This window comes from Papaver somniferum, chromosome 7, assembly GCF_003573695.1.
Source record: "Papaver somniferum cultivar HN1 chromosome 7, ASM357369v1, whole genome shotgun sequence".
Classification (NCBI taxonomy): Eukaryota; Viridiplantae; Streptophyta; class Magnoliopsida; order Ranunculales; family Papaveraceae; genus Papaver; species Papaver somniferum.
The window spans coordinates 239,197,672-239,269,180 of NC_039364.1; the positions used below are offsets into that span (position 1 = coordinate 239,197,672).

Sequence of the window (71,509 nt, forward strand, 5' to 3'; positions counted from 1 at the left end):
TATTTATGGATTATATCATCATTGTGCACGTATGATCCTTCCATTGACTCATGTGTATTCTCATAATCTGTCAGAATTTCATTGTTCTCTAGAATCATTTAAAACTTTGGAGCGTCCTCCCGTTTGATTCATGGACATACTTAGAGTCAATCTTATAAGATGATTTCAGATGATATAATTAGGTTGTGCCTAACTCACCTATTTCCTTTCTAGGTGAGCACTGATCGAACCTAGTGGTCTCTCCATCTTCCTTTATGGAGCCACGACCTTAACCAAACTTGTACCACCATAGTTTACGGTGCATATCCTTTACTAAGGATTTTAACCTTACAGGCATGTTTGTAGTTGGTATATGCGATCTCGTCAGTTTAGCGATATCAGTGGACATTCTGAAAATCAATAATCCTTTTTTCACTTCACATTTCCATTTGTGGAGTATATGAGTCTATATGAGAAAAAATGGAACATACCACGACATTCCCTGTCGTTCCTTCGGAAAATACTTTTTCATGTCTCCCCCTAACGACGAGAAGACTATCGCATTAGAGTGACTATCCGCAAATCAGCGGTTGAGGGATCGCCTGTCAAAAAGTTTAAAATGCAGATAATGGTTGAGAATTCATTTCCAAAATAACTAGTTAACAGTTTTGAAGACCCATCATAGTACGATATGGAGTCGTAATGGCACATATATAATGCAACCAAAAATGCGTAAGAACACGAATGTCAGGCTTAAATCCAGTTACCAACTGGTACGCAGAAAAGGTTTAATATTATTGGTTTCTAAAACAGATTAAGTAAAGATGCGTGTAATATTGCATATCCCCAAAGCAATAAAATATAGGTTGGTACGCATAACCTTTCCTTTGACGCCATCTGTAACCTTTGATGGTAGTATCTGCGAGACCATTGGGTATAAGATGCTCTACATTGATCTTATTAAACATGCAACAACCATCAATTCCTTTTGATGTACACTCACTAACATTTACGAGGGGCGGTGATCCCTTACATGTAAAATATGTGCTAGTAGTTCTCCAAACGCAAATTTCTTGGGAACTATAACTAGTCCAAAATATCAAAACATTCACCAGAGCCATAAGTCACTTTAATGGTCCGCATTCTGCAGCAATATTTTCTAAATTTCACCTCTTTTTCTTTGTAATATGGATTGTTTGCCATTTGCATCTTAGGATGGTCTCGATCCTGTTTTACTGAAGACTTTGGATAATGAGTGATATGATTTTTTACTTTAAAAGTATAATGGGAACTAGAGGGTAGTGCATCTAGTATTTTATAAAACACTTATTATGAGATATGTCGTCACTTCGCATTATGTCAATCTTTTTCCCATTGTATCGTTCACTCAAATAAAGTGATGTTTGTGAGGGTCCTTTCAAAACAAAAAATCATGTCACAACCAAAGTGTCTCTATGGTTATGTCAAAGCATGTATGGGTCAATTCCCAACATTTCATCGTCGGAGTCAATATGGATTCAATAATCCAAATACTATACATTTCACTAGATTGACTCATTATTTTCTCTAAAATATGTTTCCTTCCAAATACATTAGAGACTATAAAAGATGCAGTTACACTCTCATTACGGTGAGTTTCCATATGATATCCACTTGCATTGGTTTCTTTATAATTTAACAAGGTGATTAGCTCTCGGTACATATAGAGCTTTCGTGACTTTTAATCTTTATTCCATCTTGGAAACAAAATTTGAGCAGTGCTTCGCTCGGTGATCCAATCATCGTAGTCACATTATAAGGAACTAGTTGAACAACTAGTGTATATTTCTTAAATTAGTGAGAGAAAAACCACTATTAGTTAGACATTGAGTCTTGAGAGATTTAATAAGTGGTGTGGCCTTATTATGTAACAAAAAGTGGGATTCAACTCAAGTACTTTAGAGTGAATATATTCTTTTATGTTTCAGGGTGGATTATATACTTTTCATCCAGATATATCTCAAGTGTTTTAGAAAATTTATGTCTCGTGGGAATGATGTACTTTTCATTCCATAAACGTAGACATTGGATCTAGTTCAAATGAATAAGATAGTCAATTGGCCAGGCAAAGTTCTTGTTGCCATTAAAGTTGATGTGAAAATTGGTTGCTACTATGATACCTGCATTACATTACTTGTGCCAACATCAATAACTAGGTGCAATTCCAACTCTTTAGTTTCCTATGGGAGCTAATCCCATGATCGGTTCATACTTGATGTTATCACTATCAGAGACGAAGGTACATCTTTGTCTCATGATATATACGTCCCTTTACACATGCTTCAATAAGTCAATACGCCTAGCCTCATTATTTCGGGGTTCTTTTTATTTTTCAATTTTCTACAATTAGCTTAATTTGATAAATTTTTTCATCTCAACGGGTCAAGAGTATCTCACTTTGCATGTCAACCACCTAGTTTAGGTTGAATAGATTACTAAAGATAGTGGATCTCTTGTTTGCATATTTTAACATATACTAGTTCGTTAGTATATGAATGAAGTAGAAAAATGGTAGAAAAATAAATCTGTGTCATATCACTTTTTGTGAGTTCATCCACAAAAGTTGAGATTCATGTGCTTTTAACTACAATATAACTTTGTTGAAGCTACAAAGTCTAATTCAATAGTCTAACCAGCGGGTTACATCCCACTGGACATTCATGCTCGGGGGGAAGAAAAAAAAATCATGAATATTTAAATTTCCTTCAAAGCATTCCGTTGCTCTTCAGTCGTTTTCAATAAAGATTTTTGTATTTAAATTGAGGACGATATGTTTCTAGTTTCCTTAGAAACATAGGGATATATGGCTTCACCTTTTAGACGGTACATCGTCATTGATAGAAGGTTTTATACGGGATATATTCTTTTTGCACAAGAAAATGGTTTCCACATCAAAAGGTACTCAAGTGCTTCTGAGTCCTAAGTATCGTTTTTGAGTCGAGTTCGGTCTAATTAAAAAAATATTAATATGAGTAATAACGGTATAATAATCCCAAAAACCAAATTTCTTTGTGGTCGAAATAGATTTTTTTGAAACCAAATTTCTTGATGGTTCTTAAGGCGAATCGGTAGTTAAAATCCAGTCAATGATCATAACCTCGTTAATGGTCGCCAACAATAACATCATATTCATATTCCATTACCATAGCACATATGTTATTAAAGTTTGCATAAACTAATTACGAAAAAAAATATAACAACACAAAATATGCACACACATAAATGAGATAAAAATAATATTAAACCAATAAAAGTATGACTCGACAGGTAAACTAAGTATTACTTTCGTGGGAAAACAAGTATCATTGAGATTGTAACTAATCCAAAAGAAAAAAACGGCATCATATATCAGACAATACAAGTACCCAAAGCAATACTACACCACAGTGAACAAAAAATACCATTACATTAATCATAGTATGAAAAAAGTTCAAATACTTAAACGAATCGTCACTAAGAAAAATAAAAATACTATCATATGTATTCTTGCATACAAATATTACAGACATATCAATGAATACAAGTTAACAGTATGTCAATCAGGCAAGTTAACAGTGATACGAATCAGGATTGCAAACAAAGTTGCATTATAAATAAGAATAATAAAGTAATAATATCACGCCAATCGAGATGTTAAAAGAAACACATATACAGATTATTGTTCATACAAGACAAAAGGTGATGATTTCATTAATCAATTTATTAATAGATGATCACATGAAGCACAACAGTACAAGTCATGCCCAAACAGAACAAAGCCATACTCAATCAGACGATATATGATATCAAATCAGCCAATCGTTTTTTGTTTTTTTTTTATTTTCACATGAGAGGCAAGAAAAAATAGTTGCACATGATTCATTAATTCATATATATCCCTAGCATCATATCACGCAAATCAATTTTTTTTTAAAAAAAAAATTGTATTTGTGTATCAAGCGGACATACAAAAAAACAAACAATATCATTTAGGTTCATGAATTAGCTGAAGTCATTGACGACATAGTTGCCTACACATGATGAATTAGGCATACCTTTTTTTTTTTAACAAATCTGATTGAAAAGAAGAACAATAGGGTTAGGTATACCTTTTTTTTTCCTTTTTTTTGATGGATCTGATTGAATAAAAGAATGATAGAAGTATATAACCCATTCTCTAATAACACTTTTTCTTTTTCTTGTCGTTCTTTGCGGAAACGGTTGAGCATCATGGTGATAACGTGATTGAGGAGAATCAGAGGTGAAGGAAGGAGATGTAGAGACAAGAAGGAGAACCATCATTAGAGAGATTAGTAGTTCTATTACATATGTTACATTATATACATATAAAGGGGTAACTATATGGACCACACATCCATGGGCCGTAGGCCTCGTAACAAAACTAAAATAGTAATATAATTCTAGTTTCCCACCAACGGTACTTGTAGACACTTCTTGATCTCAAAGAAGTGTTTAAACTAGCGGACATAAAAGATTTCTCCTATCTAATTAGGTTACTCTCCTCTTCAAGATAGTATTGCAAGTAATAATATTAGTCAGCTACATCACTGACTAAAAAATGAAGTTGAAAAGACGAGGATACCCAAATACACCACAATCTTTCGAATATCAACCTATAAGTCTGATACCAAGTGTGATCTTCTATGGACAAAGTCGAGACAATACGACAACTATGGTATTCACTTTGTGTGATCGTCTATGGATATGAAATCGAGACAATACGACAACAAAGTGATCAGTTGATAATAGTTGCGGTATTGAACCGAAACTTTATGCGATCAATATCAAGTGACTAGGATTAACGTAGTGTGTTATTTAATTAATTATAATAACAATTATAATGCGGAAAACAAAGTAAATGACACATCAAGATATTTTTAACGAGGAAACCGCAAATATAGAAAAACCCCGGGACCTAGTCCAGTTTTGAATACTCTTAGAATTAAGTCGTTATACAAAATCTAATACCAACTTCGTATAGTTGAGACCAAGTAGACTACCCCTAGATACTTAGTTTCCTCAGCATTCCTACGCCTTCTACTTTTAGAGTCACGCACGTGAATCACCAATCCTTTTGATCGTATTCCAAGCAGTAAAGGATAAATTTGTTTGGTAGCCACTATATTCAATCTTGGTAATAAGATATTAATGAGTTGTTGCCAAAGGCTCTTCTGTTTAATCTAATAAACTCATTTGTGTGGTTAGATCAATCTAAACTTTGACTACCGAAATAATCAAACTCCAGATTTGCAATCAATCAATATAGATCTCAAAGAGAAACTATAAGGTGATGTCGATCTCACGCAACTAGCAAATCAAGTATATCAAAGATAAACACAATTCTAGTTGGATCCCAGCCGATCAAGGTTTGTGCACACAATTCACAAGATACGAAAACTAATATGAAAAACTTTATCGTCTTCAGATCTTCGTTTGTGTTCAATAATAACCTGCACAACACCACTTGAATCCTCTTGTGATCAATCACACACATAATGAAGTCTGTTAACAATGGATTATCACAAGATGTCTTTACATCCAAAAATGGTTCTAAAGATCCCGTCAGTACTTTGATCTAGATTGAGTGTGCCTTATATCAGAAGAGAAGGTTCTCAAGAATAAACAAACTAGGTGCAATCAAAGTTTCAACAACCGTTAGTCAATCAAATAAATAATCGAAAACTATAATAACAATGCAATTATCTAGTTTCCCACCAACGATACTTGTATAGCTTCTTGATCCCACAGAAGTCTTTAAATGAGTGGTCGTAAGAGATTTCGCCTAATTAGGGGTACTTTCCTCTCCAAATAGACGGCTTCACCAGAAACAACAACAATGAAGTTTGTCTAGCTTTTAGGATAGTTTACAAGAAATGCAAACTCAAGTATTTATATACCAAGGTTGTTTGGACAACAAGGAAACTCCAAAACCGAAAATATTCTCAAGGTATTCACATTAAAGTACCTAATTTCGGTTTTCCTATTTCCAATTAATTACCAAACCATACTTCCGAAAACTCTCTTAGAAAACTTTATTATTAGTTTAGAAAATCATAATTGTCGGTATTTAAAACATATGTTTTAATTAAATGCTTCCCGAGTTAGCTCTAATTGCCGGTCACAAGGAAACTCTCTTACACCAAGGTTGTTTGGATATGCTTTAACTGCCGATAATTAAAACATATATTATGAAAATCATAATTAAATGCTTCCAATTTTTCGGACTTGGGATCACCTTGAGTATCAAGGAATATCTGTAAACAATTAATGATAAGAGTTATGTACATGTTCAAATATGTCGACATCTAAAAGTTTTTCAGCAAACCCTAATTCCAAGCTTCACACAAAACATAAAGAGATATGTGAATATTGGCAACTCGGTTTTTCTCATTGGGATAGGTTGTACCAACCTCACAATGTAAGTTGTGATCGGTTATACCGTGCTTCCCAAACAAGGTTGTGACCGGTTACATCTGAGGTAGCTTGTGATTGGTTACACCTTACTTTCCGAGTTAGCTTGTGATCGGTTACACCTTAGTTCCCAGAGAAACTTGTGACCGATTATAACTAACTTCCCAAATTATCTTGTGACTGGTTATACCATGCTTTCAAAAAGTAGCTTGTAAGTGATTACAACTAACTTCCCAATGTAGCTTGTGACCAGTTACACTATGCTTCACAAAGTAGCTTGTGACCGATTACAACATGCTACACAATATAGGCTATGACCGATTATACCTCAAATCTCAACGAGTTAAGATAGGTTCTACCTTGTCATCTTATATTGGTCATTCAAAAGATATTCAATAAAGAACCTGACCAATCATGCTTTCCTTTCGATTATGAAACAAGTTCATATATGTACTTCCTTTAAATAAATGTTATAAAATATTATTTCCTACGGTGAAATCATACCTATATCTTACACATAATCAAGAGACTATATACAAAGATTATGTTGATGTGTAGTTACGAAGTTCCAAAAGATAAGCGTTTATATTTCGTAATTCAATAGATTCCTTGACACTTTGATCATAATGTTATGACCAAATATAACCACTAGAGTATTATTTATATACAGCTTCGCGTGTTATGTTTTCAATATAATCCGACTTGAAAGATACGTTAGGATTGGAAACAACATCAAGTCAATATTACTAACCTCAAGTGGAAGGATGATGTCTTCGTTGTAGTAGTTACTTGTTCACATTCTTCAAGTCTTCGGAGTAATACTTGTACGTCTCAGCATTCCTAGATTTTCTAGTCTAACCTAAACGAAGTTGACTCTAGTATTTAATCAAGCGACTCTAGATGAGTTTTGATACTAAAATATGACAACCAAACTTGACATACCAACGCTTGGTGGGTTCAACCGAGCTATGCTCTAACAGAAGTGCATGCCTCATGATAAGTTTATAAGAAGAATAAACTTCACTATTTATAGACCAACGTAGTTTGGACACCAAGGAATTTCGAAAATCAAAAATATTCTCAAGATATGCAATAATGCACCTAAATTCGGTTTTATCTAATTCCTACCAATATCCAACTGTATAACCGAAATCCCTCTTGAATACAACTCAATATTGGCTAGCATACAAGATACTTATCTAATATATCTTCTAGAGATATGTTTTACTTGATGGAAAAAAGACATATACATTCGAAAATTTTAACAAAAAATTCTCAAACATTTCAGTTCGGGATCTAACCTTGAATACCAAGGAATATCTTTGAATAATAAAATATAAGATTTATGCATATGTTCAAATTACTCATTATGTCGATATCTTGAACTTTCCTATTTACAAACATAATTTCCAAAATCACAAAAACCCTAAAGTGTACGTGACTAGAGAAATCAGTTTTGCATATGAGGATCGGTTCTACCATGACTTCCAATGTAGGTAGGGATTGGTGATCTACCTTGATTCCCATATAGTTTAGGACCGGTACTACCTTGACTCTCGACATAGGTAAGGATCGGTACCACCTTGATTCCCAACATATGTAAGGATCGATTTAACATGGTTCCCAATATAAGTAGGGAACGATACATCCTTGGATCTTCAATGAAAACCGGACCACCAATCCTATTGATTTCTTTCAACTACGAAACAAGTTCGTAAGACTACTTCTTAAACTCATGTAATCAAACATAATTTTATAGGCATGAAATCTATCCTAAGTTCATCACACAATCTGGTAAACAAGTTACAAAGATCATGTCTATGTGTTAGAGCACTGCTCGGTCGATCTCGCAAGTGTTGCTATCTCAAGCTTTTTTGTCAAGTTTAGTTGATCAAAACTATATACTTGATTTCTAGTCTACTTATAGCTATGTCTCGGATTGGGATAGAAGAGTGTAGTTGAGCTTTCGACTTCACGACATTCACCAATTGAAGAACGAGATTTACTGAAGATCTTGGAGGAACTTCGTCGATAAAAGGATGTGGAGACTAAAACTTACCTATCACTCAGAAGTCTATTCAATTCTATCTTCTAATGAGACTAAGTCGTATAGTTATATAGACTTTGTGTTATACACATTTGAAATTTCGAGCCGAGTTTATCTCATTTATATATTTCCCGAAATACAAGTTTAAAGCTTAGAAAGCTTCATCATCAACTTGACAAGTTTAGTTGTAAACAATTTATTTGTTGGAAACTAAGTATTGAGTCAAGAAGATCATGTGAAAATTACCTTGAACATCTTACATGATTTCTGTGAGACAATTATTTGATGTTAACGTGGGAAGTTTCGTATTGATCAATTAATCACTTGAAGCTAGTAGTATGTGTAAGATTACCATTGTTGTCTTCCAAGGATGTTTCAATGATTGAATGAGAGTTTTATAACTACTACCAATGTCTGGATACAACACAATATGCGACATGTGAAGTACTAGTTTAGGTACGAAACTCTTGTTTGCGAACGGGTTTACCTGTGATAGGTCTGGAACTGTGGTTTGCGAACGACAAGAATAGGCAAGGTCCGAAACTGTGATTCGCGTACTCAGTTTGCGAACACAGTGGTTAGATTCTAATATCGGTAAGTATGACAACTCATACTCATGAACTCGGGTTCGTTTGCGAACTCAGTTTGTGAACTAAAGTCCCTGGAACTTTAATGAATTAAGGTATGCGAACTTTCTTTGCAAACCGTGACATTATATTCATGAATTGGTTCTTGTATAAGTACTTTGTACAATTACAAACCAAACATCATATGCTTCAAATTATTCATGGATATTTCTATGAGATAGTGAACATTTGAACAACTCTCTTAAAGCACATTTAGATTCATTTGATTATCTATCATGATTGATTCATTACCATATTTGATCTAGAAGTGTTTGATGAATATGGCTAAGCTAAAAGTGTTCATATGGCTAACTTCGGTTAACTGTTATTGAGCCAACTTGTTATACACGTTTAGGTACAATTCACTCATATCTAAATATATTTATCTTTCATTTGTGTGTATCAAGCTAATACCATCTAACAGTGGAGATTGATTGCATATTTTCTAAGCAGACTTAGCTTGAATCTTAAATCATGAAGGCGAATCGAATGCTTAATTAAGGCGAATCGGAGCTCTACGAATCGTTCGTGACTCGACGACTTTTTTCAGATTTTCCTCTTCGCAGATCTCGTTTTCAGTGCTTAATTCAGGTGTTGTTTTTGGTTTTTTTTTATTAGTTTGTGATTAACGATGATTGTAGTGTATTAATTGAAGTGCTAATAATGGATTCTTGTTCTAAAAACACTCTGATTGATCAAAACAAGTCTAATATGAATATTTTGAGTTCTGAAAAAAAGTTTATGCAAATTCCTTCAATTGAGTTGCCTGATGATTTGTTTGAAGAAAGCTTAAATCCTTGGAGATTTTCCTTGATTGGGAGGCTTGATTTACATAAACTAAAGTTTATTGATGCTTCTGTAATTTTGAGAAAGCAATGGAAATTGGAAGGTGAATTAAATTGATTCCTTTGGGAAGAGGCTTTTTTACTATCAAGTTAGACAATGCTTAGGATAATCAGTATATTAAATCTCAGAGGTGGGAGGTTTTAAATCAAGTTCTTCAAATTAGAAAATGGAGTTCAAATTTCAGACCAGCAAGTCAAAGAAGTTCAAAATCGATGGTGTGGGTTCGTTTTCCAGGTTTGGGTCTGGAATTTTTGAGTGAGAAAATTTTGTTCAAGATTTGTCAGGAAATTGGGACTCCAATCAAAATTATAATGCTACTGCAAATTTTGAAGTTGGTTACTATGCTAATGTATTGGTGGAAGTTGATTTTTCTAAATATATTCCTAGTAAAGTATGGATTGGAACTAAATATGGGGGTTTCTTTCAAGATGTCTTGATTCTAGATTGTCCAAAGTTTTGCTCTCATTGAAAAAATTGTAGGACATTTAAACTTTGAGTGTAAATTTGAGAAGCAAAGAAGGTCTGATACTCAAGTTCATCAAGTTCAGACTCCAACTGTTAATCAGGTTCAGACTCCTAAGGGAAAGCAAAATGTTAATCAAGATCAGAATCCAGTGCCATTTGATATTTGTGATCCTTTAGCAGTTAGTGATTCAATAGTTGAAACTATTCAAAAAACAGTACAAGTTACAAAATCAATTGGTGAATGTTTTACACAAAGAAGTAGGTTCAGTCCTCTTGAAAATGAAGAAAATGTAGAATTTCCAGAAGTAGCAGTTAATATCTTCCAAAAGCCAATAAGTGTGACTAACACAGGTGAAACAAATGGGGTTCAACAAATGGATTTCAGTCCTTTAAATAATGTTGAAAATGGTGGTATTCCAGAAGCAATAATACAGGAAGTTCCTAAAGTAGTTGAGGTTGTGCAGAATGAAGAGGTGAATACTATCAAATTTGTAGATGGAATAAATGGAACAGTTGTTAATATGCCAGTACAAATTACTTATTGGGCCAATGTAGTGGAGAAGGAAATTGTTACTTCTAATGCTAGTGCATCTACTTCTGCCAGTCCTGTTAATCAATCAAAGGTATCTCCTAAAGCTCCTTTAAACAATAAATATAATTTTAGGAAAAATCCTGATAAAGGGGGTACCAGAAACCCTCCCACAAAACAATGAAGATAATGTTCTGGAATCTCAGGAGCCTTAGGAGATTAAGGGCTCAGGGGAAACTTAGATCTTTAGTTAAGAATTTTAGTCCTGCATTGGTTTGGATTGTTGAACCAAAAGTTTTTTGTAGTACTTCTTTTTGTCAAAAATTAAATCTTCCAGGTATGGAGAAAATGGTGATTCATAATTCTAGCAATGGGAGGAAGGGGAATATATGGTTATTTTGGAATAAATGTATATCTCAGCCAAAAGTTATTTCAGTTTCAAGCCAAATGATTACAGTTTCTGTTGGTGATGTGTTAGTTTCTAGAGTACGTGCTCATGTTAAGTTGGTTCAAAGAAGGTTCTTATGGTCTGAAATGAAGCTAATTAGTGATTTGAACAAACCATGGATCATACTTGGGGACTTTAATGCAATATTATCTCAGGATGAGAAAATTGGTGGTAAATCTCCTAATAGAAATTCAATTTTAGAATTCAGTGAATGCTTAAATCAGTGTGAGTTAATATATGCTCCTAAAAATGGGTTGAATTATACATGGTCTAATGGACAGCAAGGCAGTAAGAGAATTTTGTGTGCCTTAGACAGAGTAGTTTTTAATCAAAAATGGATACAAATGTATGGAGATTGGGGTATAAAGTTGGTATGAAAATTGTGTCAGATCTTGCTCCTCTACTAGGTGGATGTGCTAGCATTCCAAAACCTCAAAATATTCCAAGAAGATTTCAGAAACTGTGGCTTAGTCATCCCAATTTCTTGGATGTAGTTGCAGATTGCTGGGCAAATTCAGTAGTTGGTGATCCAGCTTTTCAGTTTTTACAAAAATTGAAGAATTTAAAGAAGGTTTTAAATAACTGGAATTGGCAGGTGTTTGGCAATGTTCATGTCAAAATAAAAGAGGCTGACGATAGAGTTAAATTGGCTACCCAAATTTCAGATAGTAATCCATTTGATGAGGAGGCTCTTTAAGAATTAGTGAAACCTCAAAATGATCATGCTAGTAGAGAAGTTCAAGAAAATACTTTATTAAGGCAAAAATCCAGGGTTAAATGGATTAAAGAATGAGGAGCTAATACAAGTTTCTTTCACACTAATATGAAGATTAGAAATGCTAAAAATATGATTAGTGAGTTGGAAGACAATGAAGGAAATGTGATTGCTGATCAGACTCAAATTGCAGCAAGTATTTTCAGAAAAAATTTGAATTCCAATCTGTGGATGTTGATGACACATTGTTAGAGGTGATTCCAAAGGCTGTTAATGATGAAGATCAAGTTAAATTGGATGCAATTCCTGATGAAGAAGAGATAAAGAAAATTGTGTTTGAAATGGATCCAGACAGTGCTCCTGGACCAGATGGATTTTCAGGCATATTTTATAGAAGATGTTGGGAGATAATCAAATCTGACTTAGTTGATGCTATTCAATTCTATTGGAAGAGGAAATTTATACCCAAAGGAATGAATTCAAGTTTCTTAGTCTTATTTCCTAAAACTCAAGGTGAAAAAACTACAAATCAGTTGAGGCCCATTGGTTTAAGCAATAAGGTTTTTAAATCTTTACAAAGTTGATCACCAGTAGGATGAGTGAATTAATGAAGAAGTTAATATCTCCTCAGCAGGCTGCTTATGTGCATGGGAGAAGCATTCATGAACAAGTAATGCTGGCATCTGAACTTGTGAATGAAATGGAATTCAAAAGAAGAGGAGGGAATGTGGTAATCAAGCTTGATATTTCCCAAGCCTATGATACAGTTAGTTGGGAGTTCCTAATTAAAGTTCTAAGGAAGTATGGATTTTCCTCAGATTGGTGTGACTAGTTGATTACTCTATTCAGATCAGCAAGAATTTCAGTAATGGTCAATGGTGGTCCATGTGCCTTTTTTCAAGTTGAGAGGGGATTAAGGCAAGGAGACCCATTATCTCCAATTTTGTTTGTGCTAATAGAGGATGTTTTGAGCAGAAATATCTCAGCTTTAGTGGAGAAGGGTAAGATGCAACCAATGGTGACAAAAAAAGGTGTTCGTCCAACTCATCTGTTTTTTGCAGATGATGTTTTTATCTTCAGTAATAGAGGAAAAAAGAGTATTACAAACCTTTTAAAACTCTTAGATTGTTATCAAGCAAGCTCTGGTCAAATAATCAATAAGCTCAAAAGTAAGCTTTTTGTGGATGGAACCACACCACAGAGGAAGCAATTGATTAGTGATCTTGTCAACATGGAGGTTGCAAAATTTCCAGATAAATATCTGGGAGTGTTACTTGCTCCAGGAAGGATAACTTCAGCAATGATTTGGCCTATTGTTGAACTACTTCAGAGGAAACTGGCTTCTTGGAAAGGTAATATGCTTTCATTTCAAGATAGACTGGTTCTTGTTCAATGCAGTATGTCTATCTATAATATGTCAGTCTACAAGTGGCCTGCTTCTATCATTAAAGTTTGTGAAAAAATAATTATAAACCTTTTGTGGACTGGTGATGGAGAGAAGAGGAAATTTAAAACAATATCATGGGAGAGAGTATGTAAACCTTATGAAGAAGGGGGTCTTGGTATTAAAAGGCTGGAAGTGATAAATAGATCACTATTAATGAAGATGTTATGGAAGATACTTAATTCTGATCAAGAATGGGCATTATTTTTTGCTGCCAAATTTCAGAACAAGTAGGGGCAATGGAGTGCTAGTTGGAAGCAATATTCAGTAGGTAATGGTTTGAAATGGGATTGGAATGTGTTACAAGAAGATATAAGGTGGAATGTGGGTAATGGAGCATCAATTTCTGTGTGGTTTGATGTTTAGTATGCTGATGTTTCTTTGATCAGTACAATAGGTTATACTGATTATGTTAAGAGAAATATTGGAATGAAGGTACAAGATTTGATATATGAAGGAAATTAGAGGATTCCCGCTGAGTTACAACATGTTATTTCATCTACTAGTTTGCCTGTAATAATTGGAGGTAGTGATAAGAGGATGTGGATTGCAGGCAAAGATGGAAAGTTTTCAACAACAGATGTTGTTGAGAAAATAAGGGAAAGAGGAATTACTTTGTCTTGGACTAAAAGAATTTGGCAATATTTCATTCATCCTAGCATTGGTTGCAATGTCTGGAAGCTGATGCAGGGAGTGTATGTGGATGATGAAATAATGAGGAGTAGGGGTTATGATATGATTTCAGTTTGTTGTATTTGTTTTGCAGAACAGGACAGTATGCAGCATACTTTATGGGAATGCCAATTCAACATTCAGGTATGGAAGTAGCTTAATACAGTGTTTGGATTTGGTATTCCTTGTTCTTTTGAGGATATCTTTAAAGCTTCCAAAGGTAAAAGTCCATAAGTTAAGCAGTTATGGATGATAGCAGCTTGTACCACCATGAAGGATTTCTGGTTTCAAAGGAACGCTAAACTATTTGATGAGAAGAAAACTAATCTCATGTGTTTCAAGAGTAAAATTTGGCAGACTGTCAATGAAGGAAAATATAGGGTGAAGGGCCCCAACTGGAGTAATATATATGACAACAAAGTGATTGAATTTTTCAAAATCTGAGGGTCATGTATGAGTAGTCATTTTTAGGCTGCTGTTGGGCCTCTTTTTCCTTTGTTTGGGCTTAGATATGGTTTCTGTTTCTTTACTGTTTTTGTATTTTTCCCTTTTGTTTGGTCTGTCCTGTATTTTAGCCTGACTTTTTAGTCTTTCCATTAATGAAAAATGTGATTCAGCAAAAAAAAAAAAAGAATCTTAAATCAGGAGTTCATCTAACAGTGAATATTAATTGCTTTGTTACTAAGATATCTTAGCTTTGATTGTAAGCAGCCCTGATTTGAAAGACTATATAAGGGAGAACTCTAGCATCTGGGGAATCTAATCCCGACACTCTCGTGTGTTCAGTTGCAAATTAGAGTCGATTCTCCATTAACATATGTTTACATTTCTTCTGAAAACCATTATTAGGGTGAACGAATTGAAGACTTCATTTGGGAAGGTCCAACTATTTTCTCTGTAGTTGTGTATCCTGATCTTACTTTTTATATCCTGTTGAGTTTAATCTTCTCTAAGATTTTCTTGAGATTTATCTCCGATATGTAAGATGTTAAAAAATAATCACAACAGTTTCTTTGTCTCAGACTCTTGTGATTCCGCAATAACTTCTTCTGTTAATTAGTTAGGTTATTGTGAGGTGACTAATATTTTTAGGCTTCTCTCCGGGAGTATAAAACTGGATTATTAGTTGAGTTTCCTATTCACCTTGATCTTTATCTTTAGACGGAAACAACAAATGAAATAGACTTATCTGTGGGAGACAGATTTGTTTATAAGTCTTCCACTTTGGGTCGTAGCAACTTCTAGGCTGTAAAGGACGCCAGCTAGGGGAATCAAGTGCACAGGGTCTTGCGAGATTCAAGGGGAGTAAGGAACGCGACTGTACCTTAATCGGTGTGAGACTTGGTTAGGTCTCAATTACATTCCAGTCCGAAGTTAACTTGCAGTAGGCTAGAGTCTGTGGCGGCTTAATACAGTATGGTGTTCAAGTCTGGTCTAGGTCCTGGGGTTTTTCTGCATTTGCGGTTTCCTCGTTAACAAAATTTCCGGTGTCTATGTTATTTCTTTTCCGCATTATATTTTCGTTATATAATTGAAATATCACAGGTTGTGCATAATTCAATCATAGTTGATAAATCCAACCTTGTTTGTTGGATATGACTTGATTGATACTCAAACATTGGTTTTGGTACCATCCGAGTTATTCTCATAACACGGATTTATATCTGTTTGATTTACTGATTGAGTTGAGAATGAGATAAAACTCTTTAATGTATATCCTGATTGAGACTCAGTAACTTGGTGCTCTCAGAATTATATTGAAGTTTAGTCCATACAAATTGTCTCAATTACGAAATTCAAAAGATAAGCGTTATACTTCGTAATTTAATATATATAAGTTGTAAAACAACTTCAACTTGTATATTCTTCCTTGACATTTTGATCATAATAAGATGATCGAGTCAATACTAGAGTTTCATGTATATAACTTCGCATGTTATGTTTTCAATCTAAACGACTTGAAAGCAATGGTATAAAAATGGAAACAAGTCAAATCTTGTATTACTAATCTCAAGTAGAAGGATGATATATATCTTCGCTGATGTCAATGCGTCTTCAGAATCTTCAGGTCTTCAGAGTAATACTTGTATGTCTCAACATTTCTAGACTTCATAGTCTAACATAATGAAGTTGACTTTAGTGAACTAATCAAGCGACTTTTGAGTTTTGATACTAAAATATGACAACCAACCGTGATATACCAACGTTTGGAGGGTTCAACCGAGCAATTCTCTAAAAGTTATCTCTCTAGATGGAAGACGAATGACATATAAAACGTGTACGAGGGTCATATTTTTGGTTAAATAACAAAAGTACCCTTTCGCAAAAAACAAAGTCTAGGCACGTGCAATACATCTGTGTTATTTTCCGAACGACTGTAAATATCTGTCAGTAATTGAATGGCTAAGATTGAGTTCCTTTTTGAGTTTAACATAATATCGAGACAAGTATCGCTTGTCTCTTCAACTACCCTTATGTATTGGCAAGAATGTCATTCAGGGAAAAAAAAATCTCTAAATCGTAGTTGTAGAGAGAGAGAATGAAAAAAATAAAAATACCCAAATCGATGTCGTTTAAAGTTAAAGGTAAATCAAAATCCTCATAGTTTATTTAAGAGAAATATATCTAAGGTTTATCGTTGGTTCAATTTTGTTGTTTCTCGATGAATCTTAACCCTAATCGACTGTAAGTTTCTGAATCTTAGGGTTTTGTTTCGATTTCTTGTGGTCCTTTAAATATCGTTCGTTTTACGATGATGGGTATATTGTGATGCATGTTAGTTTAAAGTTTCTAGAGTTTATTTCATCATTCTCTGCTTATTTTCGTTGATTGTTTTTTTTCTTTCCTTTTCATGGTATGAACTAGGTTACTGTGGTGAGAATGAGTATATAATGATTTATATTTCGATTTTTTGTAATATTTGGTTTATTTGTGCTTGATTTAATTTCATTTAAGATTGTATGATGATATTTTTTGGGTAATCTGGTTTTTTAGGGTTGTTGTTTATTTGAAATATGATTTTGAAGTGTTTGTATATGATTTTATTGCAGTGATAGGTATAACTATGGTATAAAAGATTCTATACTCATTATGATATTAACCTAAGCAACAACTCCTAGTGGGTTTCATATGTTTGACTACATCAATGGGAAGCATATTCATTGGCCTAAATATGATGGTGACCTTTTGAACATGATTGGATAGTTGAAGAGTGTGCATGATTGTATTGAGGAGTTTGATGGTGCTCAACGTTTATTTCAGTACTTAGAGAAAGGGTTTTCTATATGATATTGAGGATGAACAAAGCCTGTTGAAGTTTTGAAATGAACCGGATCAAGATATACCAAATGAAGTTCACTTGTACATGACATATAGAGAAGCATTGAATATTATCAAAGATGGTGTTGATGATGAAGTTGGTTCAAGTATACAACCAAAAGAATAGGTTACCATTTTTGTGGTGGTTAAAAGGTTCTTAAATGTTACTTAAAAAGACAATGTAGTAGAGGAGGAGCCTAGTTATGAGCCAACCGAAGAAGACAATGTATTTTTTCCAACAAGAGAGCCGGCCTAGTCAGCAATCTACAGAGCAACATTCAGAGATGGCTAGTCATGAACCTTTGTGGAGCCAACTCAGATGCCAACTGAGCACCCTAGTCAGCAGACTACACCTACCAAAAAGATGTCAACACTTACAAAATCTTTTGCATCAAAGAAAACTTAATATGCACTAAGAATAGGTAGCTTACATAGCATTATGTTTAGTGAAGACCATGATACACTTGAAGATATTTTAGCTGAAGAAGAACTTGATGTATTACCTGAGAGTACAAACTTGGATAGGCATAGATTTTCTAATAGAGGATGACTCTCATAGTAGCAATTCAGCATGCAATGAGGATGAATCAGTTTGTGAAGAAGAACATGATACATACTTGGATGGGGAAGGAGAAGATATTGAGAAGTATCAAGAATATAAAACTGATCAAAACAAATATGATGACATGTATGCAAATGTAGAGAGTGAAGAAGTTAATAAATGGACTTGTGATACAGATGAAACTGAAGTTGGTATGACATGGCCAACAATGTGTCAATACAAATTTCTTAATTAGGTTTTCCATTGCGGATGGCTTTGAAGTGGTAAAGACCAAAGATGACCCACCAGAGTAAAGTGCAAATGTAGAGGCCCAAATTGCCTATTAAGACTATTTGCTAACATGTAAAGCCCACTTCAAACACTTGTCTTATCTTATATTTTACTAGGCTTTTATGAGATTTGTATGTGACTAATCACATTATGTTTTGGTTTGATACATGCAAGTGGTTGGGCATACTATGAAGATGAACCGTTTTTTGGGGACTACTCAAAAATGGTGGGGAACTACTCTCTATTTTTTGGGTGGATATTAGAAGTAATAATGAATCACCCCTTATCTAAGTTTTTTTAATACCAAACTTGCCCTTGGTAATTAAATTAGTTAGTGTAATGATTAGTTAGTGTTAGTGTAATGATTAATTAGTGAGGTTAGATTAATTAATTCGGTGTTTTTAAAAGAATAATTCTTGAGAAGAAGGTTTTTTTTTTATAAGATGGTTGATTTCGAAATGAGGATTTTGGGTACTTATGTATACTTCAAATTTAGTTAATGTTGCTTGAACTGGCAAAATCTTTCGAAAAAAATGAAAAATTTATAAACTGATTTCGACCATGGAAATAGAGTTCGGCTAGGACATCTGAAGAACAGGTAGCCGAACTCATCTGCAAGTGTAGTTCGGCTAATGGTTCTGAAAACATAGGTAGCCGAACTCAGCTTTAATGGAGTTTTTGCTTTCAGAAAAAAGTTTGGCTAGGATTGCGACGTAACCGAACCACATGTTCGGCTGGGAAAAAAAATCGACGAAACCGAACTCAATATATAGGTTTTCAGAGAAAAGTTCGGTTAGGAGAAAAAAAATGCTACGTAACCGAACTAAAAGTTCGGCTAGGAGAAAAAGAAAAAAAAGTTGCGACGTAACCGAACTAAAAGTTCGGCTGGGATTTTTTTTTTGCGAGGTAACCAAACTTTTCTCTGAAAGAAAAAACTCCATTAAAGCTGAGCTTGGCTAGTTCGACAAACAGTTTTACATAATTCCTAGCCGAACTTCTCTCCGCAACTTCCATTTTCAACTCATTTTGATGATTACTACTCATTTTTTCAACCAAGTAATGGGTTTGTGGATTTTTTTTTGAATCGAGACGATGAAGCGGAAAGAAGAGAAGAACAAAATAATGGATTTGTTATGATTTTGTGAAAAATTAAAAATAATGGATTTGTTATGATTTTGATTTTGTTTTGTTAATAATTTAGATTAGGTTATATATGTGTGTGTGTTTATTAGATTAGTTTTAATTTTAATTAGGTTTAGGGTAGATTAGTCATTTCCACACTTTAGGACACCCCTTATAAGTATAGGATAGACATTCCTATCACAAAGTAATCCCCACCATTTTTGAGTAGTCCCCAAAAAATGGTTCATGGAGATCACCAAGCATATTGCTAAGCACAATTGTATCAACCTAACTGGTACATGTCTGCACAGAATGACAAACTCTACATGGGTTGCAAGTGTTATTGAAAATGTACTTGAAAATACTTGGTCACACTGCAGCCTAGCAAGTTCAAGAGTAGATAGGCCAGGTTTGGTGTCATACTAATTGGATTTGTCGGAAAGGTGAACCAGGTATCTAATAGGAGTATTAAAAACGGTCCAACTATACTGTGCTGTCTAATCCTGTTTCTCCATTTCCATTGAAAAACGTCCGCCTTTCTTCCCCATCTCGTTTCAAAAACTGGTGCTGTACTTTCCCGCCTCGAACACCGCGCGACACTGCGCCCTAATAACTCGGAACACAGGTCGGAGAACGAGGACAGAATCGTCACTTCATATATTCCAATATCTATTTCTATTTCTTTTCTTCTTTTGTTCCTCCGCTCCGTCTTCACCACTCCTCAGACGAAAAAAGAAAAGAACAAAACCCTAATTAGCATGAAAACCCCTAATCGCAAGGTTTTCTGAAATCTCGAAATGGCGAAGAAAGTAATAACACGGAGTGAGTTGTTAGATCGATGGAGAATCATTGAAGATGATTCTGATGATGATGATAACAAGCTTATTCACAAAGAACAATGGTAATTCGTTTGCTCCCTCTCTCTCTATATGTATATATTATGGATTGTACTTTTTTGATAGTGAAGGATGGGATTTGTGAGACCAATTTCTCAAAAATATTGTTCGAATTTGGGGTTTTTTGAGGTTGGAGTTGTTTGGATAAGTTTGAGTGTTTCTGGGTTCAGTTTCTGAAAATGCTGGGGTTATGTATAGGTTACTGATATGCAGTGGTTTTTATTACTAATGGAATGGATTTTGTGGGTTATGTGTTCCTGGAAGAATTGTTTTTGGAAGATTTGCGAATTTGTTAGTTAGGTTATGAATTTGGGATAATGATTAATTGAATGTTAGGATTTTCTTTTGTGACTTTGTTTTTGATTCAGTTTAGAAATATAGTGGATTCATTGCATTAAGCAGCTAGTATGGGTTATAGCTTTTACGTTATGTGGTGTATTCGTTTTGCTGACTTATTTGTTAGATTTGGGGTTTAGATTATTGTCGTTGTTTTCATTACTTTTTTGAGCTCCCCATTTGGAACTTCAAACATGAGTTTGTATGTCTATTTTGGGGGGTTTTATTTCGGTTAGTTTTTTTTGTCATTCGTGTAGTTTTGATTAAGTTAGGTTTTCAATTTATACTTTGGGAGGATTCAGAATTTAATTGGGACCATTTTGGAACTTCTTTTCAATTGTAACTTAGATTTTAGAATGAGGTGCATTCGTTAGATTATGTATTTAAGTGGGTTTTTGAGCTTGTGTGAAGAGGGTTTTCCAGTTTGCTGACTTACTTTTGTGATTGAGGATTTAGGTTATGATGGGGTGGGTAGCTCAAAGTTTGATTTCACATGTTGCTATTTTCTTAATAAAAATTCTGGATGCAGGTTTGCAGATACCTTCAGTTATTTGATTGATTTGCCAAAAGAAGAACATATTTGGTGTGCCTCATGGGGTTTAATGGGACCACTTCTTGAAACCTTTTACAACTATTTCAAAGATAAAGGTGATGATTCTCCACTTAAACTACTTTGGAAGAGAATTTCTCAAGAAATGCGGCAGTGCGTGCTGTGCGTATCTCAGCATCATCAAGCTCAAGAAATGTATAGTACTGAGTATGAGGCGAGTTGCATTATCCCTCTTTTGAAAGTATTACAGAGTCTTGATGAGGAAAGGGTTACTCACCACCTCAAAGAACTAAATGCTAAGATATCTGAAGGAGATTATGATGGAGAGCTTCACAATGCTGAAGTTGTTTGTGTCATGTACGAGGTAAGGATTCTTTCCTATTGTTTGTTTTTTGACAATTGTTCTGTTTCAAGTGATTTATTACGTGAACATTTCGGCATACTAAGATAAAGTTGTGTTTATCTGTTCTAGGTGTTAACTTACCCCATTTTATTAGATGACCAATCTTTGGCCAATGAGTTCCAAATATTCATTGAAGCAGTTGATGATTCTCATGAGTTGAAGTTGACTGGACAACACCAATATCCGGTAATTTTCGTCCATTGGTTTCTGCTGGAGCATACGTATTGAAGAAACAATCTTTTTTTTTTATCAGCTTTTGCTCCATAACTCTTGGTACTAAAATTTTATTATTTTTCTTCAGGGTGTTTATGCACTACTTTTCCTGAAAAGTAGAGGAGCTCGTTCAATTGGTCATCGCCTTGCTGGGGATAATGGAAAGTTGAGGTATTGCTTTTGTGATACTCGTAATGGTAGCGATTATTTGCTGTAGATTACTGGTGGTAAACAAATAGATCCAAGTATTTGACTAGGAGGAGTTTATTGTGTAAATTCTGTGGTAAAAATAGTTGAGCTATATCTTATGTAAATGTAAATTCCTGATCACCATTGTGCAGATTGAGTAGCCTTAAGAAACCCATATTTTGTTATATCCGAACTCGTATGTGCTGGGAATCATGAATCTCTTTCGAAATATTTCCAGTCTCTCCTAATTTCATCAAAGTGACATTAAGTTAAGTATCATAAAAGCTGCGCAAAAGATACTTCAACATCTGTAATTTATAGTTACTAAAATTCGACCACAAGTGAAACCTATCATCATTTCATTTACATGGTTTTCCATTCCTTTTTTTTTTGTTTTTTTTTTGTAAATATTTGTTTATGACCCTGGACAGCACGATAAGTCTGTGATTCCTTGTTGAGGATAGGTAAATGTAGCATTGAGTCAGTTTCATTGTTGAAAGTGCCCTAGTAACTGAATTCGATAATGTATAATTTTGAATACCTCAGTGATATGCTTGTGGTAAAGGTGATTATGCTGCTGCTTTAGTGATAACCAAACCATTATTGGGTCTTTTTTTTAGACCTGATGTTTCTTGTGCTGTCATAGCCGTTACTTCTATGTCTCAAGCTCTTTGCTAAATTTGTTTCTGTTCGATGATATCTAATTTTGTAGGATGGCAGCAGAATTGGAGCCATTGCAGCCCTTACTAAAGAAATGCATTGGTTACTTAGAAAAAGAATCTTTGCCGTCTGTGATAGAGTCTTCAAGACCTAGACTGCAGCTTGAGCGGATAAATGTATGGCTTGGCATCAAAGCATTGTAAGAAACTTGCTGACTTTAACGTAATCTTCATATACATTTTCTTTCCTAGTGGCATGATTATTTGATTTTCTTATTCTATGTGTCATTATTTTAAAGGCTTGGGTTTCTAGAGCCTTCAGCGTTTGAAGAAGGGATATTGGAGAGGTATCCATCTGTTGTTAACATTGTGCTCGACCATGTTAGCGATGATTCCCTTGAATTTAGTCATGCAGTCAACTGCTTGCGGCTGCTATTTGAAATGCTTGGTGGGTTCCCTATGCTGTCAATTTGTAAAGATGCCGTGTTACTTAAAATTTACTAAATGTATTTCGTTTTGCATGTGATTTCAGGATGTAAGCTATGGTTGAGGACCACATCGTCACCAAGTGTGATGCGCAACACTCTAGTGGGCCAGTGTTTTCATACTCGAAACGAGAAAAGCCATAAAGAAATTTTTGATCTTTTCGAGCCATTTTTACAGGCATGTTCGTGAATCAAACTGTTTTTTTATTTGTACCTCAAATTACAAACTCCTATTATCTACTTCTTGCCTTTCTGAGGAGCCGTGATATGTGTTTTTCATTTATGAAATACTGAAGAAGTGTAATTCACCACATCTGTGTAGTCTCTTGAAGCCTTGCAAGATGGGGAGCATGAAAAACAGCGTAGGCACTTTCTCTATTTTTTCCTTCATCAAGTAAATATGAGCAGTAACTTCAGTGTTCTAATGAGGAAGAAGGCTTGCCAGGTTAGGAAATTGTTATCTCTTCATGGTCGCTTAATGATTTTCACATCTTTCTAGGGTTTGTTGTGAAATAAACATGTAAAAATAGGCAATGTATCACAGTGTAGTGCATTGAACATTAATTCCTATACTTCGAGCTTATTTTTGCTGTTTGTTGCATGATGTTATTTTTCAGATAGCTCTGCGTATTATACATAGAGGCTATAAGATGAACCCGCCTTGTCCACCTTTTGAGTGCGCGCATATGTGGTACGGTATTATTTATAACTCTGTATGTATTATATAAACTTGTAATACATATTATGTATGTATTATGTGGTACGGTATATGATATATATTATATAAATGTATGTCCTTTTAGAACTTCATTCATATAATTTCTTAAGCAGCTTATAATTCTGAAGTTTTCGTATTGGGCAGGGGTCCTTCTTTAATCTGTTCTCTGAAGGATTCATCTCTTCACAATTCCCTGCGTCAACCAGCTTTTGATCTTATTCACGCTATTATAGTTTCTGATGCTGCAGCTTTGATAAGCTCAATGTTGAATGGGAACTCCATTTCTGTTGGGAATAGTTCTGTTGATTTTAATGAAGATGAAGATGAGGTACTCTTTTCTCATGAGAAGGATGCTAGCTGTTGGAGCGACTTTAGTGCCCAATGCAAACTGACTTCTCAGGACTGTAGAGAGTGGATGTGTATTCCGATGTTATGGCTTGATATTCTAGTTGAAGTTCAGCCCTCAGCCCTTCCCATATCATTTTCCAAGGCTGTTCTGTGGTCTTTATCTCGATTTTCTCTGTTAGAGCCTGAAAGCATTACAGAAATGGCATTGTCGGTTGAAGATTGGCTACAAAAATATGCTGGAACAATACTAACCTCAATTGGGTGGGAGGCACCAACTGGTTCTGATGACGGTGGAGATGGAAGGGTGTCAAATAATTCAATCAAAGTATCAGAGATGTGTCTTCCTTTAATAAAGACATTCAAGAGGTTTTAAATCCTGCCTTCGGTTTTCTTTTTTTACCTTGATAGTTACTTTTACTTATTGTTTAGTAATACCTTATACTGCATTAATGATATATAAATGCGGCCGATCATCATGGAGCGTTAATCTGGCAGTGCATCTGTCAGTGACATGTGGGATGCACGTTCTTGGTGATCTAAGCACTGATTTTTACGAAGCTGCTCACTATTAAGATCATCCTCAATGTAAAGCATACAATTTAAATATCTTACCCATCAAAGTTCAGTTGAGTTTAGAGGTCATTGAGTGGTCCATTATCTGCAAGGAAACAATTTTTTTTTAAGGAGCTTGGCATTTTCGGATGGGTTGTATTTCATAAAGGATATGGTGAGAAAGTTTTCTCCAAATAAATCACTGAAATGGTGAGAAAGTTTTCTCCAAAAAAATCAGCCGTCGGAACCCATCTGGGCTCCGTAGGCCAGGTGATTACGGCACTATAGAAGGATCCTGCATCTGTCAATTTAGTTTTATGGGTGGGTAGGTGATTACCGGAGCTTGGATCTTTCAGGTGTGCTGCTCATTATGTTGTCCAATTGGAAAAAGGCGAACTTTGGAAGCAATGGAAATGGGAGCCAAGTATGGCTGAGAGCTTGACGCTATTACTTCTGGATCCAAACGATGTAAGGATACTAACTTAAAATGTTCTTTGGAAGTTTGTTTCAAGAACCTTGTTATAACCAAATGCCTGAGTGGATACCAAGCTCTTGGCGTCTATTCAATTACTTTGTATTACAGCTATAATACTTTCTTTTTTGTGCAGAGTGTGAGACAAGTTGATAGGCTTATCCTCGAGCATGTTTCAAATACGAAGGGTCTTGCATCTGGACTGCAGTTTCTTTGTTCAAGTGGAGCTTCACTTTCTGCTGTTTATTTGGGATTGATACATGCACTAAAACTGGTGATGTGCTATGTACTCTTTCATCCAAGTTTTTAAAGATCTTTCTTCAAAACACGTGTCAGTGTTTATGTAGTTTTTAAAAAAATCTCATATAAGTATACTGTCAACATATGGAATCTGTGAAAAAGACTGATCTTACAAAACATGTTTATAATGTGACAGGTCCAATTGGAGAACGTTGTATCAAACTTTCCCTTCTTGCACCATTTCTTGTTTATTCTACGCAAACTTCTGCAAGATGTAACCTCGTCTCTTGAGAATAAACCAGGTAATCCAGTTGGTAATTCAAATATCTCAACGTTCTCATCCCAAGGAGGTTTTCTGCCGCAGCCTGATTTCGATGCTTCACCAGTAAATAGTCTTGAGCCAACAGTGGATTTAAAATCTTGGAAGAGTTTTAGTCGCTTATTATCTGAGAGTATGTGGCCATCTATGAAGAAATTGTTACTAGAAGGGAAAAGATATATCAATGAGAAGCCTTCGCAGGTAAATTCTTTGAGATAAACATAAACCTTTTTGTTTCATTTTCCGTGCATTGTATTTCGTCTTAATTGTTTGTAAAAGCATGGACTACACCTTGGTGTTAGCATATTTTTTTTTAAGGCTATGCTGATTATTGAGATAAATGTGCATAGAGAAGATATTTTTTACCCTGTCACTTGGCAGTTCTCAAGATTATGATTTTTTCTTTCCAGATGACGTGTTTACGTTTGCTTGAGCTCGTCCCTATTGTTTTTGAGAAGGTTAGTCTGTCTGTGCACAAGCAATCAGTACGAGATTCATGCAGCGTGGATTGGCTTCATGATTTGGTTGATTGGGGAAAATCATCAATTTTAGTTGTAGTCATATACTGGAAGAAATCTGTAGTTTCATTGATGCGTTTACTTAAAGGTTCATATGATGGTAATTCTGCAAAGATTATTGGTTCCATTGAAACACTTATGCTGGGGGGTGAGTCTCTCCATTTCAATCTTTTATTATGTATTCTTGTCAGCTATGGTTACCTGTATGAATTAAAAACAAATGGGCACGTTTTTTTTTTAGTTACTTGAGTTGGTTTGTTGTTCGTTGCTTCATTTCAGATAACGTTGGATTAGATGAACTGAAGGAGAAAGTCTTCCGTCTCTCTGTTTCATTACCCAGTGACATGTCTTCTTCCATTGTTGCTGTTACAAGAGGTTCTTTTGAGAGCAATCCAGAGGTTTTGGATTTGGTACCCCTGGCTGTGGTAAAAAGTCATGAGAAATTAATCATTCTCTCTGATGATGAGGCAGAGACAGAGGTGTCGGAAGTGACTGTTCCATCGCACAGCAATCCAAGTTATTCTTGTATGGATGCCAAGACTCTGGATTTTGCTGCTGAGAAAAGCATATTACCAAATGATCATGGTAGGAAACTTGTTTCTGAAAATAGCAACTATAAAAATTTTCTATCAGCCCTTGAGTCGAAAGATACTGCAAAGAATGCTGGGTTGACTTCACAGAAGCATTCTGATGCTAAAAAGGGAATAAGAAAGGAAACAAATACAGGCGGTGTCATTGATCTGTTCCCATCAAAAACAAAAGTTGAACCCCTTAAGAAGAGCTCAGTTGAAAATATTAGTTCGAAAACTTCAGATCAGGCTCGTTTTGGGGTAGCATCTGGTAGTAAGGTTTTGGCACCAAAGAATATTGTGCTGAAAGATTTAATGCATGATAACAATATCGCTCCATGGGAGAAAGCACTTGAATCTGCGAAAGCAATGAAGATGTCTGGTGCTACAGAGACAGAAAAAAGGCCAAGCGTCTTGAAAATTATGATTCCCGATGATGACAACGACCCTTGGGAGAAGGCAGTTGCTGCAACTCGTCCCCTTTCTTCAGTAGCAAAGCTGAACACATCAGTTACCAAGCGACAAGTCATTCAGCTAAATATGCCGATGGAAAATAAATCTGCTTTTGCGCGCAGGATGGATGCTGGAGCTAAGCGTTTGAAGCCTCCTAGGTTGGATGACTGGTACAGACCTATGTTAGAAATTGATTACTTTTCAATTGTGGGACTTTCACCTGAAGATCAAGAAGAGAGTGATACTAGTGCAAAACTTAAGAAGGTGCCCATGTGTTTTAAATCACCTGATCATTACGTGGATATTTTCCGGCCATTGGTACTGGAGGAATTCAAAGCTCAACTTCGTACTTCTTACGCAGAGTCGTCTTCATCAGAAGAGATGTGGTCTGATTTTGTATCTGTTGTGTCAGTTGATAGGGTTGATGATTTTAATCTTGTTCGCTGTGTCCCTAGTGACGGTGAATCTATTGAATCTAAGTGTTCAGAAAATGACCTGGTTTTGCTAACCAGACAGCCTCTGCAAAAATCTGCTCAGGATGTTCATATCGTTGGGAAGGTAACTGTTAATTGGTCCTTTCTAACAAGCGCTTGATTCCAAATAGTAGCATTTTTTTTCTTTTAATTTCGTTAACTTTCTTGATTATCTTCCACTGTTAGTACATGTGGATGTCTCCTAACCTTAATTATGAGCTTGAAACTGGTAATTGGGTCTCTTTGTTCTATTAAAGGGTTCATAATAGATTCTTTGGCCCTGTCGATTATTTTGTTGTAAGCAAACAAGGTACATGGTGTAAGTCCTTATTTAGGGTGTCCCAGATTTTTCTTTATAACTGGTTATGTTAATGTAATGATTCCTTCTGCACAGGTTGATAGGCGCGAAAAGGACCACAAAAGAAGGTCAATTATCCTAGTTATCAGGTTGTATCTTCAAAATGGCTCAACACGTTTTAACAAAGCAAAAAGGCTCTTAGTAGATCGTAGCAAATGGTATCTAGCTCGGATCATGAGCCTTACTTCTCAACTTCGAGAATTTCAGGCGCTGTCATCCTTGAATGATATACCTGTACTTCCAGTTATCTTGAAGCCAACAGTTCATTCCAATGATTTTAACAAATCTAGAAAAATTGAATTGGGAAAGCTACCAGAACCTCTAGCACGAGTGCTCAAGTCGTCATTCAATGACAGTCAGCTCCAAGCTATTAGTGATGCTATTGGAAATAATGTTACAAGTAGGGACTTTGAGTTGTCCCTTATCCAGGGCCCTCCAGGTTTGTTTATGCCTCAGCATTATTGATTTTATGTTTTTCTGGATGGAGCTAAGATTTGTCTCAGTCAACAATTCATAATACTTGAATTGCCTTTTCAGGTACAGGGAAAACTCGGACAATTCTAGCTATCGTTGGTGCATTACTTGCTCTACCGCCCCCACGAAAGATTGATGCATCAATGAACACCAATATCCCAAGATCAATGAACAATCAGTCTGATGCTGTTTCCAAAGCGTGGCAAGATGCTGCTGTTGCTAGGCAATTGAGTGAAGGAGAAGATAATTCCAACAAGTACATGGAGAATATAGGCAGAGGAAGGGTCCTAATCTGTGCTCAATCAAATGCGGCTGTGGATGAGCTAGTATCAAGAATTTCCAACCAAGGCTTGTATGGAAGTGATGGGAAAATGTATAGACCCTATCTGGTAAGAGTTGGAAATCAGAGAACAGTCCATCCATGTTCACTACCATTCTTTATTGATACATTGGTTGATCAAAGGGTGGCAGAAGAAAAAATGAATGAAAATGATGAGAAAAATGATTTGAATGGAGACGCTTCAATGAGACTTCGTGCTAGTCTCGAACAGCTAACTGACAGAATTAGATTTTATGAAGCTAAGCGTGCAAACTTAAAAGATGGAAATTCAGACTCAAAAAATTTGCCAGAAAGTGGGGTTCCTAAGGAGGATGAGGCGAAAGAAATGTCTGATGCAGCACTTGGGGAGAAGTTACAAAAAATGTATGAACAAAAGAGACAGATTTGTAGAGATCTTGGCGTTTCTCAATCGCGTGATAGGAAAGCTTCTGAAGAAATCAGGGCTCTCAGAAATAAAATACGAAAGTCTATATTGAAGGAAGCTAAAATAGTGGTGACTACATTGAGTGGTTGTGGTGGAGATCTTTATGGTGTTTGCTCAGAATCTATATCGGCTTATAAGTTTGGGAATTCCTCCGAACACACTCTGTTTGATGCTGTTGTGATTGATGAAGCTGCTCAAGTACAGTACTTGTACTTATTCTGTTGCTTCATATGGCTCTTCTAACATGTTTGTTTCCTACAAGTTGTTTATTTTTAATATTTTATTTGTACTTCTCTTTTGCTTGTATAGGCTCTGGAACCAGCTACTTTAATTCCCCTTCAGCTGCTAAAATCAAACGGAACTAAATGCATTATGGTAAGTTTTGTCATTGATTAATCTAAGATTATGATTCATGGTTAAGTCTGAAAGTTTCCGATTTTAAGAACCAATAATGAAGCTTGGACATAAAAAATAAACTAGAAAAGAATATGAAGCTTGTGTTTAAATTGTTTTCTGTTTGAAGGTTGGTGATCCAAAGCAATTGCCTGCAACAGTACTTTCTCAGGTCGCCAGCAAGTATCTTTACGAGTGTAGCATGTTTGAGCGCTTGCAAAGGGCGGGTCACCCTGTCACCATGCTGACCAAACAGGTAAGATTGTTAATTTACGTAGGATATTCTATACAAGGATATTCATAACGATGGAAGTTGCACTTTACATTCTTAATTTTGAACCCTTTCTCTTACACTATGTCATCTTTTTTACAAAGTTATTTCAAAGGGATTCTTTTTGACAAAATTCATTTACTTACTGCAGTATAGGATGCACCCTGAGATTTGCCAGTTTCCCTCTTTGCATTTTTATGACAACAAATTACTGAATGGTGATCAAATGGCCAGCAAATTAGCACCATTTCACGAGGACAGATATCTTGGACCCTACATATTCTTTGATGTCGCCGAGGGCCAAGAAAGTCGAGGGAGGAGTTCCGGTTCACAGTCCCTCTGTAATGAGTCCGAAGCAGAAGCTGCTGTTGAAGTACTTCGTTTTTTCAAAAAGAGGTAGTTCTGTTAGCAGAGTTTGTTTATTTTGTAACATATAAACATTCCGGCTGGTAGCAGTTCAGTAATATGTTCCACTTTTTCTAAAGGTACCCGGCTGAATTTGTTGGTGGGCGAATGGGTGTCATCTCTCCATATAAGAGTCAAGTTTCATTATTGCATTCCCGGTTTTCTAGTGCATTTGGACCTGCTTCTACTGCTGATATGGAATTCAACACTGTTGATGGTTATCAAGGCCGTGAGGTAGATATTTTGATACTTTCCACAGTAAGGGCTTCCGATCAAAGTTCTGCAGCACCTGGGATCAACACTGGTGGTATTGGTTTTGTTGCTGATGTGAGACGGATGAATGTAGCTCTGACAAGGGCAAAGCTTGCTCTCTGGGTTTTTGGTAATGCAGCTACGCTAAAGAATAACCGAAGTTGGGGTGCCTTAGTCAAGAATGCTGAAAAAAGAAATTTGATTGTATCACTAAATAGGCCATATTGGTCTGTCTTTAAGAAGTCCTTTTCAGACACTCAGAAAAGTTCACTTCTTCCTAGTTCTGATTCTCATCACAAACATGCAAAGCCTCCCGAGAGCATAAAAACAGATACTACAAAATATGCTGATGAAAATGAGCAGAACAGTGAGAAAGCCTCTGAAAGCATGGCTGAGAATGCTAATAATAAATTTGGAAGAAATAGGAACAGACCTATCTCCGATGATAGGAATAAAAAGCCCATAAAGGAGGATATTCCAATTGAAGTAGGTGTACAACAAGAGGGCAGAAAACGGCCAAAGGATATGAAGGATCCTGTGAGAAGAGAACATGCAAAGTTCAACCAAGCAAAAGGCAAAGAGATTGCGAGGGGGCAAGATGAGAAGTCAAGAAGTGTGACCAAGTCAGTACCACAGCAAGAAACAGTTACCAGTGATAAAACTTTGACCGAAACAGAGTCGGGGAGTTCACTCTCCTCTACGGAAGGCAAGGATCAAGAAAACGAAGTGAAGGATGATGGAAAAGAAACAATAACAATTGAGACACCCACCAAGGGGCTAATAGCAAGAAGGAAGCGACAAAGAGATGCTGTCGATGCCTTGTTACCTTCAGCTTTCATACCTTCGAAGAAGATTGGGACAAGACAGAAGTCTGAGTCTGTCAAAAGACCTCGCTCTCCCACCGCAACTACAAGTGGTGCTCAAATCAAGCGACCCAAACCTAAGAAAGGTAAGCGTCTTTCTCTCATTTCTCTAATGCAAGGAATGTTGCCCTCTTTGTTCTATGCTAGATAGTAAATGTTTTACCTTGGTGATATTAAAATTTTGAGATACTGGGTTTATAGGATATAAAGGCTTTTTGTTTTGTGCCTTAGATCTTCTCAATCCAAAATTTTGTCTTCCCTGTTGAAAAAAGAAGACTACAGAATCTGATCTGTTGGATGCACCCATGGTACATCTAAGAAAAATTGTTGATACCGCACTAAAACTTAATGATTGGTAATCCTAAATGTGTTTCGGTGTTGGTATACCGCACTAATACTTAATGATTGGTAATCCTAAATGTGTTTCGGTGTTGGTATCCTCAATTACCTTGTTTGTTATATTGTTTGACTATTGCATGTATCTTTCACTTAAGTATACTTTGAAGTTTGATTTGGGTTATTTTTAGCTTTTACAGTTTCTTTTGTCCTTCGCTCCTTCCACTTGTCTTATAATGCTCTGCTCACAGCTCCGTAAACTTCCTCAGGTACACCGCAAGATAGGGAAGCTGTGTGAACTGTTACTAAGGTGCATAAGTCCCATAGGTAATACATGCTTGAATGCAAAATGAAAGCTCTTTCAAGGATCTGTTTCCAAATTTGGGAGGAGGTTGCACAATTCCGCAACAATTACCAACTCCCACAAGCCCCCTCCAGAAGGTACCTGGCTCAGTCTTTTGGTTTCTCCCACTTAGCACCATCAATGATTGAGCCTTTCTCTGCTCTTGTCAAATGGTGTACATGCAGTTTTGACTATCAGAAAAGGGTCCACTGTACAAAAACTAGTTTACGTTAAGTAAAAGCAGGCCTCTGATTAATTTTGTTTTCTTCATTTGTAAAAACCTAGGTCAGGCCCTCTTACAGTATATTTGTATATGTTATCAATGAAATCAATCCGCGTTTAGAAACAAAGTCCTTCCTTTTACCAATTTTTCGTTGTGGATTTCGTTTACATGAAGTTTTAGTTTCTCATCAGTATGCAGCTTCTTCTATTTGTCTTCTCCTAGTGAAGAGCTGGCCAGTATCTTCCGTATATTCAATTATATAAAGTGGGTTCATCCTTCTGGCTCGAAGGGCATTTCTTCTAGGTACGCACTATAAACTTCGCTCAGCTATTATTGTTTTTATAGCTGTCTGCACCTTTATGTTTATGCCTATTATGTGTTATGTTGTCTCTCAACGGCAACATATATTAGTACGAAGTCAGTGATTCTAATAGGTTTTTCTGATAAAATCTTTAGCTTTATGGCATGCAAGTCAATTTTGAAGAACTCCTAAGTTTCTTAACAGCCATTAACTCGTCTCTTTTCCATTTTCCTTAATATTTGTTTCTTAAGAGTTTTTGTCCTAGTAGTACCAGCTACTGAAGAAATAAATATAAACAAGACACTAGGTAACACAGCTCTTTAGTATAGCTTCAGCCTGTGAAAATATGGCATAGAGCACAAGCATCACCCTGTAGGAAAAACTTCCAAGTTATTATATGTGGAGAGGTGGATGATCAGTAACATCATATAATTGAAATGATTTGTGCAAGTTCATAGTCAAATATATAAGACATTAGAGGTGTTATGTTTAGAGTTTCCAAGCTTTGCCTCCTCTATGGTTAAAACTTTTAACTCTTCCAAAAATCATGACCATGATTAGTATTATCTTTCCTGCATTACTCCATCTTCCGACGAACCCAAACATCATATCCTTGCACAGCCCGTCGGGTTTTAGTTGCCGGTTGCAACTGTAACCAGTTGTGAAACCCAACAAAAATTTGTCATTTCTTAGTTGTTTCTTTTTCTATAAACATCATTTCTTTTGCGATAAACATCATTTCTTAGAATTTAATTTCAAAGGCTATACTTAGGAAGTGGTTACAACTGCCGTAATAAAGACAATCACCAACTTATACTAAAAGAGGTCAATTTCTTTGGTTTTCATCTTGATGGATGTGAAGCATTAGTAATGTTTGGCTCTAGTATTATTATTATGCTAAAACATTGGGTGCATCGTTTCAAGTACGGTCTAACCGGATATTAAACAAACCTTAAATGCCGATCAGCTTGTAATTCTGCATAAATTACCCCCAAAAAATTTGCTATTCTTTTAGGCGCTTATATCTGTTACAAAATATTTAGGCGCTTATAGATTACGGGAAATCTACGACTGTTACAATTTCCCGTAATCTATTTAGAAAAAAGGAAAAATATTGGGTATCCAATATTTTGGGGCTTTGGGCGGCCGCCTAGACTGCCTTGTACATAAAACGGCCCGGTGATAAGTACGTGGTGGCCAATGCGTAGTATTAACTTTCAGATTTGGGTGGGCCTGGTTAGATTACTCACCGCGTGTAGTAACCTTAGCACTACTAAGCAGTAAGCATTAAGGCTAACCCATATGGGCTAAATTGGAGTGTTAGATAGGTCAAAAAGTGTTGCACATCAAAAAATAAGTGTTGGAAAAAAATTAACAGTGATAGTTGATAGTTCTCTCTCCTACCAGGTGCTCGCAGTCTAACTATCAGCGAGATTGAAACGCTGAACCGTTCGACGCTCAAAAAGTGGTCTAAACGCTAAACCGTTCAGCGAGATTGAAACTTGCTTTTGCAACACCACTAAGCAAATTTTCAAACTTTTAAATTCTTGCAGCTATTTACTCTGTCCTATCTCCCTACTGTGGATTAATTTCACTGCGCAATAATTTTCTTTTCTTTTCGCCAAGCACACTTTGTTACCCATTTCAACTTGCACTCACCTTTCAAATGTTTCATTATTGGGTTCATCGTAAGTAGAACTTTTAAATCATGCCCAACTTTATAGGATTTTCATGTTCTCACTCATTTTATTTTATTTTAATTTCCTTAAATGGAGTATATTAGATAATTGAAAATAATTTGTGAAATAAATAAATGTATATTAACTTCTATTGTTATGCTAAAAACATTGAAGTTGATAGGATCATCCTTGAGCTTCTTTCTCTCTATAATGCAAATGAGGACTATAAACATAACCAAAGACGATAGCTGTGAAAATAATAGGTTATCTACGAGTCTTCTTTGTCGTCTTGGTTTTTTTCTTTGATCGCAAGTTCCTACAATAGATCCTTCATCTTTAATGAGTGGTAAAAATGAAGTATATGGTGGAAGGCACCTGTCATTGAAATGAAGATCTGTTTAAGCATGATTAAAATTCGATGAATCATTTTGGTATCAGTTGCTATTAAACGTTCTGTCATACAAACCAACCGATAGTTTAATTCCTTTCACCTGACTTTACCACCGCATTGTCGTTCTAATAATAGTTTTGTTTTTGTGATCAACTCACTTTTAGAATTTATTATCCTGACACTATTACCATGTGAAATACTTGATGGTTTCCAGATACGTACTCCTTTCGTTTATGTAAAAGTGTTAAAAGTCATAGCAACACTTTTACGAAAACAGACGGAATATTTCACTTCACTCCGGGATTTACTTTTTTTTCTTTTTCCTTTTTCTTTTCTAATACATTTATTTTAACAATGTTACCGGAATTTCCCTACGGAGACAAGTCATACTTAAAGAGAAGGAGATATACTCACATCATAACAGCCATTGTAGTTGCTGGAGATTCCACAACTACCCCCTAATAATAATCTATCAAATAAACTAAAAAACCATTGATGAATACTCAAGATCTAATATTAAAAACTTAGAACAAATACAAATGAGATATAATGAAATCCTAACTTGGGAAGCAAATAATACTCTCTCCTAAAATTCTAAGTTCTGCTCACCAAAAAGATATATATCCCTTTTACAATGGTAGTTGGTCCCTTTTATAGGAGTTTATACAATAGAGGACAGCTAATAAAGCCCATATTTTCGGATCTTACGCGCATCAAAGTTGCTTGTACATTTATACTGCTGCATAGATTCTTTACTGATGCACAAATCTTCACACTTTTATTGTGACCCGGTGACATCATCTAATTTGTCAGTCTGAATATGAATGTGCGTTCTTCTTCGCATAGTACTAAACATACTAGTTCGCATAACTAATGAGTGTGCGGTATTTTGCACCCACATTTTGCCTCTTCTCTTATCGCATATTCAAAGAAGGTGCGATGAGAGAAACTTTAACCGTCTTCTTGCCGCTCCTATTCATCTTTTCATATTCCCTTCAACCGACATTCTTCCGGGTTTTAGGCATGACTATTCCCACGTATTGACTTCACATCTTATCAATCAACACGTCTCTACAAGATCTGACAACCGTCGCTTCGTATCTATCTCATCATTAATGCGTCCGTAAGAGAGATATCTCGGGAAGAGGAGATACAATCCTTTATATACTCCAATACGCCTTCATCTTCATCTTTTTACTCTTTCTCTCCTTCTATGTTCGCTGCAACTTTTCTCGTTCGACTGTTCTTCAATTTCTGATTAATCATCATACCCTATTTCGCGTTTTCTTTCTATCTTTTACTACTTCTTCCATCTTATTTTTATTTTTTCTTTGTTGTGAACTCCATTTTTCATCATCATCATCTTCTTGATCATCTTGATCCTGATCATCTTGATTAAATTTCTTTCATCTCTGATTCTCACTCTAAAAATGCCACTTAAACCGGGTTGGAAGAATGTTAAAGAGTTCAAGAGATTACAGACTGAATTCAAGCGAAGAGGTTTCACATTGTCTATCCCTCCTGGATCAGATTATACTTCTTCTCTTGAACCTAAATGGTTTTCGCTTGATCAATGGAACGATCAGAAAATCATTGTTTCGCTCGGGCAACTGCTTGCTGGTCTTCCCATTCCCCTTTGCAATCCTCAAATTCCATTATTTTACGAGCTTCTTTCTCATGAGAAATTGTCGTGCGACATACTCCAGCTGAGTGGTGATTGCATTAGAATAATGGTAGAATACGTCCATCGTGCGGCCGGGTTAGAATCTCTTTACCCAGAAGATGTAAGGAATCCAAAATACGCGCATAAAGAAATCATCGCAGCAGAGTACATAGTTGAGAATTTCTTTCGTCACTACAATGTCGTCATCATAATGAATGAATCATTCCGCTGGGGCATCCGTTTATCAAGAGCCGATGGTTTCACAGAAGACCAGAGGATTATGGGGGATGTTGACTTCCATGACTCTTTCAATAACACTGCGAAAATCAAAGGATGTTCGTTGGGTGGAGTACCCTACCATTTTGGAGGGCCCTTACATCTCTGGTAGGGGTGCTGATGGTTCAACTCTTCCACTCCCTGCGAACCTTGACGCCTTCAAACCTTGGGAATTTAAATGGCCTGAAGAAAATGTTGTGGTGCGTTTATCTTTAACTTTCTCTTTCCTCTTATCTTCAGTGCTTTCTCTTATTATTTTCTCCGTGTTCAGATTGGTAAGCAGAATAAGAAGGTTAACAAGAACGCGTCACAGGCTTCAAGTTCGCACGACAATGAAGTAAGAAATACTTATTTAAATTTTTAACAATATTGTTGCCTCTGTTTCTTATCTCTCATTGTGTGCGTAGGTGGAGACTGGAGACGCTGAGGGTCTCAATGATGATATTCCCCTCCCTAAAGGTGGTGGCGCTTCTTCGAAGACACAGAAAAAGACTACTTCTAAAAAGACAAAGTTATCTTCTCCAGCTTTCCCAAATACCGTCTCCCATGATGACGCGACTCCTCTTCCTGATAATTTCTCATCAATATCTTACATGGAGCAATTGTCAAGTATCTTTTCCAACTCATTAGCCTCTGTTGGTGATACTGGACTAACTTGCACATGCGATGCGGTTTCTAAGATTTGTAATGCTCCCATTTTGAGTCATGAGTCTTTTGCAAGGAGTTGCCTCTGCTTCAACTCCAGATTTCCAATCACGCTTGGGTCTTTGGTGAGTTTTCTTCTTGTGCGCCAGCGTTCGCTAAGTTTCTTGTGTCACTCATTTTTTCTCCTTATCCCCATTGATATAGAGCACTCGTGTGTCGTATGCGGTCACCAATGATTTGCATAGGAAGATTCGCCATCTTGATACGGAGAACCAGAAAGTCAGTGATGAGCTCTCCTCTTATAAGAATGATGTGATTGATCTTGGTGAGAGAAACAATCAGTTAGTGGGTACGTATTTTTCGCTCCTCCTCCTTTTGATTTTTTCGCATTGCCTTCATCTTCTTTTAATTCCTTTTGTTCGCAAAGATCTACAATTTGTCTGATGAAGCGTCTAACCTCCCTGATGATGATGAGACTCTTCTTGAACATCTTAACTTTTGTTTGAATAATTTCCCCAAGGATGGGTTGGAGAACCTTAGTCTGGATGAACTTCGTTCGAAATATACAATCCTTAATAGAGAACATAAGTCTATGTTATCTGTGAAAAATGGTTTTAAACGCCGCCTTCGCGAAAATAAGGAGAAAATTAATAGGCTCGAGGTGAGAAAGAACACACTTATTACAGAAAAGGATCAAGCTGTTCTTAAGGGTGCGAAAGCTTTGAAGGAATTTCATGAAGTTCAGCTTCAAATTTAGATGGAGAGGGATCAAGTTATAAGTGAAAGGGATACTCTTGTCGCCCGCGAAAATGTGATTCACTCTCGTCTTCTTATAGAGAGTGAGGATGAGTTTGAATGGGCTGCAAGGGTTATTGATAACGCTAGAACTGGTCTAGTTACAAATATTAGTTTAGAGTCTGACCATGCGGCATTGGTTAGGACTATCCTTTCTGAAAAAGAAGGTTGCTTATAATCTTGTACTATCTTCAACTTTGTGTTGCTTTCTGGATTTTGTTTGCATGTGGCTTTAATCTTTTTATTTTATTTTGTAGATACTGAAAAGCGACATCTTAAAGAGATTGAGTATTTGAAGGAGAAGCTTTCTGCAAGAAACGATAAATGCCGCAGATTTAAGAGAAAGTTAGTGGTTACTATTACCAACTTAAATAAGGACGCGCTCCGTGTCCGCGATGCGGCTGTTAAGAAGACTACGGTGGAGATCTGTACTGATCAAAATATTCATGTACCAGATTATGACTTTGCCGAAGTTTCTACTAATGAAGAAGATTCCGAGATCTCTGACAGTGAAGCTGAGTATGAAGAAAATGAAGTGTCCGATGAAGAGAACAGTGACTCTGAGGTTGAGATAGATGGTGAAGATGATATGGGCGGGAAATAGCCGTACTTTCTATAGATCCTCCTCTTCTTTTTCTCCTCTTGTATATTGGATGTTCCCTGTCTTTTGGGATATTTTCTTCAACGTGTACTCCTTGACAATTGAAGCCTTTTTTATTCAATGTAAATTCTCCTTGTATTATATCTGCGTGTAATTATGAACAAAAAACAAAATGCTACTCTTTCTAATGGTTAGAATTAATCCAATGATGATAACATATTGCATAAGTAAATGAGCATATCATATGAAGGCAAATAACATTTTATACTGACATTTGTATTCCCATTCTTGCCTCTGTTATTTGCTTTTATTTGATCAATATTTGATATGTGCGTAACTGTTCGCTTGTATATATATGAGTGTGATATGATATAAATAATAACCTTATTAAGCGTGCAATATTAACCATATCACAAGTTCTATATTGTACCTGTATGTTTTTACGTTATCCTTTTATACATTTTCATGCGTCTTTGCTGGTTGCTGCCTCAGTTCTTACCTCTTCTGTGCGCTTTCCCCGCGTCATGATTGGTTTTCCCCTCAATGCTTCCTCAATCTTTCTGCCTCATCATCATTTTCACACCTTAACATTTTTATTTCCTCCTTGCTATCATCGTGCGTGACTTTCTCTCGCATTTTATTGTACGTCTTTATTAGTGCTTGTTTTCCTGCATAATAATGTTAGCTGCATATATAAGTCAATTTGTGTTTGTTATAAGGTCTTATTGAGCCTCTCTAAGTAGATGTCTTATTATGCCTCCCCTTGTTGATAGGTCTTATGCTTGCCCCAAGGTATTGTTTTGGTCTGGCGACAAAATCGCAGGCAGTCGTTACATTTTCATGCAAAGACCCTTTGATTTTGCCTTATCATCCTTCGTATTATTGCCTCTGCAGGATATATTTTCGCGCAAATATGACATGCCTATACTCTCCTTTGAGTCATAGGCCCATGATATTGACGTCTTTTGACACAATTCAGCTCCCTAATGGAGGATGTCACCCTTATATTCCCCCTGACTTACCCTTCAAGGAAGCTTACCCCTACCGGGTTAAGGTGGGCTCTTCCCATCCAGTTATGTCGACAATCAGTTGTTTTCATGATCTTGTACGAGATCACACCCTAGTGGAGTTTCTTTGGGGCCGAGTGCATCATAGTCAGGACTTGTCAAGGATGGCCAGGTACGCTCCAGACGTCCCATGCACCCTTGACTCAACCGTCTACCGCGGCGCCCTGATCGAGTTTCTTCACTCCTTAGGAGAGAGCTTAGTACCTTAGTCTTTCTACTAAGGAGTCTCTGCTGGATAGGCTTTCGTTTTTCCCCAATTCTCCATGACTCAGATCCCACGGATGGTATGGCTTTCGCCAAGTCATGCTTTCTAGGTTTTCCCCAACCATGACATGCTTTAGGTCTTATTGTTGCCTCTTGCAATTATGCGAACTAGGATGCACGCCACAATTGGATGCCTAGCCTCCCTAGTTATAGGTTTTAATTTTTATTGCCTCCTATTAAGGTCTTATTCCGAGGTCTTATTGTTGCCTCGTTCTTCTACTTGTATCTTTTTATGAAGTATTCAGTTTTGAAGAAGTAAAATTTTTTCATTATCATTCATATCTTCAATTCATACATTGATTTATTTCTTCTTCACTTATTCGCCTGCATAATAACTATTACTTAACATATCTGAGATTCTGCAACTTGACATATCCTATCCACTACTGCCTTGCTGAAATGTATTTTTATTGCCACATCTCCTAACCATGATACTTCTTCAGGTATTTTTGGTTCCAAAGATGATCAAGCATTTTCCCTATGCATTTTCCATCTTTATCCATTAATTCATACATTCCTCTTCCTGCGTACATTTTTACTGCATATGGTCCATCCCATTTTCTCTTCTTTGTCCCATCTTCACCTTTCTGGTAGGGCGGCATTATACTCAACACTAGCTCCCTGGCTTGAATTTTCCTTGTTTCACATGTCCGTTATGGTCATTGTTTGATGTAGATGTTGCCGCCTTGGAGTAAATATGCCTAGCTGCATCGTTATTTTTCTGTTCACCTTTGCTTTTCATCATTGATGCATCAGTATCCATTTCTCTTTTTGTTAAAGCATAGCTCGGAACCCACCAAGCGTTGGTATGTCAAGTTTGGTTGTCATATTTTAGTGAATCAAAACTCATGTTAAGAGTCGCTTGATTATTTACTAGAGTCAACTTCGTATATGTTAGCTTGAAAGTAGTAGGATTTGAGACTTTACAAGTATTGCGAAGACTTGAAGATGTGAAGAAGCAAGGAGCTACAACGACAACAATCATCCTTCCACTTGAGGTTAGTGATATTTGACTTGAATTGTTTCATTCCCTGACGTATCTTTCAAGTCGTGCATATTGAAAACAAAACTGCGAAGCATATTTGAACTCTAGATAGACATAGTATTAAGGAATACAATACGAGGTTTATTGCTTAACCATTAAACTTTGTAGATAAGACATAGCCATAATCATTTGAATGCTATTGTGATTATGTATGGGTATGAGGTGAGGATTTCATCCTAGGAATAATGTTTTACATGTGTTCTAAGGAAGTAAGTTCATAAACTTGTTTGTGATCGAAAAGGAAATCGCCAGGCGTTATTGGTTTTGTTATTCATTGCATATCTTATGAACAACCAATATGTGTGACTGAGTATAACCGTTCACGACTTGTTGTCTTCTTGGTAGAACTATTCACAAAGGCCTGACTTATGTATTGGTATGACTTTTATTAGTGAAACCGATCTTAAGTAATCACCTGAGATGGTATGATCGAGTTTGTGATTTTATGTCTGACCAAATATGGGAAAAGGGAAGCGATCCTAGTAAGAGGTGCAGTACATCACAAAGGGGAACCGATCCTTGTATGAGGTGCAACAAGGTTTATAGCAGAAAGGGGAACCGATCCTATGAACATGTGCGACACGTTTTTAGGCAAAGGGGAACCGATCCGATGGACATGTGAAACACATATAAGTTAGATACCATATATATGTGGGGAACCGATCCTAGTACCTAGTTAACCGAATTTTGGAAAGCTAGTGTGACTATGCACAGTACTCACATGGAAGGTTGAACCGAAACTTGTTTTGGTAGAACCGTTAAACCCATGATTTGTGATTGAATGTTATTTGATCAATTGCATAGTTCTTGAAAGCCAGATGAACCAATTATAAACTTGTTTGGAAGTGTGGCAAATCGGTTTCAAGGTTGTAAGTGTGAAAGAGAACTTACAAAGTTAAGATGTCGACATACTTTGAACACATGCTATGAATGTTTATTTCTTTAATTGTTCAAAGTTATTTGATGGGTGTCCTAAACGCCTTGATTTAATATCAATTGATTATGCTTTCTTTTGATACTTTTCTTGTAAATTATGTATCTTATGTTTGCTTTTGAGTTTATTAGGTGCAACAGAGTCATTGAGAGCAAAAGAACGATAAATCATTCATTTGGAGCGAAAAGGACAAAAAGATTAATTTATAGGCGAATTATATTTTGAACAGTCTAGAATGCGCATGAAGGAGGTGAAGATGAACTGTCAGTTCTACATAACTGACAGGTGAGTTGAACAAGGAATTAGGCTGTCGGTTATTCGGATCCGACAAGCCATATAAGAACTGGGTACCCCCATCTACTTCACCTGAGTGGGTATAGCCATCCCCATTCTTACACTAAACCTAAAATTCAGAGTCTCACTTTCTCCACCTGAATTAAGAGAGAATCAGAGAAACGATTATAGCGGCTGGCAGAGAAAGGGTGAGATGAATTAACAGAGAGATTGAGAAGACATTTGAGCAAATGGGTTTAATTCTGATTTAGGTTTGCAAGAGAAGATAGAGAAAAGGGTTTGTTGAGAACTGAGAAGAAGAAATCGAGAATTCAAAAGCTACGGTTTCCTGTGACATTGAGTAACGAAGAATTAGGGCACAAATTCATTCTGGGTTTTGATGGAATTGATGTCACTGAGAAAAGGAATTGAAGCCGCTGGTATTTGAGAATGGAATTGATTACAGGTTCGACTTCGGTTGAACAATGGGTATTTGCTGATAGGTTGAAGCAGGCAGTGATGTTGAAGCTGTTGCTCATTACAGGGAAGTGATGGTGGCAGTGTATTGCAGATGGGTGATGGAAGATATTAATGGTTGTTTAAGGATCTTAATGGTGATGGTAACAAATGAGAACTACTGGTGTTGAATGCAAGATTGCAGTCAAGGACTCAGGTTGAGCTGATATGATAAAGATAATCATGGGTTTGATGTTGATTCTGTAATGAAGAAGAAGATCCCGGTGATTGTTTCGATGGGATTGTGATGAAATGGCAGAGAAGAAGACTTGTGCTGAGAACTGATAGATTGTGTCTGAAGCAGAAATTGTGGTTTGTGTTGCAGTTGAAGCTGGGAAGTGGTGATAAGAATGGTTAATGATTCAGAGCAGTTCAGACAAGATGAGAATGAGAGCTGTTCAATTGAGTCTTTGTTGGCTGGAGCTGGTGAAAGATCAGGAGCTAAATGTTGGGTTTGAATTAAGGAATCTGTGAAGAAACAGGAAACGCAAGTGAGGGCTTTGAGCAAATTACTGAATTGGAGTTGTTCTTGAGCTACTGGTGGTCTAATGGCCAGATGCTCAGGTAGAGATTGCAGCTGATGGAGTATGTGCTGGTGAAGGGTGGTTGTCTTATTGAGCAGCATGAACAGTTAGATGCATGTGTTAGGAATTACAGGGATTTGAATGAGCTAATGGGTCTATGAATTGTTGGATGGGTGAACTGATGCTGCAGGTTGAACTGGTTAATTTGTGAGAAGATTGTGGCTTGAGTTTCAGGCAGTTGAGGTGCAGTTCAACTGGTCAGTGATGGCTGTGTTAGAATGAGTCTTGCAACTGAAATTGCAAGTAAATGAGTGAGGCAGATTAGACTTAGAAGCTGATGGTGGTGCTGTGAAGGATGAGAAGAATTAACAGTGGGTTTGCATTGGTTTTGCGTTTGTCGAGGAGTGTCTTGAGTTGCGGAAACGGAGATGTACTTGGAGCTGATTGAGACAAAGAGAAGTAGAATTGCAGCTGCGGTTCGAGTTGTTGCAGTTGAGCTACAATACAATGAAAGTGTTGATGCTGTTTATTTCCAGATTGAGAAGAGGATTGCAGTTAAGAGCTAAAGGGATCAGGTGGAAGTGAATGGAACTGAAGGTTCAGCTGGTGCTTGTTGTGAGCAGTATACGAAGGATCTGAAGCTATTGTTGAGATGCAGTCAATATGAACTGAAATTGGAGTGTGCTTGAAGCAGTGATGTAATGGTTATACAAGAAACATGTGTTGCTGTCAAGTTTGCAGGATTGAGAAGCTGAATGTATGAGAAGGTCCGAATTGTAGGTGGAGATCAAGTAGAATTGCAGCTGCGGTTCGAGAAGTAGAATTGCAGCTGCGGTTCGAGTTGTTGCAGTTGAGCTACAATACAATGAAAGTGTTGATGCTGTTTATTTCCAGATTGAGAAGAGGATTGCAGTTAAGAGCTAAAGGGATCAGGTGGAAGTGAATGGAACTGAAGGTTCAGCTGGTGCTTGTTGTGAGCAGTATACGAAGGATCTGAAGCTATTGTTGAGATGCAGTCAATATGAACTGAAATTGGAGTGTGCTTGAAGCAGTGATGTAATGGTTATACAAGAAACATGTGTTGCTGTCAAGTTTGCAGGATTGAGAAGCTGAATGTATGAGAAGGTCCGAATTGTAGGTGGAGATCAAGGAAGGTTGCAACTGAAAGTTTGTAAAGTTGGTAGTTTGCTGTGAGAGAGCAAGGGACTGAAATGAAGTGAATGGTGGATTGGATGAATGCTACAGATGAATGATAGATGCATGCTAGGATGATTGGTGCAGAGAAGCTGAGATATGGCCTGTAACATGCCAGAACAGACAGAACTCTAGCTGAATCGGGGTCAGCCCAGTTGACTCACTGATTCACTCAAATGGACTTGGGCTCTGAGATTTGGGATCAACTTATTCCAGAGGCAACAGTTAGCTCATGCGGGATGGAAAAGGAAAGAAAGTATAAAAGGGAGAATTCCACAGCTAATCTGAGATCTTATCTTTACTTCTACTTTTGGTTTTAGGGTTTTAGACATGGAAACTTTTATTTTTCTTCTTGTTATGAACCCCATTAACATGAGTAGTTAATCTTATTATTGGTTTTGGATTAATTTGATTTCACAAAGCATGTTTCTTGTTCAATAAATTAGTTTGTCTCATAATTATCAATCATGATTCACTAGATTTATCGCCATGTATGATTTGATTGCTTGTTAAGTTGAGTGGCCAATTGATTGAACCTGCATTCAGATTTATTATTAGTTTAGGGTTTATTATACGCAAAAGTGGCATACCTTGAATGCAAGTAGCATAATTGTGGTTATTGCTTGTAGTGATGCATCCTAGTAACCACAAGTGATTTATGACCTTTGTTAAATCAGATTAGTGCTTTTACACGTTCGATTGCTTTGATTGGCCTGATTTCATAGAACTTAATGCATCTAGGGAATAAAACTTGATTAGTGCAAGAGGAAATTAACGGGATATTCTTGCGATCAAGGTATCCTAGGGCCTTTGATAATGAGAGATTAAATATTAATTCTATTTATTGTGTTGAAAACATGTTTGTGATTGAAGATGAAATCCTTAACCAATATCTTTATATATTTGCGTGTTTGCTTTGCTTTGTTTGCTTTTAGTTTAATTTCCTTTACATAAAATCAGAAAAATCCCCCTTTGTTTATATAAGAAATCGAAACAGACGACAACCTTGACCTCTCTGTGGGAACGATCCTTTCTTACCCTTGCTATATTATATATTTTGAATAGTGAGAAAGTGTAATTTATTTTTTGACGCATTCGACAGCGATCAAATTTTGGCGCCGGTGCCGGGGAGGCAGCGGTTGTCACTTGTTTTTGGTTTCTTATTTTTTTTAGCTTTGTTTCTTATTTTTGTTTTCTTATTTTCTGGTTTTTAACCTTGGTTTGAGAATCTTATTTCAGGTACTTGTTTCTCATGGAAGGAGCATACTACATGAATGGATACGATTTTCAACAACCTCAACAATACGACAATTACCAATTCCAGGGGTATAATTAAAACCAATTCATTGGTTATGACCAATATTCCATGGAACCTTATGGTTTTCCTCAACAACCTTATGGAGAGTACGTTTGTGAACAACCACAAGGATTTGAGGACTCTTATGCTCGTGAACAAAAAGTCTCTGACTTTCTAGACAAATTTTCCAACTTTGTACAACAAGAGTTTCAAAAAGATAAAGAGGCTACAGAAGAGCAACTCCAAGAACTTCGTGAAGGTATTGCTAACTTACAAAGAGGTATTGATCAAATCAAAGAAGAAAGGTATGAGGAAGAACTTTGCTTTAAAAGCAATAACTATTCTAATGTGCATGTGGTTTGTGATGAATATTTGATTGATGCTAATGTTGAGAAAGGCCAACCTTTGGGGTCCTTCATTGATAATTGTGTGGTTAACTCAAGTTTTGATATTAATAATGATCATTGACCTATTCAAAAGGATGAGTTTGAGACTAGCAACACTAAATTCAATGACGACCAACTTTATGTTAACTATTAAAGTGAAAATGATTATGAAGATACATCGGTCGAAGCAATTCATGGTGACATTTCCCAAAGGTGTACTACAGAATCTTTTTGGGATCAAGACGAAGAGGAATATGATGACACATATGTAGCTTACTCAAGCCTTGATCTTTATAATGATCAAGAACCTATTCAAAAGGTAGAGCTTGAGAATGATGTAATGAGTGTTCTAAAAAAGTTCCTTATGGGCAGAATTGCATCCGCAAAAGAGTATGTGCCGAACAACAAGGTGGAGTATGTTGAGAATGAAACCGATTTGACCAATATTGTGGAAGACCCAATTGAGCATGCAAAAGATTGTAATGAAGATGTTAATGTCGAGACTTTGGTTAAGGAAGAAACGAATGAAGAATTGTTGTAAATTTCGATAGAGGACCACGATGTGCAAGAGGTAAGTAATTCACTTGAATTTTCTAAGGATGAAGAGGATACTATAATACAAGAGATACAAGGTTTTTCTAACCCTTTGCCTATTAATCCTTATCCTTTACCTCTTATTGGCTTGAATGTGTGTGCTTCGAGAATATTGTTAGATGACTTTGTTTCTCGATATCAGCCTTTAGAAACCTTTGATTCTCAAACTATGCAGGTTTTGGAACAAGAAACCGTGGAAGTTCCCGACTCCTATATTCTTTATACACTTCCAAGTGTGGACAAGAATAAGTGTGGGAGAAACTTTTATCGGTTGATAGCTTCCCTTCTATTTTCTCGTACTAATTTTTGTGTGAAGCGAGTGTTTGCAAACCAGGTTACATGGAAGGATCCTCAACTTTTCAGATTATTGGTGTATGGGAAATTCGTCTTACTAGTCGGGCTGACGACTTTAAACCAAACGCTGAAGGGGAGGCAACCCATTGGTTTTGTATATCTTATCTCTTATTTTTCTTGTCTTGAATTTACTTTTTATGATTTCTTGTCGCATATCATTATAAGATTTCCCACCTTGACTTACTTTGGATGACTCAATTTACATTGAGGACAATGTAAAGTTTAAGTGTGGGGGAGTGGTTAAGCATTTGCATTGTAAATTTTTCATGAAATTTTCAACTTTTTTGTAAATTAGTGCATGAAAAACTCCAACTTGTAGTTAGTTTAGAGTCACATAGATCAATTTGTCGCTAAGATTACATCGAGATTCTCATAAGAGTGACTGAACTTAGAGATGACAGAGAACTATGATCGGGTTTCTTACTTGTATGAGAGTTAAAGTTGGATTTAACCATGCCGGTGGAAAATGAGGTGCAAAATGAATTCAATATTAGATTTGTGATCCCCTATATTGGAGACTACCCATGTTACGTCATGAGAGGCACCTACCTTCACTTCTTTGTACGTGTCTAAATTTGTGCTTTTAGAGTGTGTGTCACCGGACGTAAACTCCGGGTAGAATGGTGAGCTACCCAACCTCCCACCAATAGAAGCACTATTTTGATCTCTTGAGTGCTATTTTATCAATCGTGATGGTGACATTCGAATTGCTAACTTACATACCACTTGTAATCTTGTTCGCAGTTAGCACCATCCACTTTTTCTCTCTCTATACCAACAGGTCCATAGAAACACCAGCATCATCAACAAGAGGAGCATCACAAATTTGAAGGAAAGTTGAAGACGTTCAAGGTTTTCAAGCAACGGTACAAAAATGAGCAGATTTCAGATTCAAGTAAAGCAACACAAGACAAGGAGCAAAATTTCTACAAGTTGAAGACTTATGTACAAGAGTGAGGATTATCAAGATGAGAGTTCAAGAAGTTTATGATATCAAGACATACAAGTTGTAAAGAATCAAGCGGTAAAGTATTTACACCATGGCCTTTGTACTTGCATTTTTATTTTATCTTTATTTTGTATTATTTTCGTGTTTCAAAAAAAAAAAAAAAAAAAAAAAAACTTGGGACATGGTCATCATTACGCTAGGTCTCTTGTTAAAAAAAATCAAAAAAAAAAAAAGACAAGAGAAAATATCTTTAGGTTCATTACTAGTTTTATTATTATGTTTTGTTTCATTTTGTGTTTTTTTTTATTTTTCTTGTCCCATAAAAAAAATCAAAAAGAAAAAAAAAGAAAAAAGAAAAAAAAAAGAAAAAGAAAAAAGAGACAAGAAAAATCCATTGTATCATATTTTTGTTTGTTTAGTTCATTTTAAGTTTTTCATTCTTTCAATAAAGCAAATGGAAGAAGAAATATTCATAGTGAAGTTTCAAGCAACAACGAATTAGAAGAAAGAATCACATTGTCAAGATTCTACGAAGTTCAAGAGTTATCATCAAGAGTTGAATACCGAAGACGAAGATGAAGACAAGGATTGAAGACCAAAGACGTTTCTATGGATGCTGTGAGAGTGGTGCTAACTGCACGTCGAACGGATAACGAGGTAAGTAAGCATATTCCCACCTTCGTTAAGTGGTTGATTTCCTTTATTAGAGATCGTCAGAAAAAAAGGGTTTTCAAAATGAATAAAATAAAAGATGTGGGTTTTTAACACAATTCGGAGGGTTTGGCCTTCCTACCATTCAAGGTGTCGCATGATTCTCTCTTCATTCCTACCTCGACACATGTGTGACCCATAAAAAGCTATTTATTATTGAGAGCAACTTGATAAAATCCTTTCTTGTGAGGCAGAGTCGAGACTTTTGATCACTCCGAACCCAAATTTCTTTTGATAAGGGATGGTTATTTCTCTCTCAACTTTTAAGGATGAGATTGTGTTCATATATGTGTCTAACTTCTTATGACTAGTGTGCAAAATCTCTATGTCTTCTTAGCGCGTTGGATGCTATCATTTCGGAGAACTAGTAAGTTGGAAAAGTAGGTTTTGTGGGTCTATCTCTAGTAAACCCTCACGAGACTAAAACTCGTTCACTAGGGACACCTAGGGGTTCAAAGGCTTGTTATAATGCTAAGTGTGACCGTATCCTCGACGACACAGAGTTGTATGTATGTTTTAGAATTGTTTTGTTTATTTTGCTCGAGGACTAGCAAAGTCTAAGTATGGGGGAATTTGATAGGTGTCCTAAACGCCTTGATTTAATATCAATTGATTATGCTTTATTTGCTATTTTTCTTGTAAATTATGTATCTTATGTTTGCTTTTGAGTTTATTAGGTGCAATGGAGTCATTGGGAGTAAAATAACGATAAAACATTCATTTGGAGCGAAAAGGACAAAAAGATCAATTTATAGGCGAATTATATTTGGAGCAGTCTAGAATGCGCATGAAGGAGGTGAAGATGAACTGTCAGTTCTCCATAACTGACAGGTGAGTTGAACAAGGAATTAGGCTGTCGGTTATTCAGATCCGACAAAAGCCATATAAGATTTGGGTACCCCCTATCTACTTCACCTGAGTGGGTATAGCCATCCCCATTTCTTACACTAAACCTAAAATTCAAAGTCTCACTTTCTCCATCTGAATTAAGAGAGAATCAGACAAACGATTATGGCGGCTGGCAGAGAAAGGGTGAGATGAATTAACAGAGAGATTGAGAAGACATTTGAGCAAATGGGTTTAATTCTGATTTAGGTTTGCAAGAGAAGATAGAGAAAAGGGTTTGTTGAGAACTGAGAAGAAGAAATCGAGAATTCAAAAGCTACGGTTTCCTGTGACATTGAGTAACGAAGAATTAGGGCACAAATTCTTTCTGGGTTTTGATGGAATTGATGTCACTGAGAAAAGGAATTGAAGCCGCTGGTATTTGAGAATGGAATTTATTACATGTTCGACTTCGGTTGAAAAATGGGTATTTGCTGATAGGTTGAAGCAGGCAGTGATGTTGAAGCTGTTGCTCATTACAGGGAAGTGATGGTGGCAGTGTATTGCAGATGGGTGATGGAAGATATTAATGGTTGTTTAAGGATCTTGATGGTGATGGTAACAAATGAGAACTACTGGTGTTGAATGCAAGATTGCAGTCAAGGACTCAGGTTGAGCTGATATGATAAAGATAATCATGGGTTTGATGTTGATTCTGTAATGAGGAAGAAGATCCTGGTGATTGTTTCGATGGGGTTGTGATGAAATGGCAGAGAAGAAGACTTATGCTGAGAACTGATGGATTGTGTCTGAAGCAAAAATTGTGGTTTGTGTTGCAGCTGAAGCTGCGAAGTATTGACATGAATGGTTAATGATTCAGAGCAGTTCAGACAAGCTGAGAATGCGAGCTGTTCAATTGAGTCTTTGTTGGCTGGAGTTGGTGAAAGATCAAGAGATAAATGTTGGGTTTGAATTAAGGAATCTGTGAAGAATCAAGAAACACAAGTGAGGATTTTGAGGAAATTACTGAATTGGAGTTGTTCTTGAGCTACTGGTGGTCTAATGGCCAGATGCTCAGGTAGAGATTGCAGCTGATGGAGTATGTGCTGGTGAAGGGTGGTTGTCTTATTGAGTAGCAGGAACACTTAGATGCATGTGTTAGGAATTACAGGGATTTGAATGAGCTAATGGGTCTATGAATTGTTGGATGGGTGAACTGATGCTGCAGGTTGAACTGGTTAATTTGTGAGAAGATTGTGGCTTGAATTTCAGGAAGTTAAGGTGCAGTTCAACTGGTCAGTGATGGCTGTGTTAGAATGAGTCTTACAACTAAAATTGCAAGTAAATGAGCGAGGCAGATTAGACTTAGAAGCTGATGGTGGTGCTGTGAAGAGATGAGAAGAATTAACAGTGGGTTTGCATTGGTTTTGCGTTTGTCGAGGAGTGGCTTGAGTTGCGGAAACGGAGATGTACTTGGAGCCGATTTAGACAAAGAGAAGCAGAATTGCAGCTGCGGTTCGAGTTGTTGCAGTTGAGCTACAATACAATGAAAGTGTTGATGTTGTTTATTTCCAGATTGAGAAGAGGATTGCACTTAAGAGCTAAAGGGATCAGGTGGAAGAGAGTGGAACTGAAGGTTCAGCTGGTGCTTGTTGTGAGCAGTATACCAAGGATCTGAAGCTATTGTTGAGATGCAGTCAATATGAACTGAAATTGGAGTGTGCTTGAAGCCGTGATGTAATGGTTATACAAGAAACAAGTGTTGATGTCAAGTTTGCAGGATTGAGAAGCTGAATGTATGAGCAGGTCCTAATTGTAGGTGGAGATCAAGGAAGGTTGCAACTGAAAGTTTGTAAAGTTGGTAGTTTGCTGTGAGAGAGCAAGGGACTGAAATGAAGTGAATGGTGGATTGGATGAATGCTACAGATGAATGATAGATGCATGCTAGGATGATTGGTGCAGGGAAGCTGAGATGTGGCCTGGAACATGCCAGAATAGACAAAACTCTAGCTGAATCGGGGTCAACCGAGTTGACTCACTGATTCACTCAAATGGACTTGGGCTCTGAGATTTGGGCTCGACTTATTTCAGAGGCAACAATTAGCTCATGCGGGATGTAAAAGGAAAGAAAGTATAAAAGGGAGAAATCCACAGCTAATCTGAGATCTTATCTTTACTTATGCTTTTGGTTCTAGGGTTTTAAACATGAAAACTTTTATTTTTCTTCTTGTTATGAACCCCATTAATATGAGCAATTAATCTTATTATTGGTTATGTATTAATTTGATTTCACAAAGCATGTTTCTTGTTTAATAAATTAGTTTTATATAAGAAATCGAAACAGACGAAAACCTAGACCTCTCTGTGGGAACGATCCTTTCTTACCCTTATTATATTATATATTTTGAGTAGTGAGAAAGTGTAATTTATTTTTGACGCATTCGACAGCGATCATTATTCTTTAATAGCTAAGGGAAGAGAATCCCAGGATCGAAACATAAATAAGTTAAGAATCTTTTAATTAAGGTATTTAACTTATTTTAGGAAAATAAGCATTAGTAATGTGCATTTACTAATTAGAGATTCTCTGAGAGATTTCGATCATTATTTTTGGTTAGAGCATTTCCAGAAATTATGGAAACCGAATTTGTTCTTTAATGAATATCTTGAGAATATTTTTCGGTTTTGGAAATTCCTTGGTGTCCAAACTTCCTTGTCTACAAATACTTGAAGTTTGCCTTTCTTGCAAACTAATATTTCGTAACAACAAACTTCCTCTTTGTTGTGTTGCTACTGGTGTAGCCGCCTATTCGGAGAGGAGAGTAACCTAATTAGGAGAAATCTCTTACACCCGCTCAGTTTAAAGTCTTCTTTGGGATTGTGAAGCTCTACGAGTACCGTTGGTGGGAAACTAGATAATTGCGGTTTATCTTTTGTTTTCATTGATTTGATTGACTAACGGTGGTTGAACTTTGATTGCACCTAGTTTGTTTATGCTTGAAAATCTTCTCTTCTGATATAAGATTCACTCAAACTAGATCGAAGTTTCGACAGGGATCTTTAGACTGTTGTTAGTGCTAAAGACGATCTTGTGATAATCCATTGTTAACAGACTCCGTTCTGTGCGTGATTGATCACAAGAGATTAAAGTGATTGTGTGCAGGTTTTTATTGAAGATCTAAGAATATTTGAAGACGAAGAAGATATTGAAGATTTCTGATTTGTGGGTTCATAATCTTTGGCGTGCACAATAATTGTTTCGGTAAAAGAGGATCCAATTAATAATCGGTTTATCATTGTGATAGATTGGATTGATTAATTGATTAGATCGGCATCAACACAATTCTCTGGATTAAAAGTGTTGTTTGCTTAATCTTAAACGATTAATTAGGTAATTGAACATAAGATAGATCTAAGGACCTGACGAAGGAGTTTATGTTAAGATAAACAGAATAGCCTTTGTCCGACTCATATCACTTGGTTGAATAGAGTTGATACCAAAATATTTGTTGTTCCTTTACTGTTTGGAATACGAACCAAAGGAATTGTTCCAAGTACGTGACTTATTCATAGGTCGGAGGCGTGGGAATACAGACGGAACTAGGTGAACTATAGGTTTAGTTGCTTGGTCTCAACTATACGAAGTTAGGTGTAATTTTGAGTAGCGGCTTAATCGTGAGAGTATTCAATTCTGGACAAGGTCCCGGGGTTTTTCTGCATTTGCGGTTTCCTCGTTAACAAAATCTTGCTGTGTCATTTACTTTATATTTCCTCATTATAATTGTTTTATTATAATTAAAGTAAATCACACAAACGTTAATTCCTATTTACTTGATAAGTGAATCCTATTGTGTTTGGTTAAGTCTGAACCTTTTTATTAAGTAACATACTTCGTTGTTGTATTGTCTCGATCTCGTATCCATAGACGATCACACGAAGTGTGAACCGATTAGTTGTATTGTCTCGACTCAGTCCATAGACAACCACTTTCGGAGAAAGGACTTATAGGTAGGAAAAGTTTTAGCTTGAGGTATATTTGGGTACCCTCGCCTTTTCAATTGGTATCAGAGCAGGCAAACACGAAAATATCTAACAATCTGTGTTTGCTGCGATCCAACCTATAAGAAATTGAATTCATGTTCGATTCAATTAACGTTTCAAGATCCTCAGTAGATCTTCAACAAGATTATGATGAATATCTCTAAGGCCTTGTCAAGATGTTAGATAAATGGATTGAACAAAACCGGTTATTTACTGATGAAATCAGTAATATCATGAGTGATAGAAAACTGGTAAAAATTTTAGATGACTCGAAGGATTATCTAAATTGTTCAATACCGACATCTAGATGTCGTAAACAGACTAAGAAGAGACAGTCCAGGAATTTCTTTCAAGAAGGATGGAGTCATTTATGTCAGAAAATTTGTTTTGCAAAACTTTTGATCAATCGTGTTAAGAATCTTTATAAGAACTTAACAATTCATCCTAAACCTGGTGAACAATGTCTGTAAGCCTTTGCACTTAAAACAACTTCACCATTCCAGTGGTTCCTAGATAGTGGTTGTAGTAGACATATGACAGGTGATCTCTCTTGGTTCACAAGGACAGAAGACTATAAGGGAGGATCTGTAACATTCAGAGATGGAAGCAGCTGTCTTATTAGCAAGAAAGGTACTATCAAACTTCCTGGTATTCCCGAAATTCATGATGTTGTTTATGTTAAAGGAATGAAAGAAAATCTTCTGTCTGTAACTCAAATTTGTGATAAAGGTAACAAAGTTGTCTTCAATATGAAAGGTTGTGATATTGAAGACAAGTCCGGAAAAATAATTTTTCGAGGACGAAGAAGCATGAATAATTGTGACCTTCTTGATATACAGTCCAATTTGTACTGTAACTTGACTAAGGTCGAGTCAACCCATTTGTGGCATGAACGGTTTGGTCATATCAACTACCGAATGCTTGGAAAGCTCATTAATCGTGAACTTGTCAAAGGTGTTTTAAAAATTAACACTAAAGTAGAAGGTGTTTGTAGTGCATGCCAAAAGGGTAAGCAAGGAAAAATTCCACACAAACTTTCTGGAGACATAGCCACTCGTGCTCCTCTTGATCTTATTCATATGGATCTTTTTGGTCCAATCCAACAAGCATCCGTTGGAGGAAATAAGTATGCTTTAGTGATGGTAGATGACTATACACGTTTTACATGGGTTACTTTTCTGAAGCACAAGAATGACACTCTTGATGAATTCAAGATTATCGTGAACAAAATACAAAATGAACAAGGTCGCAAAGCGATCGTGGTACAGAATTCAAGGATACGAAAGTATATGAATACTGTAATGATTTTGGGATTTCCCATCAATTCTCTGCTCCTATTACACCTCAATCCAATGGTGTAGCTGAGAGAAAGAATAGAAATATTCAAGAAATGGCAAGAGTAATGCTTCACAATAAAAACCTACCATTAAACTTCTGGGGGGTAGCTGTTTTTACAACCTGTTATCTAATAAACAGAGTTTATTTAAGATACAAAACTCTAAATACTCCATATGAATTATGGTATGGAAGAAAACCCAATCTGAGTTATTTAAGGGTTTTCGGAAGCAAATGCTATATTCTCAAAGATAGGGAACATAGAGGAAAATTCGATTCCAAAAGTGATGAAGGAATTTTTCTTGGCTATGCCTCTGATAGTCGTGCCTTCCGAGTATACAATCTCAGAACCAAAGTTATGATGGAATCAATTAACGTGGTTATTGATGACATTAGTGACTTTAGTCAAGACAACCACACTGCAGCAGAGCTTCCTCCCTCTGAAACTGTTGTTAAAGAAAAACAGACTGAAGAAGAACCAACTATGGTTCCTCTAATTAGTGACATTGATGATAATGAAAGTATTGTTGAACAACCCAATGATACTGAATGTATTTTCCAAAAACCTGCCAAGTGGGTACATCAAAGACACTCTACTGAAGATATTATTGGAGATGCCAATGCTAGAGTTATGAATCGAAGAGAACTTCAGAATGTCTGTCACTATTCATGTTTTTTTATCTTCCATAGAACCAAAAAATATTGAGGAAGAACTCAGTGAACCATCTCGGGTAAACTCTATACATGAGGAACTTAATCAGTTTAAAAGGCAAGAAGTGTGGGAACTTGTTACAAAACCAGCAGGAGTAAACATTGTTGGAACTAAGTGGATCTACAAGAAAAAATCAGACGAATTTGGAACAATTGTCAGAAACAAATCCAGGCTTGTTGCTCAAGGATATTCTCAGATTGAAGCATTGATGATGAAACTTTTGCTCATGTTGCTCGTTTAGAATCAATTATACTTTTACTTGCTTATGCATGCTATCTTAAGATAAAACTGTTTCAAATGAATATCAAATCTGCTTTTTTAAATGTGAATCTAAAAGAAGAAGTTTTTGTAGCTCAACCAAAAGGATTTGAAGATCCATTGTTCCCAGACTATGTCTTTTAACTTAAAAAGGCCCTGTATGGTCTAAAACAAGCTCCAAGAGCTTGGTATGTTAAGTTGACATCCTTTCTACTTCAAAAGGGATTCTCTAGATTTGGTGCTGATAAAACACTTTTCACCAAGTGGAGTGGTAAAAATGTTCTTCTAACACAAATATATGTAGATGACATCATATATGGATCCACCTCAAAATCTCTAACAGATGAATTCCTAAATCTTATGAGTGGAGAATTCGAAATGAGTAATGTCGGAGAAATTGTCATACTTTCTTGGTTTGCAAATACAGTAACAAAAAGACAATATTCTTCTTTCTCAAGAAAAATATGCAAGGAACTTAGTTGAAAAATTCGAATTAAAAGATTCAACACCCATGGCAACTCCAATGCCAACTACTGGGAAACTCCAATCCAATACAGGAGAAAAATATGTTGATCAAAAACTATACGGATCCATGATAGGAAGCTTTCTATACTTAACTGCAACAAGACTAGACATTGCTTTTAGTGTGGGATATTGTGCCAGATTTCAAGCAGATCCTAAAGAGTCACATCTTAAAGTTGTAAAACGAATCATAAGATACGTTAATGGTACCCTATATTATGGCTTATCATACTCTATGGATACAAACAACAGTCTTGTTTCCTATTCAGATGCTGATTGGGCAGGGTGTGTAGAAGATCAGAAAAGCACCTCTGGTGGTTGCTTCTATGTTGGTCAAAAGAAATCCTTCTTTTCTTTCGAAATTAAGGTTGCTCTTGTTGTTCTTTCGGGAATGACATTTAATGGGGGAGAGTTCTTTTGAACTTGATCTTAATTGCCATATCTTTGTGGGGAGTGCGGCTGTGGAATATTATAGGGGTTTGAAAAAAACGGGGATCTAACAACACCACCCAATATTTCGCTTATCAATCTGTATGGACTAACTCCGAAATACTTTGCTAGAGAATCAACTAGACAGTCAGACTCAATCTAGATAAAAGTATCTCAAGGAGTTAATATCTCTCACTTGATTTGATTTTTACTCAAGCTAAAAACAATAGCGAGTCTTTATCAAATACAAGGAATAACTTGGACGGTACCAAGGACCAATGTCCAAGTATTAATCAATGAAATCGACAACCACAAGGTCAGATCTCCAATCGATTAACCTTTAACGTACAACCTGTATTATTTCAATTATAAAGATAAACAATATAATGCGGAAAATGAAATAACACAGACACCAGAAATTTTGTTAACGAGGAAACGGCAAATGCAGAAAAACCCCGGGACTTAGTCCAGATTGAATACACACTGTATTAAGTCGCTACAGACACTAGCATACTCCAAGCTAACTTTGGGATGGACTATAGTTGAACCCCAATCAGTCTCCCACTAATTCAAGGTACAGTTGTACTCCTACGCCTCTGATCCCAGCAGGACACTGCGCACTTGATTCCCTTAGCTGATCTCACCCACAACTAAGAGTTGCTGCAACCCAAAATCGCAGACTTGATAATAAACAAATTTGTCTCACACAGAAAAGTCTATCAAAGGATAAATCTGTCTCCCACAGAAAAATCCTAGGTTTGGTTCCGTCTTAAGATATAAAATCAAGGTGAACAGGAACCAATTGATAATCCGGTCTTATATTCCCGAAGAACAACCTAGATTAATCAATCACCTCTCAACAATCCTTCTTGACTACACAAGCGGTTTGTCGAGGAATCACAAACAGTGACACGAAGATGTTTGTGACTTCTTTATCTTGCCTATCAGAGAACTCTCACGATCTCAAGCCAATCAAAGATTGTACTTGTACGATAGAAGATGCAAGATCAGATCACACAACTACGATAAAAGTAGTATCGGTCTGGCTTCACAATCCCAATGAAGTCTTTAAGTCGTTAACCTGGTTTTAGAGAAGAAAACCAAAGGTTAAAGGAGAATCGACTCTAGCGAGCGCACTAGTATCACACATACGTGTGGGGATTAGTTTTTCCCAATGCTAGATGTCTCCTTTATATATCCTTCAAATCAGGGTTTTGCCTTAGTTACAAAACAATCCATATTCACCGTTAGATGAAAACCTGATTTAGATTCAAGCGAATATTTCTCAACCGTTAGATCGAAAACTTAGCTTGTCACACACACTTGGGTAGACGTTTACTTGGTTTGTGAAAACCATGCTCAAACGTGTACGTGTATGTTGGTTCAACATAGTAACCAAAAAGGTTAACCATATGAGCATTTCATATTAACCTAGTTCTTCTTCACCATATTCAATTGACTGAAATGAACTAGTTAGAGAGTTGTTCAGTTGCTATGAGATATTATGTAATTACACAAGACACAATTGAAACAAAGATGATTCGATTCGATGAATCGGCTCATGAACTTTATAGCCACGGTTTGCATAAAGCATTCCTTAGTAATTTAAGTTTCATGTTCAGAGCACATCTTTAGATCATAACCACTTAAGCTCACAAACAAGTTTGCGGACTTAAGGCAACGGGCAGAGTTTTCCAAACTCAGCAGAAAATCTCGGCAAAGAGACTTCCGCCAGTTCGCGGACTAAACACGCAAACGAGTTTTTGGAAAATCCCAGCAGAAATTCTCGGTAAAAGAACTTCCATCAGTTCGCGGACTTGGCAAAGCTAATTCCTCCGGTTTCTCTCAATCAACAAAGTTCGAAAACTTTGGGTAAGGAATACATGGTTATGTAATCTAAACTCTCATTCTAATCATTGAGATATTCTCAGAGGACGTTATATAGCCATTATTCACAAACCGTTTAACGTCAGAGCAATTCTCAAAGTAATTGAAACTTTTCATAACTTTCGTCACTAGGTGAAGATTAACTTGATCAAAGCGAAACGCTTTACCAACACACGATTTCGAGAAAAAGATAAGTAGTGAATACTCAGCTCGAAATGTCAAATGTGTATGATCCAGTCTATATAGCATACGCCTTTTTGTCTCATAAGAAGTAGGAGATAAAATAGACAGACTTTTGAGTGATAGATAATTTCAAGTCTCCACATACCTTTTTGTGAAGTTCCACGGTTCCTTGTGTAGATCTTCGTCGTTGTATGATGAATCGCCATGAAGTCCTTGAGCTCAACTACACTTTTCTATCCTAGTCCGAGACTTAGCTATAATAGACTAGAAATCAAGACTCATAGGTTTGATTACTAACATTGACAAACATGCTTGATATAGCAACGCATGCGAGGTCGACCGAGCTATGCTCCAACAATCTCCCCCTTTGTCAATTTTAGTGACAAAACCATTAATACATATGGAATACAAAAAAGATAAACTTTAGTGGCTCCTATTCCATAGTCTAATCTTCAACGTTCCTCGAAATCTTCGTCCTTCCAAGTACTCCAATGATCCCAAAGGTTGTTAGTTTAGCACCACCGTTGTTGAAGATCCGTAGCTATAACAATGAGAGAAATCGAGATTCTCGATCATTATTATACATTGTCATAGTATCATTATGTAACATAAAAGTCCAATTGCATCACGACTTTAACAACAATACTATGGTGATATGTATCACTCCCCCTTAGTCAATACTCCATCTCGATCATGGAAACCACTCCCCCTTACACAATGATCCGAAAACCATATGTATTTGTAGTGTGAACTACATTATTTCTCCCCCTTTTTGTCAATAAAATTGGCAAAGGTAAAAGAACGGGATCATAATGAAATTTCCACAAGAGACATTTCATAGACTAAAAGAAAAATACATACCAACTTAATTTAGATGCAATCATAAAGCCGAAGCTAAATGCATTCATCAAGGAGTTTTAAGAAACAAGATAACCCCTATAAAATTCCACAGCCACACACCCCACAAAATATTACCATTAAGCACAAGTTCAAAAGAACTCTCCCCCATTTGATGTCATTCCCGAAAGAACAACAAGAGCGACCTTAATTTCGAAAGAAAAGAAGGATTTTTTAATTGGACACCAAAAACCATGGAAATGATTTTCTATATCCAAAACTCAATCAAATTAATCACAAGTAAACACATGATTAATTTAATTGGAATACACAACTAAATCAAACCACAAAGTTGATCAATTTAATTGATTGTGCTCAATATAAGAAAACTCACGGAGCTACGACTAAGATAACCACACGGAGATGACTACCTTAATCGTTCAAATACTCAACATAAGGAAAACCGTACGGAATATATGAATACATCAACCAATAGAACATGATTAGTATAACCGTTCATATACTCAACACAAGAACTTGTGGAATATATGAAAAACTCAACTAGATTAATTACAAGAGAACCTATAATTAATCTAATTGGAATACACAACCAGACTAATCACCGAAGTAATCAATTTAATTGTCAAATGATTTTGCTCGACAAAAGAAGACTTTCAGAGCCAATAACTAAATAACCAATAAAGATGATTAATTTAATTCAAGAATGCTCAACATATAGCATCTCATGGAACAACCAACAAGGCCAATATTAATCGACATAGTTGTAAGGTGCTCAACATAAGACACATTACAGAGCCTCACAGTAATAGATAAGATATGGATCAGTGATGATCATTACTGTGGAATACATACAAGGATCTATTCTATTTTTCCATCACTATTTGCATAATGACATAATAGACTTTATCCTTGTCACACAAAAGATTTTACCCTATTTTTCGTCAGATAAATGGCTGCAGGCATAACTTTTGTATTTGTCAAAAGTCCATTCGTCCTTTCATCAATACGAATACCAATTTACGAACGACTTTACTTTTGACAACATATGAGACCTTTAAGTTCATGGATGCAAACAATACATATCCCATAAACAATTGCAATATCACAAAATTATAAAGATTAATACTGCAATAGCAATCTTTGCCCTTAGAAGGTAGAATCAATCTTTTTTGCACGGATTTATACAAAGAGTGGTTACCAAAAGCGTATAAAAATATTTCCTTAACAAAGAAGAACATACAAATTCATTGACGACTGCACCATAGTTCACATGAGATGATTGTGAACACTCAAGAATATATAGAAATGTGAACTACTACCCATTCTCGAACTTCCTTCTTTGTGATTCACCAACATCACTCTTGTAACAGCCACAAAATATCTTAGAGTAGGATTTCTCCAAGAATCCCAGTGCCCAAGTCCAAGAGAATAGAACAAGTGCATCGAAACGGAGCAAACACTAAAAAACAAGAGACAGGACAAAGACCAATATTAACTCATCCAAATTCAACAATTCTCATCTCCATTTTTAAGGGAATTCAATAAGGAAGATAATTCAAAAAGAATGAGGTAAATCCGAGTTCGGACGAAGAAGTTACGGCCAAAAAAAGTTTACCTAATATCGACTTCAAGTATGCATATGGGTTTGCGAACTTAAACCCCTGGATTTTGATTTTGAATGCTGTTATGCATACTTGGTATGTGTACCATGTAGTCCAAACATCCCTAACTATTATTTTCAAACCTAAACATTTAAGAACCTTAAACACAGATCAAGTTAGGTAGAAATGAACGATAAGAAAGATTATTATAAGTATTCTAAGAAAATAAAAGTACAAATCTTGCTCAAGTTTATAGACATACCTTTTTAGATGAATCCAATCGAATTCTACCGCCTTACCGAACATAATATGTGTGCCCCAATTCTTGTTCTTCCCTTACCGTATACAAAGCAGGGCATTTCTTGGTGATGATGCACTTCCAACACAATCAAGTTGCGTTGGGGTGAACAAAGTCTTTCTCACCACAAGTGACCTTTGGATTATCATGAAAGAGATCACTTTTAGAACCTTTCACATCCAATTCCATTTTTTCAAAAACCTTGTTAAGTTCCAACATCATGGATACTTCATTTTCCATAGTCATGGAGTTTTCTGGAAGATCATTCATTTTCACACTCAAAACATCATTGTCTTTCTTCGGTATCCACTTCTGAGTGCGTTTAGGAACAGTCAGAACCTTCTTCCCATCACTCTCTTCTAGAATTCTTGGAAGAAAATTGGATTGACTATTCTTTTTCAAGTTAGTATTTCTCCAATTGGGAGCATCGGATCTTGTTTTCGTCTTTACGAAGTTATCATTTTGATAACTATTACGATTATGAAAAGGATTCGTACGACGTTTATAGGCAAATCTAGGTCTATCATAGCACTGATTCCTTTGCCTAAAGGTTGGGCAATTACAACCTGTAACGTTAAGAGGATCAGTTTTAACGTATGATCTTGGTTTCACAACTTCTTGTGATGCCCAAACAAGAACATCATGAAGTTTCTCAAACCTTATACGGAAACGACATCTCCTTTCCAGGTGACCTTTATTTCCGCAATTGTGGCAAACATAAGGAATGTTCTTACCTTGATCCAAGTGTGGTGTCTTTGGAGGTTGATAAACTTTGCTCTTTTGAACCTTAACTGCAGGTGAAGGTATTTCACTTTTGCCATCAGTGGAAACCTTTTTTTGAGAAAAATCATTAGCCTTGACAAATTTTACCTCTTTGCTAATAGTTGGAGCATCTATTCCCTTATAGCCCAATCCTCGTGTATCACGATGATTTTTACTTGCTCCTAGCATAGTGGTTAATTTTCTTGAACTAGTATTGAATTTTTTCAAGTCATCTTCCAACATCTTGATTTTATCAAGAGCAGCAGCTAAATCATCCTCAAGGCGTTTTTCTCGAGTGAGACAAGCACTTTCTTTGTCATCAAAACTAATTAGTTGAGAGTTAAACCTTGCTTCAGATTCTGCAAGTTTCTCTTCCAAAAAAAATTACTTTTGATAAAGATTATCACATTCAAGTGACTTCATACGTAGGTTTTCCTCATAATCCTTGAGGCTCGATTCGCAAGAACGATTCGAAAAATAAACACCTGCGTAACATCTTCTCAATTTCTTGTTTTCTAGACAGAGAGGAATCAGAAGAGGTGAGACAAGTTGTAATCTTCTTCATTTTCCATGAATCCAAAAACTTAACATACTCTGAGACTTCCTCATCAACATCTCTATCAATATCCGAATCACCTTCATCAGAAAGTTTATCCGACTGTTCTTCTAGGAGAGTTTCCCAATCAACAATTTTTACATCAAGAGAATGTTTAGATATTGACTTAGATGTGACAGTTCTCTCAGGTGAATCCAAGCTTTTAGAATCATTTGGTAATTTCTGAACTGGTACGTTATTAGAGATAGACTCGTCCATAATCATATCGCTACAAACACAGCCTTATAAGGTCTTTAACAACACCATCCAATATTTTTCTTAGCAATATGTATGGACTAACTCCGAAATACTTTGCTAGAGAATCAACTAGACAATCAGACTCAATCTAGATAAAAGTATCTCAAGGAGTTAATATCTCTCTCTTGATTTGATTTTTACTCAAGATAAAAACAATAGCGAGTCTTTATCAAATACAAGGAATAACTTGGACGGTACCAAAGACCAATGTCCAAGTGCTAATCAATGAAATCGACAACCGTAAGGTCGGATCTCCAATCGATTAACCTTTAACGCACAACCTGTATTATTTCAATTATAAAGATAAACAATATAATGCGTAAAATGAAATAACACAGACACCAGAAATTTTGTTAACGAGGAAACCGCAAATGCAGAAAAACCTCGGGACCTAGTCCAGATTGAATACACACTGTATTAAGCCGCTACAGACACTAGCCTACTCCAAGCTAAATTCAGACTAGACTATAGTTGAAACCCAATCAGTCTCCCACTAATTCAAGGTACAGTTATACTCCTACGCCTCTGATCCCAGCAGGACACTGCTCACTTGATTCGCTTAGCTGATCTCACCCACAACTAAGAGTTGATGCAACGCAAAATCGCAGACTTGATAATAAACAGATCTGTCTCACACAGAAAAGTATATCAAAGGATAAATATGTCTCCCACAGAAAAATCCTAGGTTTTGTTCCGTCTTAAGATATAAAATCAAGGTGAACAAGAACCAATTGATAATCCGGTCTTATATTCCCGAAGAACAACCTAGATTAATAAATCACCTCTCAACAATCCTTCTTGACTACACAAGCGGTTTGTCGAGGAATCACAAACAATGAGACGAAGATGTTTATGACTTCTTTATCTTGCCTATCGGAGAACTCTCACGATCTCAAGCCAATCAAAGATTGTACTCGTACGATAGAAGATGCAAGATCAGATCACACAACTACGATAAAAGTAGTATCGGTCTGGCTTCAAAATCCCAATGAGTCTTTAAGTTGTTAACCTGGTTTTAGAGAAGAAAATCAAAGTTTAAAGGAGAATCGACTCTAGAGAGCGCACTAGTATCACACAGACGTGTGAGGATCAGTTTTTCCCAATGCTAGATGTCTCCTTTATATGACCTTCAAATCAGGGTTCTTCCTTAGTTACAAAGCAATCCATATTCACCGTCAGATGAAAACCTGATTTAGATTCAAGCTAATATTTCTCAACCGTTAGATCGAAAACTTAGCTTGTCACACATACTTGGGTACACGTTTACTGGGTTTGTGAAAACTATGCCCAAACGTGTACGTGTATGTTGGTTCAACATAGTAACCCAAAAGGTTAACATTATGAGCATTTCATATTAACCTAGTTCTTCTTCACCATAACTAGTTCAATTGACTCAAATGAACTAGTTAGAGAGTTGTTCAATTGCTATGAGATCTTATGTAACTACACAAGACACAATTCAAACAAAGATGATTCGATGAATTGTCTCATGAACTTTATAGCCACGGTTTGCATAAAGCATTCTTTAGTAATTTAAGTTTCATGTTCAGAGCATATCTTTAGATTATAACCAGTTAAGCTCACAAACAAGTTTGCGGACTTAAGGAAACCGGCAGAGTTTTCCAAACTCAGCAGAAAATCTCGGCAAAGAGACTTCCGCCAGTTCACGGACTAGGTTCGCGGATTGAGTTCGCGGACTAAACAGGCATACGAGTTTTTGGAAAATCCCAGCAGAAATTCTCGGTAAGAGAACTTCCGTCAGTTCGCGGACTGGGTTCGCGGACTTGGCAAAGCCAGTTCCTCCGTTTTCTCTCAATCAACAAAGTTCAAAAACTTCGGATTAAGGAATACATGGTTATGTAATCTAAACTCTCATTCCAATCATTGAGACATTCTCAGAGGACGTTATATAGACGTTATTCACAGACCGTTTCATGTCAGAGCAATTCTCAAAGTAATTGAAACTTTTCATAACTTTCGTCACTAGGTGAAGATTAACTTGATCAAAGCGAAACGCTTTACCAACACACGATTTCGAGAAAAAGATAAGTAGTGAATACTTATCTCGAAATGTCAAATGTGTATGATCCAGTCTATATAGTATACGACTTTTTGTCTCATAAGAAGTAGGAGATAAAATAGACAGACTTTTGAGTGATAGATAAGTTCAAGTCTCCACATACCTTTTTGTTGATGAAGTTCCACAGTTCCTTGTGTAGATCTTCGTCGTTGTATGATGAATATCCATGAAGTCCTTGAGCTCAACTACACTTTTATATCCTAGTCCGAGACTTATCTATAATAGACTAGAAATCAAGACTCATAGTTTTGATCACTAACATTGACAAACATGCTTGATATAGAAACACATGCGAGGTCGACCGAGCTATGCTCTAACAGGTTTATCTTGTATCTTTATAAACTCCTTGATGAATGCATTTAGCTTCGGCTTTATGATTTCATATAAAGAACAAGTTGATATTTTTGCTTTCTTTTGGTCAAGAAATGTACTTTTCGGAAATTTCATTAGGATCCCGTTCTTGTACCTTTGCCAATTTTATTGACAAAAGGGGGAGAATTAATATGTAGTTCACACTACAAATACATATGGTTTTCGGATCATTATGTAAGGGGGAGTGGTTTCCATGTGAGATGGAATATTGACTAAGGGGGAGTGATACATATCATCATAGTATTGTTGTTGAAGTTGTGATACAATTGGACTTTGACGTTGTGTAATGATACTATGACACTGTATAACAATGATTGAGAACTATTGTTTTCTTATTGTTATAGCTACGGATTTTCAACAACGATGATGCTAAACTTACAACCTTTGGGATCATTGGAGTACTTGGAAGTGACGAATATTTCGAGTAATTTTGAAGATTAGGCATGTGGAATAGGAGCTACAAAAGCTAACTTATTTATTTTTTGTATTCCATATGTATTAATAGTTTTGTCACTAAAATTGACAAAGGGGGAGATTGTTAGAGCATTGCTCGGTCGAACTCGCATGCGTTGCTATCTCAAGCATGTTTGTCAATGTTAGTGATCAAAACTATAAGTCTTGATTTCTATCCTACAGAGCTAAAGGTCTCGGACTAGGATAGAAAGTGTAGTTCAGCTCAAGAACTCCATGGAAATCATCATATAAGACGAAGGACTACTCAAGGAACTGGTATATCTTCATCGACTAAAAGGTATATGGAGACTTGAACTTATCTGTCACTCAAAAGTCTATCTATTCTATCTCCTACTCTTGAGACAAAAGTCGTTTTGATATATAGACTTTCATTATGCACATTTGCTATTTCGAGCCGAGTTTATCTCGCCTATCTATTTCGCGAAATATCTGTTGGTAAGCTTTCGCTTTAGCCGAATTCATATTTACCTAGTGACGAAAGTCATGTTATGTTTCAATCACTTTATTGCTCTGACGAAAATGGTCTGTAAATAACGGCTATATCCGTCCTCTGAGAATGTTTCAATGATTGAAATGAGAGTTTAGGTTACATCACCATTGGTAGGATATAAGCATTGTTGTGGAAACACATATATGTATAAACCCTTATTCCTTGAACCAAAGTTTGCGAACTTTGTTGATCAAGAGAATTGGAAGTGGCGTGAGCCAAATCCGCGAACTAAGTCCGCGAACTGGCGGAAGTTCTCGACCCGAGAATTTCTGCTGGAGTTTGTGAACTCCTTCCATGAGCTTAAGTCCGCGAACCCAGTCCGCGAACTTGAGCAGGTTATATCTAAAACCGGTTGTTCTTGAACTCATGTTTATTTAAAGTAAGGAATGAACAACTCTCTAAATAGGTCATTTGAGTCATTTGAACTAGTTATGGTGAAGAAGAATATGGTTGATATGAAAGTAATCATATGGCTAACCATTTGCTTAACTATTGTTGAACCAACAAATGTTAATGTTTGGGAACGGTTTGTAAACCCCAATTGGACATTTCATTTGTGTGTAACAAGCTAAGTTTTCGATCCAACGGTTGAGAAATACTAGATTGAATCTAATCAGGTTTTCATCTAAAGGTTAATATTGAATGCTTTGTTACCAAGATAACATTGATTGCAAACCCTGATTTGAAAACTATATAAGGGAGAAATCTAGAAACTGGGAAACCTAATCCCCACACCTTACGTGTGATATTAGTTGCATAGCTAGAGTCGATTCTCCTTTAACCTTTGGTTTCTTCTTCTAAACCAGGTTAACGACTTAAAGACTTCATTGGGATTGTGAAGCCAGACCGATACTACTATTATTGTAGTTGTGTGATCTGATCTTGCATCTTCTATCGTTACGAGTATGATTGTAATAATTGGATCGAGATTTTTTATCTCCGATAGGCAAGATAGAAAAGTAATCACAAACTTTTCGTCTAATCGTTTGTGATTCCACAATATCTTTTTTCGATGCGTCGGTTAAGATTATTGTGAAGTGATCAATAATACTAGGATGTTCTTCGGGAATATAAAACCGGTTTATTGATTGGTTCCTGTTCACATTGATTTGTCAAAAGACGAAATAAAACTCATAGGTAATTCGTGGGCGACGGATTTATATATTACCATATACTTTTCTGTGTGATACAGATTTGTTTATTAAAGTCTTCGACTTTGGGTCGTAGCAACTCTTAGTTGTGGGTGAGATCAGCTAAGGGAATCAAGTACGTAGCATCCTGCTGGGATCAGAGGCGTAGGAGCATAACTGTACCTTGGATCAGTGTGAGATTGATTGGGGTTCAACTACAGTCCAGATCGAAGTTAATTTGGAGTAGGCTAGTATCTTTAGCGGCTTAATACAATGTGTGTTCAATCTGGACTAGGTACCGGGGTTTTTCTGCATTTGCGGTTTCCTCATTAACAAAATTCTGGTGTCTGTGTTATTTCTATTCCGCATTATACTTGTTTATATAACTGAAATATCACAGGTTGTGTGTTGTTCAATCAATTAGAATATCCGACCTTTTGGTTGTTGATTTAAATTTATTGACACTTGGATATTAGTCTTTGGTACCATCCAAGTTATCTCTCTAATATTTGATAAAGACTCGAAGATTTCTATTTGCTTGAGTATATATCAAATCGAGAGATTGAGATATAAACTCTTTGATATAATTTTTTATCTAGATTGAGTCTGACTGTCTAGTTGATTCTCTAGAAAGTATATTGGAGTTTATCCATACAGATTGCTAAGAGAAATATCGGGTGTGGTTGTTGTACCGCCCGCTTTTTCAGCAAGGTTTATAGCAGAAAGGGGAACCGATCCTATGAACATGTGCAACACGTTTTTAGGCAAAGGGGAACCGATCATATGGACATGTGCAACACATATAAGTTAGATACCATATATATGTGGGGAACCGATCCTAGTACCTAGTCAACCGAATTTTGGAAACCTAATGTGACTATGCACAATACTCACATGGAAGGTAGAACCGAAACTTTTTTTGGTAGAACCGTTAAACCCATGATTTGTGATTGAACGTTATTTGACCAATCACATAGTTCTTGAAATCCATATGAACCAATTCTAAACTTGTTTGGAAGTGTGGCAAATCGGTTTCAAGGTTGTAAATGTGAAAGAGAACTTATAACGTTAAGATGTCGACATACTTTGAACACGTGCTATGAATGTTTATTTCTTTAAGTTATTCCTTAATAGCTAAGGGAAGAGAATCCCAGGATCGAAACATAAATAAGTTAAGAATCTTTTAATTAAGGTATTTAACTTCATTTTTAGGAAAATAAGAATTAGTAATGTGAATTTACTAATTAGAGATTTTCTGAGAGATTTCGATCATTATTTTTGGATAGAGCATTTCCAGGAATTATGGAAACCGAATTTGTGCTTTAATGAATATCTTTGAGAATATTTTCGGTTTTGGGAATTCCTTGGTGTCCAAACTTCCTTGTCTACAAATACTTGAAGTTTTCCTTTATTGCAAACTAATCCTTCGTAACAATAAAATTCCTCTTTGTTGTGTTGCTACTGGTGTAGCCGCCTATTCGGAGAGGAGAGTAACCTAATTAGGCGAAATCTCTTACGGCCGCTCAGTTTAAAGTCTTCTTTGGGATTGAGAAGCTCTACGAGTACCGTTGATGGGAAACTAGATAATTGCAGTTTATCTTTTGTTTTCATTGATTTGATTGACTAACAGTGGTTGAAATTTTATTGCACCTAGTTTGTTTATGCTTGAGAATCGTCTCTTCTGATATAAGATTCACTCAAACTTGTTCAGAGTTCCGACAAGGATCTTTAGACTGTTGTTAGTTCTAAAGACGATCTTGTGATAATCCATTGTTAACAGACTCTATTCTGTGCGTGATTGATCACAAGAGATTCAAGTGATTGTGTGCAGGTTTTTATTGAAGATCTAAGAATATTTGAAGACGAAGAAGATATTGAAAATTTATGATTTGTAGGTTCATAATCTTTGGTGTGCACAATACTTGTTTCGGTAAAAGAGGATCCAATTAATAATTGGTTTATCCTTGTGATAGATTGGATTGATTAATTGAGTAGATCGACATCAACACAATTTTTTGGATTAATAGTGTTGTTGGCTTAATCTTAAACGATTACTTCGGTAATTGAACATAACATAGATCTAAGGACCTTACGAAGGAGTTTATATTAAGATAAACAGAAGAGCCTTTGCCCGACTCATATCACTTGGTTGATTAGAGTTGATACCAAACGGCTTTATTGTTCCTTTACTGTTTGGAATACGAACCAAAGGAATTGTTCCAAGTACGTGACTTATTCATAGGTCAGAGGCGTGGGAATACATACGGAACTAGTTGAACTATAGGTTTAGTTTCTTGGTCTCAACTATACGAAGTTAGGTGTAATTTTCTGTAGCGGCTTAATCCCGAGAGTATTCAATTCAGGACAAGGTCCCGAGGTTTTTCTGCATTTGCGGTTTCCTCGTTAACAAAATCTTGCTGTGTCATTTACTTTATATTTCCGCATTATAATTGTTTTATTATAATTAAAGTAATTCACACAAACGTTAATTCCTATTTACTTGATAAGTTAATCATATTGTATTTAGTAGAGTACGAACCTTTTTGTCAAGTAACATACTTCGTTGTTGTATTGTCTCGATCTCATATCCATAGACGATCACATGAAGTGTGAACCGATTAGTTGTATTGTCTCGACTCAGTCCATAGACAACCACTTTCGGAGAAAGGACTTATAGGTAGGAAAAGTTTTAGCTTGAGGTATATTTGGGTACCCTCGCCTTGTCACTTTCCTTGGTCACTACATCAACCTGTCTCTGCGTTTCTCCTCCTTTGCTGCATCCTTCCAATTTCTTCTTTTACTCGCGCGTTCTTCACTCTTCTCAACATCAATTCCATTACAAACTTTTGCTTCCGCGGTATCTCCTCTGATTACTATTACTCCTTGGGGTAGTCGAAATTTGATACACTGATGATATGTAGATGCTACCCCCAGAATATTGTGTAATCATGGCCTGCCTATCAAGGCATTATATGGAGATTCAACGTTGACGACACAAAAAGTTATTTTAGTGGACATAGTCTTGAGTGTAATCCGCATGGTGACTTCCCCTTTTGGCTTATTAGCTGATCCATTGAACCCGTAGATCTTGTAAGTTGAAGGGATAAGTTCTTCATCTTTGCCACCCATGGTTTTGTACGCGTTGTAAAACAGTATATCTACCGAACTGCCAGAATCGATCAGTATCCTATTTATCGCCCATGCGTCTGCGTCACTGTTTTCTCCTTCCATTTTTGATCTGGGCAGAATTTCCAACTTAGCCACCAATGGGCTTTCGTGTAATTCTCCTTCTCCTGGTACTTCTTACGTACTGAATGTGATTGGTTTATTTTGCCAGTCTTTTAGTTTTGACACCTTTTCCAGGTTGAATAT

The 71,509-nt window shown here is 36.3% G+C and overlaps 1 protein-coding gene and 1 long non-coding RNA gene across 2 annotated transcripts; both read left to right on the plus strand.

Moving 5' to 3' along the window:
* Positions 1-20,187: 20,187 nt before the first annotated feature.
* LOC113299953 lies at positions 20,188-32,695 on the plus strand. Its single transcript, XM_026549083.1, has 22 exons — positions 20,188-20,394; positions 21,255-21,639; positions 21,748-21,864; positions 21,980-22,062; positions 22,793-22,939; positions 23,039-23,187; positions 23,272-23,402; positions 23,547-23,669; positions 23,842-23,915; positions 24,087-24,656; positions 25,199-25,310; positions 25,451-25,588; positions 25,751-26,074; positions 26,284-26,539; positions 26,671-27,971; positions 28,281-28,683; positions 28,782-29,680; positions 29,792-29,857; positions 30,006-30,131; positions 30,298-30,542; positions 30,632-31,752; positions 32,272-32,695. Exons 1-22 carry the CDS (start codon positions 20,291-20,293, stop codon positions 32,298-32,300), a joined length of 6,903 nt encoding a protein of 2,300 aa, XP_026404868.1. The 5' UTR covers positions 20,188-20,290; the 3' UTR covers positions 32,301-32,695.
* Positions 32,696-42,656: 9,961 nt separating this feature from the next.
* Positions 42,657-45,137, plus strand: LOC113299954. The gene is made up of 2 exons (XR_003335298.1): positions 42,657-44,322; positions 44,681-45,137. It is a non-coding gene; the product is annotated as an uncharacterized LOC113299954 (long non-coding RNA).
* The last annotated feature ends 26,372 nt before the right edge of the window (positions 45,138-71,509 follow it).

Bases quoted from the DNA above. Each gene is read 5' to 3' on its own strand.
- LOC113299953 (XM_026549083.1), top strand. From the start codon at position 20,291: ATGGCGAAGAAAGTAATAACACGGAGTGAGTTGTTAGATCGATGGAGA. The intron at 21,640-21,747 runs GTAAGGATTCTT...TATCTGTTCTAG, and splicing joins TTGTTTGTGTCATGTACGAG to GTGTTAACTTACCCCATTTT. The intron at 22,063-22,792 runs GTATTGCTTTTG...CTAATTTTGTAG, and splicing joins GGGGATAATGGAAAGTTGAG to GATGGCAGCAGAATTGGAGC.